At 35.6% G+C, this 54,395-nt stretch overlaps 9 protein-coding genes across 14 annotated transcripts in view; 4 read left to right on the top strand and 5 right to left on the bottom strand.

Annotated features, from left to right (window-relative positions):
* LOC105176964 (protein SAWADEE HOMEODOMAIN HOMOLOG 2) overlaps positions 1-4,193 on the top strand; it is a 4,707-nt gene extending 514 nt beyond the window's left edge. Inside the window, exons 2-10 of one of the 4 annotated variants that reach the window (XM_020698860.1) lie at positions 565-650; positions 741-786; positions 863-1,121; positions 1,248-1,292; positions 2,022-2,100; positions 2,206-2,257; positions 3,195-3,338; positions 3,439-3,558; positions 3,732-4,193. In XM_020698860.1, coding sequence (XP_020554519.1) covers positions 565-650; positions 741-786; positions 863-1,121; positions 1,248-1,292; positions 2,022-2,100; positions 2,206-2,257; positions 3,195-3,338; positions 3,439-3,558; positions 3,732-4,046 — 1,146 coding nt within the window. In that variant the 3' untranslated portion in view covers positions 4,047-4,193. Of the gene's footprint in view, positions 1-564; positions 651-740; positions 787-862; positions 1,122-1,241; positions 1,293-2,021; positions 2,101-2,205; positions 2,258-3,194; positions 3,339-3,438; positions 3,559-3,731 lie in introns of all 4 variants that reach the window. The other 3 variants (XM_020698861.1, XM_011099966.2, XM_011099964.2) reach the window with 3 other exon arrangements.
* LOC105176966 (reticulon-4-interacting protein 1, mitochondrial) lies at positions 8,004-12,695 on the top strand. The gene is made up of 7 exons (XM_011099967.2): positions 8,004-8,451; positions 10,094-10,321; positions 10,645-10,718; positions 11,438-11,597; positions 11,716-11,835; positions 11,937-12,045; positions 12,491-12,695. Exons 1-7 carry the CDS (start codon positions 8,218-8,220, stop codon positions 12,670-12,672), a joined length of 1,107 nt encoding a protein of 368 aa, XP_011098269.1. The 5' UTR covers positions 8,004-8,217; the 3' UTR covers positions 12,673-12,695.
* On the top strand, positions 18,757-20,849 carry LOC105176967 (histone-lysine N-methyltransferase SETD1B-like). Its single transcript, XM_011099968.2, has one exon. The coding sequence runs from the start codon at positions 18,921-18,923 to the stop codon at positions 20,832-20,834; it is 1,914 nt and encodes a 637-aa protein (XP_011098270.1). The 5' UTR covers positions 18,757-18,920; the 3' UTR covers positions 20,835-20,849.
* On the top strand, positions 23,040-24,081 carry LOC110013107. The gene is made up of 2 exons (XM_020698750.1): positions 23,040-23,337; positions 23,423-24,081. The coding sequence occupies exons 1-2, from the start codon at positions 23,167-23,169 to the stop codon at positions 23,990-23,992; spliced, it is 741 nt and encodes a 246-aa protein (XP_020554409.1). The 5' UTR covers positions 23,040-23,166; the 3' UTR covers positions 23,993-24,081.
* Positions 24,171-26,791, bottom strand: LOC105177083 (the record flags this gene model as incomplete). Its single annotated transcript, XM_011100105.2, has 4 exons — positions 24,171-24,596; positions 24,678-24,703; positions 25,075-25,290; positions 26,375-26,791. Coding segments are annotated over 4 exons (894 nt in total), but the record flags the coding sequence as incomplete, so codon positions are not given.
* LOC105176968 lies at positions 28,153-29,676 on the bottom strand. Its single transcript, XM_011099969.2, has 2 exons — positions 28,968-29,676; positions 28,153-28,868 (listed from the first exon to the last, which is right to left on the bottom strand). The coding sequence occupies exons 1-2, from the start codon at positions 29,544-29,546 to the stop codon at positions 28,446-28,448; spliced, it is 1,002 nt and encodes a 333-aa protein (XP_011098271.2). The 5' UTR covers positions 29,547-29,676; the 3' UTR covers positions 28,153-28,445.
* Positions 31,701-43,410, bottom strand: LOC105176969. 2 transcript variants are annotated; one of them, XR_849012.2, is made up of 7 exons: positions 41,568-43,410; positions 39,926-40,066; positions 37,994-39,755; positions 36,464-36,762; positions 33,366-34,177; positions 32,095-33,286; positions 31,701-32,009 (listed from the first exon to the last, which is right to left on the bottom strand). XR_849012.2 is itself a non-coding variant. In XM_011099971.2 (6 exons), exons 1-6 carry the CDS (start codon positions 42,936-42,938, stop codon positions 32,173-32,175), a joined length of 5,499 nt encoding a protein of 1,832 aa, XP_011098273.1. In that variant the 5' UTR covers positions 42,939-43,410; the 3' UTR covers positions 32,026-32,172. The 2 variants fall into 2 exon arrangements, 1 of the variants encoding a protein (XP_011098273.1); XM_011099971.2 differs by lacking the exon at positions 31,701-32,009 and having other exon boundaries at positions 32,026-33,286.
* On the bottom strand, positions 44,859-47,278 carry LOC105176970 (uncharacterized protein At4g28440-like). The gene is made up of 2 exons (XM_011099972.2): positions 46,881-47,278; positions 44,859-45,355 (listed from the first exon to the last, which is right to left on the bottom strand). The coding sequence occupies exons 1-2, from the start codon at positions 47,107-47,109 to the stop codon at positions 45,165-45,167; spliced, it is 420 nt and encodes a 139-aa protein (XP_011098274.1). The 5' UTR covers positions 47,110-47,278; the 3' UTR covers positions 44,859-45,164.
* Positions 50,519-53,630, bottom strand: LOC105176971 (D-amino-acid transaminase, chloroplastic). Of its 2 annotated transcripts, XM_011099973.2 has the most exons (5): positions 53,368-53,630; positions 53,231-53,289; positions 52,310-52,482; positions 51,334-52,007; positions 50,519-50,977 (listed from the first exon to the last, which is right to left on the bottom strand). In XM_011099973.2, exons 1-5 carry the CDS (start codon positions 53,393-53,395, stop codon positions 50,880-50,882), a joined length of 1,032 nt encoding a protein of 343 aa, XP_011098275.1. In that variant the 5' UTR covers positions 53,396-53,630; the 3' UTR covers positions 50,519-50,879. The 2 variants fall into 2 exon arrangements, with proteins under 2 accessions (XP_011098275.1, XP_020554463.1); XM_020698804.1 differs by lacking the exons at positions 53,231-53,289; positions 53,368-53,630 and adding an exon at positions 52,595-52,732.

Below are 54,395 nucleotides of genomic sequence, written 5' to 3' on the forward strand. Positions count from 1 at the left end.
TGATGGTGCTGAAATTTTTGTTTTCTTGTAAATGCTTTATTTGCAACTTTGAAGTGATTCAGTTCAGTTGAAGCAAAAGCAATGCAGTTGTTATAGAGCAGGAAGGTATCGGTATTGGTACTGAGATCGTTAGGTGTTTGCAATTTGATTTTTCCGACTTTTGTTTAAATGGGGTCAGAATGGTATCTTCTTTTTCACATGATGAATGAATGCGTAGATACCGTGCTGCTTCTACCGGCAATTCAAATGTTTCCTTGCTCAGCCTCTCTTTTGTGAAAAAAGATTTTATCATCTTTAAAGTACATTTGGCTTATTGGTTTATGGATGGTCCGCCAGGTGCTAAGAGATGCAACAGATGAATTGCCTTCAAACAAAATGGGATGCTAAAAAAAAAGTTAAACCTACTATAATTTCTGTTTTTTCCCTCCACGTGTCCAGTGGTTTCGAGCATAATAGCTCATATAAATTCGACAATGATTCAGGCATTTAAAGAGTTACGTTCTGTTTGGAGAAACAGTTTGTACTTGCAACCTAATTTTTCTTTCCCTTTTGGTTATTTCAAAGGTTGGAGAAATGGAGGCTATTCTGCAAGCACACAATTGTGCAGTGCCTGCACGCGAGATACTCGAGGCTCTTGCTCAGAGGTTTAGGTAAGCAGATACAATGTTCCTGAAAATTCAATTAGTTCAGTCTTTACCAATCTCGTAATTAACTGAGATGTGAGTGATATCTGTTGATAGTTCCTCTGCTGAACGAGCCGGAAAGGTGGAAGTTTCAGTGAAACAAGTAATAGACTTTTCCCTTGTACACATGCTTCTAATATCTATTAGAAGCCGTCAATAACTTCAATTATATGCTACAGGTTTGGAACTGGTTTCAGAATAGGCGATATGCACTTAGAGCGAAAGCAGCTAGGGCTTCTGTTCCTGGGCAGGTGAACATGATGCCGGTGCCTCGAGATGAGCAAGCTGTAAAAAGTGTACCACAGGTTCCTCAATCTCAAGGCCCTCAACCACCGGTTACTCAACCACAGGTTCCTCAACCACAGGTTCCTCAACCACAGATTCCTCAACCTCAGGCTCCTCATCCTCAGGCTCCTCAAGCACAGCCTGCTCCTTCATGTAATATCAAATCATCTGATGTTAAAGATATTAAATTATTTCCTTTCCTGCTATTTACCGCTTCATCATTTCATTATTCTCCTTTTACCTGGTTTTAACTTTCATCATGTTTTCATCCAGCTTCAGTGAGAAGTATTCCTCAAGCCCCTCATCCTCTTCCTGCTCCATCAGGTAAGCTGCCAAAATGCTGAAAATGCTCTCCTCTGCTTCTCAACCTTTTGATATGGAGACTATTTGCATGTCTATCGTCATTATGAGAGCACATAGTTGCTTCTTATCTCCTCCCTTCTCCATCTTCCATATCTTTGTACATTCTCATTCTTGGCTTGCATCGGAGCTTTTAGCGAGTGCGTCCAGTGTTAACTTCATTCCCGAATTGGGTAAACTAAAATGTGAAAAAAGTATCTACTCTTCTTTTTTGTCCCATTTATCAGTGTGTACTGCACAAGATCTTTGAAAATTTTCATTGTTTATTTATTCTTTTCACCCTTTGTGCCTCTTACCTTATCAACATTTTTCAGCCTTTATTTATTTCCAAAACCGAATACAAATAGTCCCTGTAGAACAGAATGACAGCTAATGTGTTGTTGCTATTAACTGTTGTCATCAAAGATTTCCACTTTTGCACTTATGCTTTCTGCGCACTTAAGTGCCTAATCCAGAGATATATCAGGATGTTTGGATGGTCTAGTAAATATTACAAGCAGTGCAATTATCTTGATAGTAAACATTCTACATGCTGCTCTCTTTCTTGTACTTTACTGGCTTTCTGACTCACCTGCCTGTACCACTTTGTCTCTCTATTTTCTTCTTTTGGACACTGATCCTCAAGGACGTCTAAACTATCTATGTTTTCATAATATCATCACGGATTAATTATACTTACTTATTTCTTATCAGCTGCACAAAATGCAGGCAGGAATGGTTCAGAGAATACTCAGATGGAGTTTGAAGCCAAATCTGCCAGGGATGGTGCATGGTTAGACATTGCTTTAATTTTTGGTTGAAATGTTTCATTTGCTTATAAGATATACCTGCTGCTTCCCCTTAGCAGTAAAGCATAAAGGATTTCTCACTATTTCAGGTACGATGTTGCATCTTTTCTGTCACATAGATCATTAGAGACTGGAGATCCGGTAATTTCTTGAAGCTTATCACCCTTTTTGATTTCTTAGAAGGAAGGTTTTCTGCTTGTTTGATTGCTTGGTCATCCTTGATTATCAATGGTTACGTCTGCTTGTTTGATTTCTTTTGATTTTCTGAATTTTCGATGGTCTCCGGCGGGTCTATGTGCAATGTAGATGAGATTTGTCACTGTGATTGCCCTTGGTGCAGAAGTACTTTATGGTCTTTTTGATGTCTGGATGTTCTTCCATTAGGGTGATTGGTCAGCATCTCGATCTTTTTCTTTCCGATGTTACTGTCTTATTAATCCCACTGTCCAATCTTTTCGTGATGAACTGTAGTGAGATTCATTTGCTACTAAACCTTGTGTTTTAGTAGTCGGCACCTACATGGATAAACCCATAGTACTTTCTGCATTTAGTGTCAATCAAGCCAGCTGGCTGTATCCTTGTGTTCGCACTTGGCTTGAACTAGACGAGCTTTCTTCTCAATACTTGAATTTGGAAGAGTACTGATGCTTACTTTGAAACAAAACGAGATCTTTAAGCTTGGGGAGATTTATTTATAGCGGTTTGCGAATTCAAGGATCTTGTGTCAGGTAAAAAGACCATAGAATAAAGTATAAGATTCTCTCAAATATCTGAATAATTGAAGCATGAGTTCCATATGTTTTGTTCATTAGAAATTTTTTACGGTTTACTTGTATAGTTCATATTCCTTCTAGGATTCAGTTTGAGGTGAGGCCTAACCAAACCTGGCCACCCTTTTGTTGACACGGGGGCAAACTTAGATTCAGGCCTTGACCATTGGCTTAAGCTCGATTTGGTTTGAATTGTTAGTAAACTCGGTTTCATCATAATTGAGTATGATGGAGCTTAAACATGGTTCAAGTACATAGATAGTCTTGTCATTATTTGCTTATCATGATGCATTATGTTGCCACGTCAGGAAGCTCTGGTTCGTTTTGCTGGTTTTGGACCAGAAGAGGACGAATGGGTCAACATTCGCAGGCATGTGAGACAACGATCACTCCCATGTGAATCATCAGAGTGTGTGGCTGTTCTCCCTGGAGATTTGATACTTTGCTTTCAGGTGCATCAAATAGATATTTGGAAAAATTGCTGTTGGGAGTTTATGGAAATTTACTTTGCTAGATCTGTGAGATTATCTTCTTAATATCTTTTCTTTTTAGGAAGGTAAAGAACAAGCCCTATACTTTGATGCACATGTTCTTGATGCACAAAGGCGGAGGCATGATGTAAGAGGCTGTCGTTGTAGGTTTCTGGTGCGATATGATCACGATCAATCCGAGGTAATCTGTGCACTCTTAAGATGAATAGGCAGGTTTTCTTGATTGCTGTTGGAAATATACTTTGGGGTTATTTATTTAACTCCAAGTCTGCAGAACATCATTCGAACTTTCAGATTCTGATTTGACACATTTTTTCATTGACTATACCTCCACATTCCGCTTCTCTTCTCTAGGAAATAGTTCCGCTCAGGAAGATTTGCCGTCGGCCTGAAACAGATTATAGGTTGCAGCAACTTCATGCTATGTCGGCAAATATGAATCCACAGAAAATGGGGATAGACCCTCAAGTAGGGAATAATGTTTTGAAGGTCGATGCCACTGGTGGAGCAACACAAAAGCAGCCCAAGCCTGAGGAGCGCATAGATACTAGATCAATGACAAATCCAGCTATTCTTACCAATGTTCCTGCAGCCTCTGAATCTAAATTACTAACATCTAAGATTTCTGATGCTGGAAATTCACCCGCTGTTGGAAACTCAAATTCTTGACATGCTACTATGGTAAATGACTGGTACTGATGGGTGAAGTCCAAGTATACAGCAAGGGTAGATGGGGAAACATTTCATGTTAACAATTTAGTTTGAACTATAACTGTTGTTTGTATTATGCTCTTAAAATAGTTCGAGTTCCTGCAACTATAGTCAATGGAGTTTACGTCATAACCCATTGGCATGTGAATGATTAGTCAGATAATCTCTTCTGCTAGGTCTTTGGAAGTTATCTGCTCTTTATGTGAATACCTTTATCAACTTTGCTAAGAAATTCTATGTATTTTTCGTGGTGAAGTCTTCTCTAGATGTCGGGCCAATACAAGCATGCACCAAGCAAAATATTGGTTTCTAAGCTACTTGAGTGTCCAATTCAGATATACGTGGGTTTTGGTGCTTGAAGTTTGTGCAGAGGGCAGTAACTTATGAGATGCTACATTGGGTTTCATCTCCCGAATGTTGCTGAAAGCTGAAATGTGCTTGTGGGAGGCGATGACTGATTTTTCAACTTGGTTTCTGCCGGTGTTAGAAGGACCGTGTCAGTTACTTCAGAGTATGTTATAGAAACCGTTGCCAGGCGCTGATAAAGGTTGATGTTAGCTTGAAATGCCTGTTAATTTGCTGATACATGTATAGTCGAGAAAGATGTTTTGAACCCAGTACTATAGGTGATACACTCAACCGATGACCTGGTATACTGTAGGTGATATACCCGCTGGATGCTCTAGCCTATTTCTGATACATTTTACATGTACTATGATACATGTTGAGTGGCATATTTTTATGTGCATCAGGCCTGAAAAGACCAAACAGTGGAACTGTATCATACTATCATATCAGCAAAATACAGATTATATTGTCGCCTGTTCAGGTAAGATTTTCCCCATTTGATCAAAGCTTGATCAGTTTGACATTGTGTGTCTGCTGTTAGCTTGTTCAGCATTTTGCTCAGCCTGTCTTGGCTTTCCCAGGACTCTATGGCGCCAAATGAGTCTAGCTTTTTGTTTTTATTTTAGGGATAATTATGATGTCCACTCCGTGTAATTACACGTAGATCTTATGTAGTTTTAGATAGAAATAAACATTGAGAGTATTAGATGTAGTTTTTCAAACCATAGAAAATCTACATATATTTATACCACCAAACTTCAACAGAAAATAGTGTAATGATCCCTCAATTTATAACATACATATGTAACCATTTGGGAAAAGAGTGAAATCCTAGAAATGAACTCAAGAGGAAGCCAGAGTTAGTTGGGGAGAAACAGATTTAAATCTGTCTTATAATTAAGTTTCATTTTATTCAAATGTACAAAATTTAAATGTTTTAATGAACACAAGCGAATTACAACCGCAAATTAGTCGCATATGAAACAGAAATCCTTGTTTCTATTATTGCAATTCCTTAAAATTATTAGCGCCTGTTTGACTCTACGTTTGAGGAAGTTAAACATGCAGTTTTGAGTATATACGTAATTTTTTTGTACAATTTGGTTTTTACTAGGGATTGTAATATGGGTGAAAACTATGGTTCCAATCTAATCCATTTAGTTTTGGGTTGGGTCGGGTTTTAACGTTTTAAATATAGGTTCAGCGGTTTTGTTTAAATAAATTTAAATAAATGGGTCCATTTTAGGTTTTTCATGTTTAATTTTTTATTAGTTATCAAAAGTGATTTTAGTAATATAAATTTTTAATCATAAGTTCATTATGGGTTTTACATGATGTCGGTGATGAGTTTTAAGTGGGTTAATGATGGGTTCTATATGGGTTGGCGATAAATTTTAAGTGGATTAGTGATATATATGGGTTGGTGATGAGGCTTAAGTTCATCAGAATTGATTTGATTATCCTATATATTACTAACTACTTTTCACATTTTTATAATTCAAAATTTATTTAGTAAATTATTATTTTTTAAATTAATGAGAAAGAATCACAGAGAAATTGATTGCAGAACTATTCATCTCATAATTTGTTTAAAAAAAATGCAGTATTTTTTGATATTTTACAAGTTTTTAATTTTATATTTAACAAATAAATTTTTAATATAATCTGATTACTTTCTATATATAATGAATAACACAAATTTAATCTTTTTATATTATATTACAAATTGTATTAAATATATTGTCATCTTATTATTATTATTATTAAATATAAAAAATGGGTATCATCAACCCAACTCGACCCATTTAAAACTCGTTAATTCAATTCATTTTAAACCCAACCCGTCTATTTACCACACCTAGTTTTTACAGTCACTTTTAGAATTAAATTTCATCAAAATTATGTTTGGATAAAAACTATAATTCTGTAGCTTTTAGTTCCACTACAATATAGTATTTCATCTGGTTACTCATTATACCAATTGAATATTTTTTTGATTTCTTCATCAATTTAAAAATAATTAATTTTGAAATTTATCTATACTTTACATTTGCATAATCAAGTATGAAATTACAGGGGTTGTCATAATATTAATTAACTAATATATTTTATATTGTTCTAATAATATATTACATAGTCTAAAAAAGAAGTATTAATTTTATAAAAAGCAATATATTTATTTTATCAATATTGATATAAAACAGAAAAATCATCTGGACGTACAACAGTGGTTAGTGAAACTGCTACACCAATTTTTAAATACAGTAATTATATTTTTAATTATGTAATTTTAAAAATTAATGATAATTATATTTTTTTAATAAAGCGACTCCACGTCATTACAACACCATTATACCAATTTTTTTATTATATTGATAAGAAATTAAGTTGATTTTTTTTTGTTTATTTCTTTTTTTTTTAAATGTATTTGTTGGTTTATATACTTTATTTCTATTTATATGATGATTTATCATTATAAAAAAGATTTACCAGATTTAATTTTTTGAATGATTTAGTTAGTAATACAATTAAAATTTTGCTTTCATGTAAAATAATAATTAAAAAAAATATTTTCCACTTAAAAACATATTTTTTGTTTAAATTTAGATAGATGTACCATTGCTTATTTTTATTCAAAAAATTCACTCCTTTTTTCTAGGTAAATTTTTTTAGTAAAATAATTTAAATTTCTTTCTATATTCAATATACTTTTATAATTTTATATTTATTAATTACGTTAATTTAAAAAAATAGATGATTTAATATGTATTTTATTTTTTTACACTTTAAAATTGAATGATTTATAATATATTTTAATTCTTGAAAAATTGTTTATTTAAACATGCAAGAATAACATGCCATGAAGAGTTAGTATTCTGAATATTAAGTACATTCTCAGAGTGATTCTGGATGAAATACTCTCTTTTCTTTTCGTGGCACGTTGTTGTTGTGTGCATATAATAAATAAAATTTTATGTTTTATAATATATTATAAATGAAAATAAAAATAGGGATAATTATACTCTCTTCCCCTGAAATTTGGTTATTATACGCGATCCCATGTGGTTTGAAAAATTACATCTAGTATCTATGTGTTTACTTTCGTCTAAATCCTTTTGTTAAGCAAAACTCATTGAATTTGTTGATATTAATAAAAGAACTGAATGAAAAGATATCTATCCTTCATCGACTTATTATGATTTATTGCAGGTCAGATGAATTTTTTCCGACTAAACCATCTTATAAGAGTGAAGATATGTACATCATTATGTGCATTAATGTGTGAAAATGTATAAGAACAATTTGGTCGTAAAAAGAATTTGACCTACAAATCAATAATAAGTCAATCGAGAGTAAATATGGATTTTTATTTAATTTTTTTGATTAATATAAACAAATTTGATAAAATTTTACTAACGAACAGACTTACTTTTTAGATGAAAATAAATTTAAAAAGTATTAAATATAAATTTTAAATTATAAAAAATTTATGTATAATTATATGAAATCGTACACTAAAAAAAGCTAGTAATACATAGTAGGGAGTAGGGTCCAATACTTCACAGTTTAAACGGTGCCCACGACGCTGTAAAAGGGAGAAACCCTTCTGTGGATGGCAACAGACACACGTCATTCCGCTTCTCTGAGTTTCCACTGGAACTTTTACTCTCTATAGCACGCACAAATTCTCTAATGAAGGTCGATTAGCATTAGCTACTCCGACTTTTCCGATTCTCCTTAGTAGAGTAAATTACATTCAGTTGAATTTGCATCATCAAACATGCGGTCGCTGTTGCGGAGGAGCAGCGAGATGGTACTCAATGGTGGAATGTCAAAGACAGGGGTTGGTGAGCTGCGGAGGAGTATGGTGACGAGCTGTAGAGCGGTGTTGTTGCCGCGGTTCGGCGGACCCGAGGTGCTGGAGCTCCGAGACGATGTGGATGTTCCTAATCTCAAGCCTAATGAGGTCCTTGTTCGCGCTCGCGCCGTCTCCGTCAATCCGCTTGATACCAGAGTCAGTTGCGAATTTTTGTCGCTCATTTTTGTTATTTTGATTCAAATTTCTGAATTTAGTTGTGTTTGAGTTTCATATTTCTGATTACTTATATTTGTGTTTTGATTGATCACAATATATATCGGAACCGAATGAAGATTTATGGAATCTGAGACTTGATGCTGTGTGATTTCTTTTTGGAGAGTTAGATGGTATAGTTACTTACATTAATATAAAGTAGTCAGTTAACTTGTTGAGCTGTCTTTGCTAAATGTAGTTTCTGATTGATCATGCCAAACATTATACTGATATTGTGAATATTGTCCTAGATACATCATTCGAAGATGATTGTGGCTCAGGTATAGAAATGTAACGGTATTTCCTTCTGTGGGAGAAGTCACTGGGGCTTTGCTAAATTGATTTCAGAAGGGAGAGAAATAGGATATCCGACTTATAAGTTGGAGAACTAGATAAACTTACAGTCATCTGATTATTGAATAAGATAAGAATGAAGAAGAATTTGTAAGCTACAATAGGATTTTATGATTGTGCTTGGTTACAATGATTATTCTTATGGATCAACTGTATCCATTTTGGCTTGATCAAGGAAGTTTAGAACAAAGTTTACTTGGTCCTGATTTGATCAAAATTTAGTAAAAATATAAGTTGGTTTTATAATTTGTTCAGTTTTAGTTTGAGTTTACATTGAACATCATAAAAATCTAATTTTTGTTATGCCTATAACAAATTTGAATAGAAATTAAAAGAAAAAATATAGGATATGAACTTAACACATAATCATTTGCCTTTCTTTCTCCTTTCTGTTACTATAAGCTAGGGTCCAAAGTCACCTTCATGATTTTCCAGACATCGGGATGGTGCCAATCTAAGATTGTAAAACTGCCTTTATTTTGAGTGAGCATGGAAGGAAAGCACCCAATTAAAAAGTGGAAAAAGGAAAGGGGTTAGTGAAATTAATACCTGCACAAAGATGGACCTATACAGGAATTTAGAATCTTAGATGATATATGGTCATCAATGGGACGGAGTTTCCGCAATTCTCAGTTTCAGAAGCTGGTTGAACTGTCAGCTTAATTCTGGCTCTGAAATTTTCTTCTGCTTATGTGAAACCATCAAGATCTTGAGAAGGTGCTCAGTGTTACTGCATAATGGTCAGTTAAGGCACTAAAGGGAGTTTAGGCCCAAAGTAACCTTTGTTATAGGTTTGTTTTCTGTGAGAGTAGTCTTAGTCATGTTGACTAGCATATCATGGTCTGTGAAGTTATAATAAAGATGCAGAGTGCAGAAAGAGTTTTGTGGAGCTTTACACATAACTTTTTTCGCGTATGCAAGCCAGGTGACTGGCTTCTTGGTTATGGGGGGAGAGCAAGCAAGATCATTATTTTATCACTACATGATCAACTTGTTTGTATCAGTACTAATTGTCCGTTTCATCAATTTTATAAGACAAACACTACAAAAAATTCACTTGGACGTTGGCTTGTATATATAACTATGGTTTGAAACTCTGTTTTTTTTTTTTTTTTAATATATTTATATATATCTTGAGAGCTAATGGATGCATCTAAGTGACTAGTTCAATATTATTAAATGCATACATTAGTTTGTGCTATGCTCACTGTTTAAATTCAATATTTTCCAGATGCGCGCGGGCTATGGCCGTTCAATATATGAACCACTTCTTCCAGTAATCTTAGGCCGTGATATTAGTGGTGAGATTGCAGCTGTTGGAAACTCTGTCCGATCACTCACTGTTGGGCAGGAAGTGTTTGGCGCTTTGCATCCTACTGCAGTGAGGGGTACTTATACTGACTATGCCATTCTTGCAGAAGACGAACTTACCCTGAAGCCAGAATCAATTTCACATGTGGTAGGTATTGTAGCATGCAGCTTTGTGGGGACATTCAACTTTTGACTATAGTATTCCTTTTTCTCTGTGAGCTTTATTAATGATAAAAAATTCGTGAAGTCTGTGCAAGTCCTGATAACGAACCATTTCATAGATTATAATACCAAAATCTGTAATAATATTTATCGGGCCCTAGGATTGTCCTACAGTTATCTTTCCTCCTATTGCTTCATTTTACTTTTTTCTGGTTCCAGATTGTCCATTTGTTGTCAGCCTTGCATTTTCCCTCGTAGATGCTTCTACACTCCTGGGCATGACTACTTACATGTTTTTGCTATCAACAGGAAGCTAGCGCTATCCCCTTTGCTGCTCTGACCGCTTGGCGCGCACTGAGAAGTACGGCAAGGATAAAACAGGGGTATGTTCTTTAATATCTTCATGAATTTTCTAATGTAAATGACCTTTTCATGGATTCTCTAATGCCACTTGTGAATGCTTTTAAGCATGAAGGATAAGTAGGTAAGCAAAGATGAAATAACGGGAGAAAGGAAGTCTCTAAATACCTTTCTAGATGTGCACTAACCAGAGTGTCAATTTCTTTTTTTAGTTGCTGTCTCCATTATCTTCCCTAAATTTTTTAAGATTAATTAATATGGGAATAGCATTTGGAGGTCTTCTTGGTTAGATTGTTTACTTTTGTCTTTCAGCTTGTTACTAAATTAAATACCGAAGGTAAAACACTTGAAGAATTAGAAGCACTTGTTCTGCTGACCAGTGTAGTATTCTCAACCATGAAATGTGCATGCACTATCAATAACTACCTCTTGAATCATGCACAGTCTTTCGCTTCTTTGTACTTGCTAGTTTAGGCATATGAAAGTTGGATTTGATAAATGATGGATTGACTTGTGGATTAGAATGGACTTGATTTTGATTTTCCTTATAATTTCTTTAACAAGATTTAGGTGACTTTGTCAATATGTGATCTTGATGAGCATGAGTTGGTTGTGTCGAGACTAGTTCTTGATACGTAAATTAGCATTACATTCTAAGAAACACTAATATAGTATTATGTCCAGTAACATCTACTCATCTTAGCTTCTGTCTGAATTTGTTATCTCAATTGCATTGTCAAAGACAAAGGGTATTAGTGGTGGGTGGAGGAGGAGCTGTAGGCTTTTCTGCAATTCAGCTTGCAGTTGCTGTTGGATGTCATGTTTCTACAACATGTGGAGGCGAAAGTATAGACCGCATCTTGGCTGCTGGTGCTGAGCAGGCTGTTGACTACACCAGCGAGGTCGTGATGTAATTAAATCTTGAATACTTGTTTGACACCTTCATTAGGATTGCAACCAACTTTTCTCTGTCTTCAGTTATCGTCCCTTATCAGTTCATCACATGCTCCAAATTTACAGGATTATGAAGCATCAATAAAGGGGTATTTTGATGCTGTGCTGGACACGATTGGTGTACCTGAAACAGAGAGAATGGGCATCAATCTTTTGAAGAGAGGGGGGCATTACATGACATTACAGGTATGTGAGATAAGCAACCTCAATTTGTTCCAAAAGGAATGACTGTCCTTTGTTCCTCTCTGTTAAATTTGTAATCTTACATAGTTTTGGTTCTTTGATAGGGAGAAGCTGCATCCCTCGCTGATATGTATGGACTAGCAATTGGAATTCCTATTGCAACAGCGATGTTAGCATCGAAGCAAATTCAATATCGTTTTTCACATGGAATAGGTGTGTTAAGCATAACCCTTTCAAGTCAGTGGCTAAAATAACACAAATAAGAAAAATCCATTTGAAAGTAGTTTATGCTCGATTGAATTATCTTGATCCCATCCATGGCTGGTGCTGATTTATTTGCACTGAAATAGTACTCTTGAAATCTTTCCTCATGCTTTTGCTGGCTCTTGTTCTTCTTAGCCAGCTCAGATCTTTCTGTTCGTTTACGTCAACTGTTTTATCTATGGTCATCATTTTGGAACTACGAATATTACTTCAATTTTCTTCCCATCATATGGTGATAATTTTGCTTTTTATGTGAAGTTAATTAATATGCATCGGCCAGTTGATAGAACGGTATTAGACCAGGCAGGATAAGAGTTTGTTGAACTCTGCCTCAATCTTTATCTACATTTTCCTTAATTTCACCCTATTAACTCGTGCTTATAATTTGCCACAGAATATTCGTGGACTTACATGAGGGCTGACGCTGAAGGTTTACATGAAATTCGACGGTTATCAGATGTTGGCAAGCTGAAAGTACCTGTGGAAAAGACATTTCCAATTGTGCAGGTGAGAGAGGCCCATGAGGCCAAGGATAAAAGGATCATTTCTGGTAAAGTTGTTCTAGAACTTGACTAGCTCAGACCAACAAATCCCACTGATCAACCCAGAAAATCTGACCTTTCCTTCTGCAAAGTGATATGTGAATTTCTTACAATGGGTAATGCGGCAATCTCTTCGTGCCCATACAACAGACACATACGGTGAAACATCAGTGGTTGAAAGGCTCGAAGAAGACGTAGGCGAAATCTGTACATGCTTAGAGCATTTTGAACTTTGTGGCTTTCAACTAACATCCGACCAAGAGGGTGTTTGGCTAAAGCTTGTTTAAAAGATCTTATAAGCTCGTACATCTTATAAGATGTTTTTAGAGTTTATAAGATGTCAGGTCTTATTTTAAAAATAAGTTTGTGTTCGGATAAAATAAGATTATGAAACTTATACTAATGACAAATTTGTAATTAAGAATAATTTACAACGGCAATTAGAAAAACCTAGAACCTAGCATATAGCATGTCTCACTTGTCATTTTTATCTTTCATCTAGAACGGACTGCTGGAGGGTTCTCTCTCTCTCTTTCTCTCTCTCACACACACACACACACACACATGATAATGACAATTATACAGTAATAGATAGAAGCAGCACAAATATTAAAAATGATCATACAATGCTCATTACTTTATCCAACTCTATAAAACAAACACCACCAACCATCTGAATTCGACCCAATTCCTGGAAATACAATAATCTATAGCAAATTAGATGATGTGTGTATGTGAGTTAAAGGTTTACTATATGTATTTGAATAAATAAAAGGCAATAGAAGATAAAATAAATAACTTATCGAATTTGATAAATAAATTAGTCTTAGTTGTGCATGAAAAAAATTATTGATAAAACCAATTAAATGAAATGATGGTTCTTTATAGAAAAGATTAGTAATATTTATAAGGACATCTTACTCGGTCCATCTTTGTCAAATCACGCTAATTATTTTGAGATTTTAAGCTCTAACAAATAACGCATATGTAAAAACATTTAGGAGTCATTTAGTTCAAATGAGAGAAAAAGAAAAGTGAAAGGGAGCAAAGAATAATAGTTTATTCAAGTTGTTTGGTACGATTAGAAAGATAGTAAATATCAAATACTTTCACTTGTTTGATACGAGAAAAACAAATTGAGATGAAAATACTATTTTTTATACTGAATAATCCTTCTCTTCATTTTGTATTAGAACCCCCGACCTATCTAAACATTTTTTTAATTATTTCCTAAATAGATTTAATGTTAAATATACTTTTTAAATGAACCACAACAATATAACTTAATATAATTCGAGAATTAAAACCAAATAACAAAAAGAAAGTCCCATAAAATGTATAAAAAAAAGGTTAAAATAAATTACTTTTTATATAAAACGTCCTTTTACTTAAAAGTTAGAATCTAGTGGAACTCCAATAGTGACTGACACCAACTTTTCAATACATGCAAATTCAAAAGGGAGTGGATTAGATGGAAACTACACGCGCTTACACCGCGCGTCCTTGTATGTTGTGGAAGGAAGCAGGTACTGGGGGTGGTCACATCAAAGGTTTCGTGAGACATGAAACCGACTCTCGGCTTCGGGCGCGTGCAAAAGTTCAGGGGTGTGCTGCACGAGCCACGAGTAGCCTGGGGGTGATTGGGTCAATCAACATGTCTTTCAGGCAATGGGGACTGGAGGCTATGTCACGTGCATTCTTGGATTCTTTTTGTTACCACGTGACTTTTGTCACCTCAAAAATATCCCTCTTAGGTTTCTTATTTCAAAAATGCCATTATGTCCTTTTACCACCAAACAACATTATTATGTTGTAGATTAAAATTATATTTCTTTTATTATAAAATTATTAATTATTTTTTTTATATTTTATATAATTATATAATTTTTACACGGAAAGTTATGTTAATTTTATCTTTAGAAAATTTTTTTATTTCTTTTTTAATTTAGAAAAATATAATTTGTCTTGTAATTTATGTAGAATAACAATTTTAGTTCCTAATATCTTATTCTTGAATGTTAAAGGCTCATTTTTTAAATAATTTATCAAACGCTTTGCAACATTTTATAAGTTGTTCTAGAAAACATATAAGCTCAAAGAAACACCCTCTTAATTTTTTGAAATATTGTATTAGATTTGTATATCTGATTTGTCCTTTAAACAACAATTATTCCCCAAATTAGATATTCAACGGGGTAGAAAATTGTTAAATCACGTTCGGGAAGGAATTATTATACAGATCGCCCATCATCTATCACTAAGCCATAAAAGTTATTGCATAAGCTGCTGATGCTTTCTCAATATGAGGGCTCTATAGCTGATACGTAGATCTATACGCTCCAAAACAATCAGTTAGTATAAGCACTTATTGTCTCCTTTGAAAGGTTTGCAATAATTATTGAGGTATCTACCTCTACAACTGTAATTACCTAAATCTCGATTCAGACTTATGCTTCGAAGGGTCATAGTTGCAGCCACCCCAACAAGCCTAACAATTGGTGTTGCAGGCCTACCTATTACTAATCTAGATCGAGGGTTGTGAAAAAGTCGAATCATGACAGGAAGTTGAAATTATCTTTTGAGATTGTCAAATCATCATTGACCACGTCCCAAATGACTCTAGGACTAACCTAAACCTAATAGATGTCAAAAGAGAGAAATTGAATGCAAATATATTCTTTTCCAATTTAAAAATTTGGAAAATATGCACAAAATTTGCAGCAGATAACTTAGGATTCTTTAGAGAAGAGCAGCAAATAAATAATCTTAAAGTGTTAGACAGATCTGGGTCCTATTTACTTGTCCCTACTTGTGTATTTTTATTACTGACCAATTGCTAATTTTTAATTTTATTTAATTTAATTATTAGTACTTATAATGTAATAATGTCACAGTAAATTCACTCCATAATTAAAAAATAAAGAGAGAAATTACAATATTGAATTTAATTTGAAATTAGTGTTGGTGAAATAATTCAAACTCAATGCAAGTATACAATAATAAGGGCAGAAATTGTGCAAGAAAGGGTCCCAACCCCCAACCACAAGGCATGATTTAAATTCCCAAGACAACTTCAGGACATGTGTGTACTAAGAGCATGTTTGTATACATTTCATCATTCCTCAATAAATTATATAAGGCAAAAATATATATATATATAGGAACCTTAACTTAAGACATGGTTATATAAGGGATTTTATCTGAAAGCGATGTAATTACCATAATATTTGAAAGATTACAGAGAAATTTAGCAAATTTGTTGACAAAAAGCCTGTCAAGAAAGCTGGTAAAGAACATCCGTACTGCAATGGGTTTAAGACCCTTTATCGTAAACCATTAGTAGTAGGAACCCGACATTTCCTTTTAGTACTATCGTTATTCGAAAGGTTTAAGGGTAACAACAAACTGCGATTAAGTGACTCAAATTAACTTGAGATAAATATATCTTATATTTCTATGAGTGGTTAATAAGGAGAGGTACGACTCTAGGATGGAGGGCAGGATCGTAATTGAGAAAAGAATGAGATTTGTATATATTGTCGTGTTCGTGTCGTCGTGTTTGTGTCCATGCATTATAGGTTGCAACTTTTGGGTTCAAGAGGTATAATTAATGAAAAGATATATATTTTCTGAAAATACACAAAACATCTACATATACAAAATGAGAGATTTTTCAAGTGACAGATTTTATACTTCAATTTATAAGTTCTTTCATTTTATATATTAATTTTCGGATTTTTTTTTTTTTCTAAAGAAGGCTTTTGAAATCGTTGTTCGGCAAGCCTCGATTAGTTTCATTGTATCCGAGAAGTGAGTTTACTTAATCTGATAACAACTAATTGTGGAGGCAAATATCATTTTGAGGATAGTGAGATCATATTTCAAAACCTCTTCAAAATTCAATTAACCCCAACATAATTAACTGTCAATATTAATACATAAAAAATAAAAAAACACATTTATCCACATATATAGAAACGGCAAACAACTATTTCATCTAAAAATTAAAATTGTTAGAGATGATAATTATTTAATATTTAATATTTAACAAAAATGAATCATCAAACCTACTTCAAAGCCCTTTTAGTTTGGGTAAATTATATTAACACCCCTTAAGGTCCAAGCAGAAGCACTCCTCTGTCTTTCATAAAATTACAGTTACAAATAAATCCCTAATGATAATAATTTACACAAACACCCTGTAAAATGTATTATACTAACATCCTCTTATACGATATATCTATAATTTTATAAAAAGTAGGACGTGTTTGTATCTTTTAACGAAATCTTAATAGATATTAATTTTTAAAATAATTCAACTCGATAAATACTTACATGCTGAATTATTAAAAAAATAGACATTATTGAAAACATAAAACCAAACAGTAGTAAAGTTTTATTGTCAGGAAGTAGTGATCTGGCCACGTTCAGATTCATAAGCAAGATTTGAAGCAACACCACAAATATACATATATATATATATATGGTCTGATTAGTGAAGTAAGTAGGTATCCCATGTTGCATGGGATTTGATCCACAACGTAATCATGCACGCATCATTCCATATTGTTTTTTCTCGGATTATTCTTAATTGTGTGTGTATATATATATATATGTCTTGCAAGAAAGGAATATATACCAACAATATTAAGAAAAACTCCGATTATAATTCGTCGATACTCAAGTTAGTAAAGTCGTAGATTTAGAATTTTATGTGAAATGAGAATGAATTTAGATTAATTAATGAGATTGTATTTTATATTGACTTAAGCTATCAAATGAATACATTTCCAATAAAAGTATATACAAATAAAATATGTTCTTACTTTAATTACTATTTCAAAAACTGAAAACTAAAACAAATCGGTCGAGGCCCGATATTGAAAGTTGTACTTGGGGGTATGAAGGTTTGATCAATTTTTAAGTTTTTATGAGATGTGTGATTTCACGTGAACCATTGATCCAAAAATGATTGGATGGCCATCATGAGTATGTACAAATCAAAATCCAAGTCGAACGGCGCCAGTTCAGTACGATCTAACTAAGAGAGGATCGGATCTTAGCCACTTATTATGAAATTACTGAAAAAATTCGGGTATATGTAATTTTCAATACCATTAGGTAGTTGGTAGTCCCCACTAGGGGGAGACTTTAGGTCTTATATTACGGGTTTGGGTAGTTTAGATCGGAGCACCTGAAAATTCAAGTAGCTAAAATAAATTACCCTATCCCACACTGCTTGCAGGTGTCTCGATTTTTGTTTTAAATAAAAAACTTTCTAAAACTAAAATAAATAATTACGTAAGCATATATTTGTGCCCCAACAAACAAAAAATCTTCTAAACAGTCTCTATTTTTAATTTCAATATTTTTTTTCTTTTACTTCAGCTGATTGGTTGGAGATTGATCAATTATATAGCAACTATAGTAATACATCAATTTGATTGGTTGAATCCGTCCAAATCGCATTGAAAAATAATTTTCTTAATAAATATTACTTTATATTATAACTTAATATACGAACATTATGCATAAAATATTTTTTAATATATAAATGAACTAAAAATTTTAAAGAACGTGAACTATGTGTAACAAAAGCAAAGATTATTTTAAAAATGTTTGCAAACACTTATTTTAAAAACTTATCTTTTATTACTGAAAATAAATTAAAAATAATATTATTATTAAACGATTATATTTTTGAACTGTTTAAATTAAATTAATTTAAATCAGAAGTTATAAATAGCTCCATGTCTATTTCAATAATTTATTAGTAAAATTGTAATTATTAATTATTTTTTCAAACACTATAATTTTAATTTTTATTTTCAAACATTCTCGACTTTTATTATTTCGTATTTATGAGTTTTTTAACATTTTATTTCGACCAAAAAAATAAAAATTATTGCACAGGCACTAATTATTTTGAATAAAGTGATTTGATTTAGTGGGAAGTAGTAAATAAACTAAGCATTAACCCTTACAAGTTTACTATTTGGTTAAGACAAAGTGACAAACAACATACCGCCATCTCCCATTATATCACACACACACACTGCTAATCACTCCATCAGTTCTGCGACACTGATACACCTTTTTACTGCATAATAATCAATCACTCAATCAATCCCAATGATTCATGGCAAGCAAACCACTGCAGTAAAAAGGCACTCAAATGGGACTTAGAATATACCCCATTTCCACACTACACTCACTGCCATCTGCAGCTCAACCAACGCTGCCATTCTTGCTTCACTCTTCCCGGCCCTCTCCTCCATTTCAATGAAACTCAGTAAATCAATTCTTGGCCCTGTACGCGCCACCAGGAACGGTGGCGCTGTCTCTCTGTCCTTCTTCAGCCGCCGCCTCCGCCTGCGCTCCAATGGCAGCCAAAGGTCGCCCTTTTTCAGGAAAAAGAGAGGCGGCGCTTTCGAGAACCACGAGCCCTCTTCGCCTAAAGTCACCTGCATTGGGCAGGTGAGGGTGAAGTCCAAGAAAAAGGCGAGCCTTTCCGCAAGGCGGATTGGAGAAGTTAGTTTCAGAAAGATGGAGCAATCGCATCAGCCGCCGCAGCAAGAATGCTTGCGCCATAGAAATCAGAGGTGGGTTCACCTGCCGATCTCGTTTTGTGAGGCTTTGCGTGCGTTTGGGGCTGAATTCAGCTGCCTGTTCGGCCCTTGCAAGAGTTCTTGTTTTTCGAACAAGGCTGAGAAGAAAAGACGGTATGCGGATGAGAATGGGTGTGGAGCTGTGTTTGCGAGGTGGCTGGTGTCGGTGAACGACGCCGAGGGAGGGCAGAGGAGGGAGATTGAGCTGGTGGTTGGCGGCGGAGGAGATGAGGCGGAGACGGCGCAGAGAATGACTATGAGGAGTTCAAGGAGGCATGTGTTTGAGGATATTGAAGTTAAGGATGACAGGATTGAAGTGAAGGGGCAAAGTCTGGAGGGCGAAGAAGAGGAAGAAGAAGCAGGCAGGGTGAGCATTTGCATACCCCCTAAGAACGCGCTTCTGCTGATGAGGTGCAGATCTGATCCAATGAAAATGGCTGATCTTGCTCATCGATTTAGCTGGGATGCAAACGCTGCTCCGAGACATGAGGATGAGGATTTTGATGAGGAAATCAGTCATGTTGTGGGTTTAGAAGAACAAGAAGAGGAGGTACGAGGACTATGTCAAGGTGAAGACAAGACTTTATCTGCAGTAAAAGAAGGTAAAGATGTTGGTGTTTCAGAGCAAGAGATCCAAAATGAAGCAGAACCCAACATGGAAATGGAAGAAAAAGAGCAAGAATCATTGGTAGAAGAAGAAAAAGAAGAGGTTGAGTCTAATATGTCTTCATTTGAAGCACTTTTAGACCAAGAAAACGCAGAGCAGTATGAAGATTGCCCGATTCAAGTAGAAGAGAGCCCAGTTCTCCGCCTGCAGTTATCTTCACCGCAAGAATCGGGCAAAGAAACCATTGAAGTTGTGGCAGTACTCCCTGAAGATGAAGCTGCAATGCAGAAAGAAAAACAACAAGAAACAGAGGAATCAATCGCCACAGAAAGAGAGACGCCCTTTCTCAACAACATTGAGCAAAAACCAGAGCCTGCAAAAACCCACCAAGAAGATGCAAAACAAGAACAAAAAGCAATAGAAGCGATCAAAACCCCGGAAAATCAAGAACTCGCCATCAGCAATCAAGAAACCAAGAAAGAAGAAAAGGAAAGCCCAGCATTGCCCGAATGCTTGCTGTTAATGATGCGGGAGCCTAAGCTATCAATGGAGGTTTCAAAGGAAACATGGGTCTGCGGCACAGACTTCATCAGGTGGCTGCCGGAACGGCCGCGCAAGGCGGCCAAATCCACCAAAACCAGCGGCTGCCATCACGATCAGGTCAAGAAGAGGCCCACCACCATTGATCCCAAGCCTAATAAGCCCAGCCTCCCACCGCCGCCAACAAAGAAGAATGATCTTCAGCCACCGCGGTCTTCCTGCTCTCTCCCGGCCGCGTCCATGGCCAACATGATCGAGCAGAAGCTGGTGAATGGGGGCGGCGCCCACGAACCCTCTGCGCTGACAAGATGCAAGTCGGAGCCCATGAGGACGGCGGCGGCGAAACTAATGCCGGAGTCGTGTAATGCAAGCACGAAGATGGAGGCCCACAGGCGGGCCAGTCTCGGGGTCGGCGTCGGCGCGGCTGGAGTCGGGTTCTGAGCTGAGCTGAGCTGGCAAAAAAATAATGAAGGGGGAATCTTTAGGGTTTAGAGCCTGAGTGACAAGTGTTATTGCACAGTACGTTTGCTTGTAAGACATCCCCCCCCCCCCCATTGTCTGTAAATCATTTTCCCTTTTCTTTCCCTCCAAATTTTGGAATTTCAGTGACCTATTTTTGTCGTGATAACTGTATTAATATACTAGCTAGTATTTTTTGTTTCGATACAAATCTAAAAATGAAAGTTTCTGGGGTTGAAAAATTATACTTATATATTGAGTTCATGTTAGACTTCAACTATCGTTTTACCAACGAGTAGCTTCAGATAGTATGTAAAACTATTGGGACAGATCAGTTTTAGTTACGAATAACAAATAAGGTGTATGTAAACAAGAATGTGACGAATCGTCTTCTTGAATCTTGAATAAGTTCTTCAACATTTTGCGTTGAATCCATTGGGACTAAAACATGGTTGGTCTTGAGTCCAACTTAAAGATAAGGCAGAATGGGTTCAAGTCTGGACAAACTGCAGTGGTGTGAAGTTTGAATTCGGCCAATCTATACCGTTGTGGATCCTAATTGCAATAAAATCTGTTTATCCATGATCATTGGAATGAAATAATTCATTCATGATAGTTGGATTATAGGAAAAACTTCAAACAATCACCTTTCATAATATTTAAAAAATTGATCATGTCTAGTATTTTCTTGAAAATAGGTACTACTCTAGTGTGAATGTTTTTAGTCTTTTTACATAAAAGATGATGATAAAGGTCAAATTTGTTTATTTGATAGCCATGGAAAAGTATGAGCAAAAAGAGCTTGTGCTTGCTTGTACAATATTTTTAGTCTCTCTCATCCGGAGTAGGTCAAGGGTTTGTTAATTTGTGAGAAACGTTTCGCGTCATGAGAACGAATGTTTAAAAAACAGAAAAAAATGTACTAAATCAACTATGATCATTATATTTTATTTTTTATCTATCACTTTTTATTCAATGAATTAACTATCATCGTTACATTTTATCTCATATCTCAATCTCAACGAACCCATTTTGATCTTATTTTTTATAAGACGAAATGAAATGTCAAGCAATCATAACTAAAATATCACTGGATTGTCGAATATAATCACACAAAAAGAAATAAAATGATGGATAGAATAATAATTTAGGAGCCCCCGAGGCGTGGCAGATGGCAGATGCTCATGCAACTTGTTTATATAAATATCAAAGTCAGTAGACAGGCTGGTCCTTGTTACATTCATGTCTTGCATATGTTGTCTGTTGAAGGAAAGGTTGTCAAAACATGTGAAGTCCGACGTTGGAACACACCATCCCGTCCTGCAATGGACTAGTTTATATATAAATGTATTGCCCAGTATAGCTTTTAATTGGGTTAAAAGAAAACAGAATGAGTTTAGAATAACGGTGAAATTCTTGGATGGATGAATGATGAAATAGAACTGGATGGTGAAAACCATCCAATCCAACAGTCATAAATAAATCCCATGTAATCCAATGATCGCCAACGGATAATTAGGAGTTGGGTGCCGCGATCACAGAAAAGGCCCTTATGCTAAAATAAGGTGGTTTTGTTGGTAGTACGTGTTCATAAGTTGGGTAGTAGACAACTTAATTATGGGGAGTGATTTTGATCCACTTTAGATTTCAGTAGACATGTGGTAATGGATTCAACTTTGGAGTAGAACCAGATATTTCACATTGATGGGTGCTGTTATTACTGATATGAATTACTACACTGATCGTCCTTATAATTGTCGAAGAAGAAACATATGAGTAAGTTGACAAGTGGATGTTTTACAATTAGAACCAGACAGTCTTAAAATTTTGCCAGCAGTAAGGTTGACTCAGTCTTACAGACAGCTGGAAATTTGTGGTCTAAAAATGTAATTTGGAGGTGTAAGAACATGGAAACCTTCACCAAAACTTCTCAGATTGACAGCAGTTTCAATCTGTTTCTTGTGGATTTTACTTCATTAAAATTGAAGAAGATCTTGGTTTTGTTGTTATGTCTCTTTTGAGTCACATGATAACTCATATTTTAGTACATGTCCACTCCATGATGGTGGTAAATCTAACATTTAAAATAAAAACAGCATCATGATGCATCATCATTAATCAGCAATTAGGACCACAACATTAAAAATATTCATTAAAGTTTGTGAAACCACCTACTCTCAACCAAACTTAATAACACAACATGGCAAATAATTGATCATGTTTAGTCAAGTTTAGCAAAATCCCATAACATCAATGGCTTGTTTGTTCATGTAATAATCATTGGCAAGAGCAGGTCTGCAAGAACTGAGGGAATATGGGGGCATGGAAGAAAGATTACCTGGATCTTGTTTTAGTTCCATGTGGCTTGCTCCTCATGTTTGGATACCATCTCTTCCTTCTCTACAGATACCTAAAATGCCCTCAGACGACCATCATCGGCTATGAGAATCACAACAAGAGAGCTTGGGTTGAAAGAATGTTTCAGGTCAGAAAAAACCCTGTAAAAGTTATCACAATATCAGATATTCTTGTTGAATTCCCCTGTGAACGGGAGAGTTTTTTGGTTTCAGGTGGAGCTGAAGGACCGAGGGCCGGCTATTTCTGTGATCAGTAGTAACATAACTGCCGCAACAGCCCTGTCGTCAATCTCCCTGGTCCTGAGCTCCCTAATCGGTGCATGGATTGGAAGCTCGACAGCTAATATATTCACCAGCAGCTATATTTACGGCAGCAGAACTCCATCCATAGTTTACATCAAGTACATAGCTCTTCTTTCTTGCTTCCTGGTGGCGTTTACCTGTTTTGTTCAGACGGCAAGGCACTTCGTTCACGCTAACTTCCTCATCAGCATGCCAAATAACGATATCCCAGTGAGTAGCATCGAGAGAGAGGTGATAAAAGGGAGTAATTTCTGGCTGATTGGCCTGAGATCACTCTGTTTTGCCATAACTTTGCTCCTCTGGATCTTTGGTCCGATCCCAATGTTTGTTTGCTCTGTGATCATGGTGGGGATGTTGATTAATCTCGACAGAAACACGACACCCTTGCATCGGTATGAGCCAGTTGGGAGACGAGAATTCCAGATGAAGATTGATCAGAAGAAAGAAGCAGTCAATAGGGTAGTTGAACAGCAAAATTAGCACATCAGAGCTCCAATTTACCATGATCTGTAAAGTTTACTTGATTACAATCTAGTGGTGAGTCAATATGCACCAGCAATTCACTTTTATCAGAAGAAAAAAAGATCAATTGGTTCAAGAATATGATTGTTCTGCTTCTGCATGAGTTTTTCTATTTTCCTTCAAGAACTCGTTGGTCTCTGTGGTAACAATTGCTCTCGGGAAGAGATCACGATATGCTGCTATATACAAGAACTTACATAGTGTTGCAATATACAGATTGCATACAGAAGAGTATCAAATTTTTCGTGTCGGATACAGTATTTGTATGAAAAATCAAAATTTTAAGTTGTACACTACATTCAAGAGGATGGCACCTGCTCCTTGTGTTCACTTTTGCTCTTCATTGTGTTTTACCGGAACTTGATCCTCACTGGCACTGCTTTTCCCGGAACTATCCACATCACGTGATTTTGAATTTGACGAGTTGAATTGTGCTCCACCGTGGCTACCAGGAGCTTCGGCAAAGGAGTTCATGGCAAGCTGGCCTGAGTAAAGAAACAAACCTAGAGAGTTGAAGCCAAACACAAACGTCGCAAGGTAGCACAGCCCGTTTATGATAGTCCTGCATGGAGTTGATGAAAACGGTTCATAAATCTAATATTGAAACGGGAAAGATAACTTGCGCTCGCCTTACCAAAATTACCTTATGGTTATGGTTATCTGGCGCACCTGGAAAATAGTAAAAATGTATACTATCAGTCTGTATACTATAACTAATCTGATAATATCCTTAACATCTACATGCATTTTAATAGGAAAGAGTTGATATAAGTGTCTAATGCATCTCTATTGTTTGATAGATAATTCCTGCATTATAGGAACGCAGTAAGTCATCTTTCTGTCTGATAAATGACTCCCGGAGTGTAGAAGTGCCCTGCTTATCGTTCTTTCTTTCTCATCCCCACCATCGGCAGCACCATAGCGTTGTTAAGCATGACAAAATTAGATTTCACCGACAATTTCAATATAATGCACGAGTTGAACTGAAGAATATATAACGTATACCGAAATCAGTGCAAGTAAATTGATCAAGAACAGACCGAGTAGTTATCCGAGAGCTTTTGGTGATTAAGAGTATATTCAATACTCGTCGTGAACTTGTAAAGAAGTACTCCGAACGCAGCAGCTATTAACGCTCCAAGAAGTGCCTGATCAGGTGAAGGAGTCTTGGATTTAACCGGTGACTTAGATACTGCTTTCAAACTCTCTATCGCCTCCTCCTGCAACGACTTTGTTGCTCCGGCCGACCTAAATCTCTGATCCAACATAAATCACAACATTACACACACACACATCTGCACAGCAATACTGAACTTCATATAAAAACAAAACTGCAAGACTCATTCCACGAAGTAGACTTATTTTGTGTTGCAAAAGGTTACATCGGCATAAACCGGTTGCTGCTATCCAACTAAGAAAATCTAAGCCCCACGAAAAATTTCTTTCACGAAAGCTAGTTGAGACATGGCACGATATGGTCATCGTATCTCCACTACAGTATTAGTAAGTTAAGCGCAACTTTCACTTAATCAAACAACGAGGTTGGAACTCGTAACGTTCAAGTGAAGAATTGAACACTGGACCACCATGTTAGTAGTTAATAATCAATGAAGCAGACTACTTCCAAGGAATAGTATGCAAGAATTAAACATGTCCCTAACAAAATTCTGCCCACATTTTCGTTCACATGTCGATTATCGTAGATTGAACACTTCCTTTGGCAGCATAGTAAAATTAGTAACATAGCTTCACAAGAGGGTAATTCCCACGGCTCTCTTGTGAGGATTGAGAAAATTGCATGTAAATTTAATATAGTTCAGTAAATTATATTCATTATTCTTGATGTTTGTTTCCATGTAAAAAATTAAATTTCTTCGTTAGTCAATTTCTTTTATTGAATTTATTGATATTAAAAAAAATTGAATGAAAATTCATATTTACTTATTACTAACTTATTGCAGCTTAAATTTTTTATCAAAGACTCTTGTAAAGGTGAAGAATACTTTCTTACATGCATTACTCTATGAAAACGTATAAGAATAATTTAATCAAAAAAATTTATTTGACATGCAAAAAGTAGACGTAAATATATATTTTTATTCAACTTTTTTGTTAATATTAATAAATTTGAGTGAGGAATAGGTTTATTTATTAAACGAAAATACGTGTAAGAATGTTAGATATAATATTTCGAATCACGTGCGTCTATATATAATTTTATCAAATTTTAGGGATGGCAATGTAAATATCCCCATATAAAAAGCAAGCTGAATTTCATTACCAACAAAATCGAAGCAACATAAAAAGACAACAGTATGAGAGTAAGAGTAGCAAATATACTGTTTGTTTGGCACGCTTGGCGCGGCGGCGGAGGGAGCGGAAAAGAAAGAGAGCGAAGGCACCGGTGAGTAGAACGCTGGCGGCGGTTTGGAGAGCCGAGTCATCGGAGGCGGCGAGAATCGAGTTAAGTGAGGGAAGGAGCTCAATGGGTCCCTCTTGGGGCGGCGCGGCGGCGGTGGTGAGTTCTTCAGATAGTTGGGCAAGCCATACTTTGTGGGCAGAGCATAGAGGATAGTGATTGTTGGGTCTGAACCGAAGATTGAGGTAGTGGGAAAATGGAGATGGAGAAAGAGAGGGGAAGAGGAAGGCGGCGGAGGAGGAGTGGCGGCGGGGTGCCGCTGCGTCTGCATCATCATTTGCATTGTCTTCTCGGGCAGTATAGTAATAATGTTTGGAACTCAGACGACACAATAAATATCAACAGATGTTTTGTAATAAGGAAATATCTTCTCAAGATAGATATTTATTTGATTTTTGTAATAATTTATTTCTCAATATTAAATAAAAGAAATGAAATTGACATAATCTTTTATTTGTATTTATGATGAGCAATTTCTCAATATTAAATAAAAGAAATGAAATTGACATAATCTTTTATTTGAGTTTATGATGAGCAATTTATGAATATTTGTTCTTTAAATTGAGGTGAGGAATCAATCCAAGAAAGAATACTGTTAGATATGTGCACTATGTTATTCCAATTTATAATTTATGTAGATAATGAATGAAAATAATTATTATTAACACAATATGATGATACATGTGTTATTTATTTTTCAATTTTGACCCAAAGATGAAATCCGACCCAAGTTAGATTGAGAAATCAAACCCAAATACTCAATGCTATTAGGTCAAACTCTTGTTGCCCATTCATTATGAGTAGATTGAAAGGATCATTAGCCCACTCCCAACCTCCGTCCTTATATTGATGGGCTTTTTTGAGCCAGCTTATTTTTATGCACATTAACAACTATAAATTTAGTAGTTATTTAAAAGAAACTTTTAATTTTATAAAAGATAATAAATAAAATAAATACATTCGGACTTGACACGGCCTGGTTCGGGCCTCAATCGAGCCGATTCATTTCTAGGCTTGGGTTTAGAAATAGACACAATTCGGACTTGACGCAGCCTAGTTCGGGCCTCAATTAAGCGAATCCATTTCTAGGCTTGGGTTAGAAATATAGACAATTTAGAAATAGGCCGTTTGGGCCAACTTATTTTTATGCACATTAACAACTATAAATTTAAGTAATTGTTAAAAGAAAATCTTAATTTCATAAAAAATAATAAATAAAATAGACATGTTCGGACTTGATGCGGCCTAGTTCGGGCCTCAATTGAGCCGATCCATTTATAGGCTTGAGTTTAGAAATGGACACAATTGGGGCCCAAAGCTCAGGACTACTTCAAGATCGATCATAAACAATAGTGCGTCGGTCCTGAACCAAGCTTTTTCAGATTGGTCCATGTCGGCCCTAAGTCGGCTCAACCCAGCCGAGCTCACTATACACCTTGACATAGCGACATGCATATAAGATTAATTGATTATATCTTATTACTTTGAGCGACCACCACATATAATATATAAATATTAGCTGGATTGGTAAGAACAAGATACTAACATTTAATAGCTGTAGATTATGTTCCCTCACTGTCAGAAGAATTTGAGTTGATGCGTAACACATAAAAATATGTGTTGTAAGCGACCTATGATTAAAGCCACCCCTTATTGTTTTAGGAAAAGAAAAGAAAAAAACAGGAAAGAAACAGAGAGCTGCAAAATGAGCCTTCTTGCTATTAATGTAGTTAGTACAAAATCTGGCAAAGCAAAGAATGTGTGAGTTGCCCAGAATGTTAGACAGAAACTTCTCTGTGACAATAATCAATCAATCAATCAATCAATTTCAAAAACAAAAGAGAGAATCTCAATTCTCAGTTCATACTAATACTATTACTACCTAACCATCATCATCTTCATCATCGTCAGAACCTTATATTCTGCAAAGTCAATTCCACCATCATCATCAAATTCTTGCAACTATATATATATAACAGCTAGTCTAACATATCAACACTCCTGCCGCACATTAGACGCCACCGCCCTGGCCCAGAACTTGATCTGCGCCTTCATGTCTTCGTTTGATCTCTTCCCACCCCACTTGGGAACCGCCTGAGCAGAACCCGGCCCCAGCGGCGGCGGAGGCGGGGGCACCCGCCCAGCGGCGGCGGGCGGCCCCCGCCACGCGGCCCTCCTCGCCATTTTCTCTTCGTTTTCGATGCTGACAACATCCGGGCTCAAGTTTCTTCTCTCCGAATCGAATCCCGACTCCGTCAAATCTTTGAAATCAACAGCGCTCCAGCTTTTCTGCGTCTTAACCTGATTTCCTGTGGGCTGAGGCTTTGTCGCCTCCAATCCCTCCAATTTCATGCTTTCCGCCTCAGATTTCCTTCTTGATCTCTGCCTTGATACGCTGGAACTCGGCGTCACGCCCTGTCAAATCATTTCAGGTTTTCTTCAACCAGATATACTATAAAATGAAAGGTATATATCATATATCATTCAATTCAAGCATAAAAGAGAGATATGAACCTTATTAGCAGAATGTTGTCTAGGAGGCAAGTTATCTCTGTGCTTCATAGAAGCCTGCCTGATCAATTTCCCCATGGAAAACTCAGTCTCCTCATCGTGAAACTCTTCCTTTTCCAGGCTTGTCGGCAGCGACGGGGCCCGAACCAACCTGTTTCCCGATGCTTTTCCGTCAGGCTTGCTTTTACGAGGATCTCCCCCTTTTACTCCCTGGAGAGATTGTCCAGCACCAGCACCAGCCCGCCTGATTTCCTCGTTCTTGATGGACGCATAGGTTTCTTCATACGATTTTCCAGGCGAATTCTCCTGGCTGTAGTTGAAAGAAGTACAGGGATCGGAGAAACTCCTCAGCATTCTTGATTTTCTCCGAAGCAAGTTGCCGAAAAACCAGCATTCTTCCAGGAGGTCTCCAGGCTCAACCTGGTGAGCATCGGTTTCCCTGGATTCATGAACATTGAGATCCATGCCTGCGAATATTGAGATGGGATTGGGGGGTTCTTGAAAATTTTTATATGGGGAGAGACATCGTTGGAAAGCTGTCAAATTGTCTGATTGGGAGGGCATGTGGGATTGGGATGTCATGTGCTTCAAGATTGCTACACATTTATTACTAATTGTTGGACATTGGAGTATGAGGTGTTTTTAATTATTGAAGTTGTGGACATTAGAATATGTGAGGTGTGTGTGTTAATCATTGAATTTCTATGACTTTTTGGAGGAATATTAATAGGATTCCAGATATCATCAACAATACAATATTTTATTTCATATGTATATATACACACACATATATGTGCTGGAAGTGGAATATCAGATGCAATATTGATTTAAATGAAAAATTCAAGACCATAAATATATACGTGGATAAATACAATATTTTTTAAGAATATTAAGCAATTTCAGTTAATTATATGTACTGCGTTCGTACCTACATTTTACAAGTGTCAAAATATTTAAGTCTTCATTTGTTAAAAAAACAGCGATTAATCAGTTTTATATTATTATTCAAGTAATTAATAAATAGACATGTGTTTTCCTTTCATATCAACTTAATCATATAAAAATTTCTCTCTTTTGATTTAATTAGTTCTTGATATTTTGAATTCTTAGTGTCTTAAACAACATAATTGAAGTATCATAAATAACTAAAGTATGAGATCATGAGTTCAAATATCACCAATGTGTACATATTTATTCCATTTCGTGTGAGGTTATTATATTGTTCTTTATTATATTAATCGAAATAATGTATCGATCAATCTATTAAAATACTAATATAACCATGATTGTTCCTGTCAAATAAAAAAAAAAGAAGAAGAATAGAATAGAGAGACTATATATATATATGTGATATAAATAGTAATAAGGGGGTTGGAGGAGGGGTGTGCATTAAATTGGACAACTAAGAATATGGGAAGAGGATTAATAGGCTAGAGATTGATGACAGCAAAGCTCCCATGTGCTAATTGTCCTTTGTTTTTCTTTTTTGTTCCCATCCCACTATGCATCTGACAGCTACAAGATAAGATGTTCATTCATAAATATAATCTCATCTATCTATCAAACATGACTGCACCAGACCAGATTTCTACGTTGTTTGAATTGACAGTAATAACGCTTTTTAACTTAGGGAAAAATTAAAGAACAAAAGAGATTGTTGTTTGCCAGACTTGGAACTTTTTGACTTTATATATGAGGAAGAAGCCTCCAAAGTTAGGACAGGCGATTGCATGTGATGGGGAGTTTGTTTTGGCTGATGATGATAAGAGCCACATCCTATTACCATACTGTGTGGCAGTTATCATGTCTTATCCGGATGGATCCGATTATGTTTGTGTCATCTAGTGGTGGATTTTGTTAAACAAGGGACGTGATGAGAAGGTTGAGAAAGAAATAATACGGGTTAGGCTTGTTGAGGATGGTTTTCGATTGAAAATTTGTTTTAAATTTTGAGTCGAAATAGAATGAGAGTTTGAACTGCAGGATATGATTTCGTAAATATGTTCTTTTAAAATGGATGGTGTGCAGTATTTAATACAAAGCATTATGTATCTCGATGCATAAACATGATTCATCTACTCTATCTTGATGATGATCTTTCAATCTATAGTGATCGCGTGTTAGATTCGGACCCGAAGCCGAGCAACATAGTAAAAATGGGCAAAGCGCCATTTCTTGGATTTAGTGGGGGATATCGAGCTTTTTGGACTTAATTAAAAAATGATCGCGCTATAAACATCACTAGCTATTAATTTAGAGGGTCCTTGTTATGTGAAAAAAATATATATTCTTTAAAATCTAAATATAGTAATACATCATTATTCCATATTATTTTTTTCATAAAAAAGGTGAAATATGAATTCAAAAAAGACAAAAATTCAGAAAAGAAATAATCAAAAGAAGAAAATTCTAACTCGAATCAAGTCCATCCATACTTCTCATTTGATTGGTACCAGACCAATTACATATAAATACAGTATATTTATTGTGTGATCCATTCGATTTGACTCGCCGATGTGACCTTATTGTAGATGAGAATTCTGTGTTAAACTTTCAACTGAGTTATAATGCCAAATGTGTCCCAACTCCAAGAAATAACAGCAAGTATGACGAAATCAAATCAAATAAAATTGTGGGGTGAAGCAAACTCAAATCAAATCAAATAAAAGTGTGGGGTGAAGCAAACTCAAATCAGTCAATCCACTTCAACTATAAATGAAGGGATTAGAGAGTGTAATATAGACTGCAATAATAAATTGGTGAGAGCATCCCTATCAGATGTGAGATTTGACTCATGACATGACTATATTCATAATAGGACCTGCACAGGATCTATAACCATCCAAATATATATATATAAATATCACAATTTATCAACAAAAAAGAAAAAGACAAACAAAAAACCAAGTTGCCGTTTGTGTGCTTTGCGGTTTTAGATGGATTGACCGAGTTATGAGAATCTCAGGATATTAACATTAGGGAATCCAAACATTCCAATAGATCTCCAAGAGGCTAGCTAGGCTGCTGGAAACCAAAACACCCACTCTAGCAAAACAAAGAATTTTTCGATTTTAACTATGAATAACAAATGGAAGCATATGCGGGAAACAAAATTTCAATGTTTACATACGTGTAGTTCGACGTCTATACTCCGCAAGTGCATCAAAATTTGCGGAAACCAACATGTGTTGAAGCTATAAACATGGTATCAATCAAAAGACTTCTTGCTCGTTACCAACCATTCTATAAGAAAACAAAGGCATAAATTCTCAAATTTACAATGATAAGAAACATCAGTACCTGTGTCTAAAGTAGCCAGTACACCATCCTTGAAAACAAACCTAGAATTAAGCCCTTGAGAAATCCCAGGACGATTTTCTTTGCTGGTTGTACCCTTGCTCGTTGCATGACAACCACATTCCATTATCAACAATTTGTCTGCATTTTTACATTCAGGCGTGTCTGTTACCTGAAAATCCCGACACTCACAGTATTTTCTATAGTTGTCACCTTCTTCCCATATTATAGCCGAGGGGTTTTCACATTGGAGAAATTTACTAAGCAACAAAATAAGATTTGCTGACAAGGAGGAAAGAAAATCATTCAAATCCTCTACGGTTGAGTCAGTTCCTTTCTTTCCCCACTCGATATTTATAATTCTCAACAGTAAATTGTGGAGGTTGATAATGCATTCTGAACAACACTGGTAAAAGCACGTAACAGCAGGACCACCTTTAAGACTGCCAGGATCTGATGCATTGTTGATATCAAGAATATTTGCACCTGAGTTTTCACCAGTATCTTTGGACAGGATTTCATCATCAATCAAGGGCGGACCATTAGGCGGGCTAGAAATTTCAGCAGCAGAAGAAAGCTCAATAACAGGCTTATCACCTGAACCATGGGGACCGCCTGCCTCCAAATCAGAAATACTCTCCAGGAAACCATTGCAATGTTTGACAGATACATGACCCGTTTCTGCATTATCTCCAATGGCTTCAGCCTTAGATGACTCTAACTTCACCTCAGTTGGTGCTAACACGTGTTCAGGAGAGCAACAATCAGCGGAGACAACTTGATGGGAAGGCTCTTCTATTGTTACTGCAACTTTGTTAGCAGCATCCGCACATCCATTATCAACTTCTGTTGGATTACATCCAACATCTCTAGCACCAAATTCCTGAGTCATTTTTTCCAACACTTCTGATCCCTGTATGATTCCATTGTCACATTCAGAAGTACTGTCCTTGTGGACATGATTGTCAGACGATCCAATACAAGTATTGGTGTTTGCCTCTGAAATATGAGTATCCACCTCCAAACTGAAAGAAATTATTGTTTTAGTGAGAAGGTAAGAAGAAATGAGACAGATAAAGGGGTAAAAGAAGCAATTAGCAATACCTTTGCAATGCATGCGCCCAACTAATAACCATATCTTCAAGATAAGCCACTTGTGATAGAAGACGAACGAACTGGCTTCTGTCTTTCCCAGCTTGAATTTTATCATCAATTCGTCCAACCAGAGTTTCCAATACTTTTCGAACCTCAGAGCATACTTCCCTTAGAGAAGTGTATTCACCTCTGTATGCTGATAAACCAACGGCAACTAGTCCTCTAACTAATCCAGATTCTTTAGTTTTGGTATTGCTAGAACTAGAGGCAGTGGCAACCTTCTCTGTTGAGTTCATAGGACGGACAATGCAAGAATTGAAGGGCCAACCTTTCCAGGGTCCATCAGTGTTGGCAGAAGGACCTTCTTTCAACTTGGATGTGACCCAACAAAGTTCAGCAAAATGAGGATAACAAAGAATCTGATACCCAAATGTTGATATTGCTAACAGCAAGTTTGGTTTCCCTTTCAGAGTTTTATTTGTAAAGCCAACTGGACTAGACGGACCGACATGGCAAGATTTATTATGGCAAACTCGATCAGCATCACCTTCAACAGCATAACAGGCTTTGTCCTCAACTGAGTTTTCATGAAAATGATTTCCACCATGAAGTGACAGAACAAAATGCTGCGCGAAATCCTTTGACAACTTCGCAGCAAAAGAAGTAATCACCTTGGCATGATTAAATTTTGCATCAAGCTGCACATAGAACCGCGGCACCTTAGTATTCAGTGGCCTTGGGAGGCTGCAACTCAATATCCCATTCCCAAAAAATTGCCTTATTCTATTAGGGAGCAATGAAAAAGGTAATTCCGACGTAGCCTGTATAAGAAAAATTTTGCAATGAGCATTTGTTAAGTATTAATATGTTATTAAGAGTGCAATATAGCCCTAAATAAATAGGTTATTACCCAACAGAGATATGCTTATATACAAGCACTGGCTTAGGATGAAGAATACAATAAATAGCTAAAAGAGAATGCTTTATTTTCTCCAGATGCATCAGTAGCATACAAGTGAAATTGCAAATGCTAGAGAGCCCACATAATAATATCAGAAAATTCAAGAGAAAAAGGGCAAGAGTAAACTGCCATAAGGCACATGCAGGATGCTTATATTATAAAACAACTTATGATTTTCTAGATCACCACGCAAGGATCTTTGGAACAGCCTGCACAAGAACATAACTGGATACCAAGCGCTGGTAGCAGCCAAATGGAAAATTAATAATTTCTCCTAAACTATTACATTTCAAACTCCAAAAGATAACTATGCAGCTCTCCGGCATCATTAGTATATCCTGTAAAGATCATTCCAAGGAAATCTTTATAGACAATCTAAAACAACTAACTAATGCATTCTTTTCTTCAAGTCTGCATATAACGGAGTAAAACCGCATCTAGATCAGAAGAAAAAACCATTTTGACCTATCGCTATATGGAAACCAACAGGATACATTAAATGGAATATGAAAAGCTTGGAACAAGCTAATCACACATAATACCTCTAGGAAAGGGAAAAAGACAACAATAAGATCTAACCTTTATCATTAATCTTGATAACAGACTTGCAAAGGAAGGCATCCACTTCTACTCCGGACTTCTACATTTTGCACAACTCTTATATCCTATCTATCACTGGACATAACCCCTATTTTGCATAGACACCACAATTTCTTTATGCAATTTTTACAAATTTCAGGATTTTACAAAATTTAAAAGGAATCTGCAATTATAAGAAACAGTATACCCAAAAATAATAATAATAATAATTTTATTTTATCCATTTTCTTCTTAATTTTCTTTTCCAACATTTTGCTTTTATTTTTTCTTTCAACAATATTGTAATCAAAATATCACATTGCTTACTTCTAACATTACGAAATAACTGGATTTCTTATTACAGTTATGCATATAATTTATAACTTATTTTCTAATAACATACATACATGTATATATACGTCTACTCGTATACCTTGTAGATAAAATTTTTAGAGTCGAGCCGTAATGTATACTAAGATTTTTATAAAGTATGTGTTGTTTCTGTATTGTGTTCGAGTCACCGTGTCCGTGTATGAAGACCTAAACTTGACGTGACAAAGATATTAGACATAAGTATTAAAAATGGAAAATATACAGTATGATTAGTGAGCTAATGCTTTCTTCATAAGCATGAGCTGGTAGACAGTGACAATTAATTCCATTGAATACGAGATCGTAGTTTCAAAAATAACAAGAAATTATAACACAAGCAAAATTCAGAAACAAACTAAAAGTCATGTAGGAGAATATCTACCAACTCAACCAGACATCCCTTTTCATGTCAGTAATTCCATTGAATACGAGATCTTAGTTTCAAAAATAACAAGACATTATAACACAAGCAAAATTCTGAAACAAACTAACAATCACTTAGGAGAATATCTATCAACTCACCAGACATCCTTTTCTGTATGAAAAAGGAAATATCGCATTAGAAGCACAGAACATCTTGATATGCAAGACACATCAAGGAGTGATTACAAGATGCAGGTTTCCTCTAAAAAACTTGATGTGGCATGTTCCTCTAACCAAAATCCAGCAGCCCCGTTTGAATCAGGAAAAAGCTTAATATTAAATAGCAGAAGGTGAGCCTTAACTAAAATTACAATTTTCATTTTTAAATCTTGGCAATATATCCAGAAGTCATATCATGTTCTTTACAAAGGTACTTTCTTTCTGAAGTTTTTGGTCTAGGGCCTCTAGGCCACCCTGTGCCACATGCCCCCATAAAAGATGTGTTTGGACGTTTCCCAACAGATATGAATGGTAAAATACTTTTTTGGTCTACCAACACTAATCAAATTTAAGAAAACCACAGGTAATAAAAGCATTTACAATATTTTTTGAACCTTTGATACAAGACACATAAATTTGGCAGTCAAAAAGTAGAAGCCCGAGATATCCCTAAAAGGATGGATTGAACACTTATCTATTTCTTCAAAGGAAAAGTCAAATAAAAAGCTAATAGCGCATACTACATCACAATCTTTGAAGCAGTTCCTTCATTTTCCATCTCACGAATACAAGAATTTAACTCAACCTTCAATCAAAGAAAAAGCCACCTTACCAGAATTATCAAGGAGGAATTCACACGCATGGACTCCACCTGCTCAATGAAAGAGGCCCACAGATACGAGGCCACCTTCACTACAGTTTGAGTCTGTGTTGCCATTACATCAGCACTTGGATATAGTCCATCTTCCATGTCAACTTCCCAGCGCCCACCAGAAGATGTCTTACCAGGGGACTGAGGTTCCATTGGAGATGATTCACAGCCATCTTCAGAGGCTTTATCACATGTCTCGATAGCCCACAAATCAATTGTTGGCAAATATAGCATGCAGGAATTTGCACCAGTGCATCTCACTGTCACAACAACAATTACATTCCTCATCAGACGAACTCAGGGAAATGGAGGAGGTTGGAAGGAAGCAAATAGGGGAGAGAAGGAGGCAGGAACTCTAAGTGTAGTTCAAATAATTGGATAGAGAACCCAGGGGGTGAAGAAAATAATGACTTTGACAACATTTAATCTTAACACCATGCACCCCGGTTTAAGGGCAACAGTTCGGACAGAGAAATAGCAGGAAAACATGCTCTAGGTGCTCTAGAGCCATCACCAATCTGGATTGAACTGCCTCAAGCTAATTCACTTTAGCACCAAAAGCTTTCATAGATCTCTTCATTTCACTTCTCTGTCTCCTTGCATTCCAAGGACCTCAAAATGAGACCTCATACTCCTTAACTCATTTATAACAGCTAATAAGAGAAAGTGGACATGCAAATCTTTCTGCTCTTTAAATTGCAAACATATATAAAATGCCCAGACACCATACATAGAATGAAACAGAATAGTCAAAGATCAACAAATAGCAGACGTAAAAGATGATATCAGTCAATGGCACACCAACGAACAGGGAAGGAGCGTGACTTTCAAGGATCGAGCAAAAGAACAATTTGCATTTGTGAAAATGCATATAGTGATACAGATGAGGACACAACGACACGAAATGAAATGAAAAAAATATGGATAAAATACAAGACATCTGTACCTTACAAGAAATATGAGGCCAAAGACTTTACAAGATGGACTAAGTCTGTAAGGGCAGCAGTATCCAAATCCATAAGTTTGCAAGTGGCAAAAGGGAATAAGTTATTAATTACTAATATTCAACTACCATCAACCAGGATCTTCCCCAACCTTATTATTCATTGGCAGTATTAGCATGATACATCATGGAATTCAATTAACATTCTAAGAGCATCTCACACAAATAATCCTCGATCAGACAGAAACAAACATTGTCTGTCCTGAGCAGGTTCGTCATGCCTTAGCAGAACACTTGCACTACCATGTCAAGCTATAACTGAAGTTTGAACCACTATGGACATGGAAAGTAAAATATAATATCATAGGAATAAACTAAAATCACATGTGATAAACATATTGAGATGAAATTGGGAACTGCTTTTGAAGGGAAGCTCCTAATTGTACGGGAACATACAGAAAAATAGGTTCCCAAAAAATCATGAATTTAAAAATAGCATAAATCACACTTTTGCCACTTAGTAAGTTGAACTATAAAATCAGACATACTCAATATCCGTGTTAGCCCATGAATCATGTCTCCATGTCCTTCATGAGAGATGCTAGCCAAATCAACTTTCCATACATCAATATTGCCAATGAAACAGTGGAGAAGAGATGAAGCAATATGCCTCTGGCCAGATCTCGGACTTCCACAAATCAACAATTGAAATCCTGGTTTATCACATGATCCAGTAGACTTTGTTTGTAACAACCCAGGGCGAGCACCCGTATACTGAGACTTGTGATGGATATTTTTTGAACAATCCTCATCAGAATATTCCTCTATGACAATAGAGCCGCATGGGACACTCTCTTCAACCAGAATATTTCCAAGCAAAAGTTTCCTCTCAATCTCACTTGTAACATCCACTTCCTGTAGCAAACCATTAATGTGCAACCACCACTTATCACTTTGCACTTTTCTGCTATCTAAAGCAGAAACAATTACATTTTTCACCAATATAGAAGCCCTGTAAAGATGTGATGGCAACCAGATGCGCTCATCCAGATACAGGCAAACCAGCAGTCTTGTTAGTGGCTGCAGAAGACAGGGAAGAAGATGAATTTTAAGAGGTGAAGAGACCACTTCATTCAGAGCAATTCCACTTTCTCTTCTAGAACATGGAGGTGGTGCACATGAGAGAGCCTTCAACCAATCTCTCTCTTCCACTGCAAATGCGGGAATAGCTGGGCATTTACTGTTTGCAGCACTAGTTTCAGCCGCTGAGAGAACTTCTTGCAAGGGGAAGCTCCTCCTCAGAGCAATTATAGCCGCCTGAGTACAAAGAGCTTGTAGATCAGCACCAGCAAATCCCTCAGTATGCTTTGCTACCCACTTCAATAGGGACCCACTTATTGGCTTGGGCCACTTCTGAGTGTGCAGTGAGAGGATCCCTTCTCTGTCCTTAACAGAAGGAAGAGGAAAATAAATCTCCCGATCAAACCTCCCAGGTCTTCTTAGAGCTGGATCAACTGCGTCAGGACGATTAGTTGCTCCAATTACAATAACTGAACCTCGAGATTTTAGGCCATCCATCAACGCAAGCAACGTGGAGACAACTGAATTATGCGTTTGATCTTGCTGCTTAGAGCGACATGGGGCCAAACCATCTATCTCATCAAAGAAAATAATAGAAGGTTGGGATTTCTCGGCAACTTGAAATAAAAGTCTGAGCTGGCGCTCAGCATCACCAACATACTTGCCAAGACAATCTGCACCTTTGCGTGCAAAATATGCTATTCTCCTGTCCCCACGAGCACAAGCACCAACTAGTGCACGCACAACCAATGTCTTGCCAGTTCCAGGATATCCATGCAACAGAACTCCCCTAGGAGGCGTAAGTCCTAGATTATTGAAAAACTCAGGGTATAAGAGTGGCAAAATAACCACTTCTTTCATGCACCGAATGACATCTTGCAGCCCAGCAACAGATTCCCAGCCCTGAAATCGTCTCTCGCCCTCTGAGTTTTCACCTCCAATGTATGTAGGTGCAATTCTCCACAAATCCCTATGAAGCCTCTTACTTTCACGTTTCAAAAATTCCTCATCCTCCCCACAGTTCTCTAACCATTTTTCTTCTGCTTCAATATCCTTACGGCATGCATCATTAGCCATCTTGCGTAATTCCAACTTCAACTTTTTAGCTTTCATTTTCTTCAAACGCTGTGCATTCTGTATTCCATGTGGTTGAAATAGCCGCCGATGATCAGTGCATGCTATAAGAAATTTACGATGATCAAAGATGCAACCTTTTGCTCGTGCACATGGCTGCAAAATTTATACAAAACCAGAACCAACCCAGTGAATATTTTTAATAAGAAAATGTAACAGCAACATACACAGTAAAGAGAAACAAAGCAAACAAAATGAAATTCAACAAGTCAATGAAGATTGAGAGGGTGAAAGAGATGCTAATCTTTTGTATAAAAACCACTCACTAGGTGGTAAGTTTTTGGACATCGATCAACACGACATCCTATGGTTGCTCCAGGTCTCCTACAGCGGCTGCATTTCAGCACCCTTCCACGGTATAGTGCAGCCCTAACATTTTTTAGGCATCCCAGTCCTGCAAAATAAACCTGAAAACAATTATGAGAATAGCTGATAGAATATTATTAACAAAAGGAAATAAGAAGGCCAAGAACATTCAATTTCTATGGATATCAACAGTATAGAAAATCAGATAGTCAAGATTGTTGCTTACATCCTATTAAGATTTCCATCATTAAGCTACACTTAAGAAGGTAGAATGCTGAAACCTGATAGACTTCTAAATGAACATGAAGAAAGTTTGAGTGATTCTAAATCATATCTTGTTGCATGCAAAAACACACAGGCAGGCACACACAGAACAATTATAAACGAGATAGAGTGAACTAAACATGGCAAACCCCTTTTTCTCCCTCCAAAGAAATGGTGGCCACAGGAAGCAAAGACCAATATTCTTCACAGAGATAACAGTGCAAACTGAAAGTAAGATTTGACATCTCAATCAATATGAAGCATGGAGCTCAAAACCAGCAATAATTAATACTATGTAGTAAATGAATTTACTAGAAAGACCCAGCAACCAACATAGAAGAGCTTCGCTTCATACCAATCACCAGATCAGAATTGAACTTAGCCCACATTGGGACCTTGTAATGGGAATACCAGCAAAGATATGAAGCTTGAGTGAATATAATTATTTTACAACTTAAATTATTATGGCCTTGCCTTGTCACCAAGGTTGCAGTAATATGTTACTAGTCTCAAACTTATGCGAAATATTTTTTGCATCCATCATACATACTATGGTAGGAATGAAGAACAAAAGCAGTGCAGTTCAAACTTCTAATTTTCATTTGAAACATTGGGATCTGAGAAAGACCCAATAACACAAAGCCTGAACCTTTCAGCTCAAACAAAAGGTTCCTAAGTCCTCCACAAAACGAAAAAACATGCCTGAAAAAGTTAATCAGGCATCAAAGGCAGCTTAATTTTCATATTTTCATAAGTAGGCATAAATTTGAACAAATCCATTCCACTCACACAAATAAGGAGACCTACCCCCAAAAAGATACATGTTAAAAGATAAGGCCCAGCTAGACATCCTTGCAGTCACCTGCTTGTCTGACAACTATAAAATCAACATGCAAAGATAGTCTAATACCAAAAGGCATCCCAACATCGATGACAAAAAACAAAGAAAGAACCACCAGAGGGGAAAAGAAAAAAAAAACCACAGGGAAGAAAGAAAGAAATAACCCATCCATTCAGAAAACTTCCTATGCTTCCCCTTTCTCATAGCCCAAAGAGGAGAAACATTCTTTCCATCCTAAATCAACTACCCATATTTATGGAATTGCCAAGTTGGCAATCAAAAAGAAGGATATTTCCGGTTAACGAGTAAGTACAACAATAAGAACACAACATACTCTTAGCTTAACTCCTACAAAGTAGAGCCATAAAAAAGGTTCTATATAGAGTGCCCACTAAAGGCATGAAATACAGTAAACAGTTTGAATGAGGCATAGATTTTCAACCAATATAACTATCCGACATAACAAAATTCTACAGATACAAGGATATAAAACACACCTCTGGACTCCATACAGCACATTGCTGATGAACCCAAATTCCTGCTATCCCAAATCGATCATTAATAGGACCAAGAAGCCGTCCAAGCCATCCAGATTGATCACCAAATCCATCCCATACATCATAGTTAGGCTCCTCTGAAGCAGATGATCCACTATATACCTCATTATCACTACCGGCACCTTCCAGTACAAGTATTTTTGGAGGCTTGCCATCAGTACCACCACCACATAAACCACAGCGCCTTCCAAGCTTTATTCTTGGTTTGCTGTCTGCATCGAAAGAAGTATTGTATTTCCCTTTTGATTTTTCACATGTCTCATCTCCAAGAGGTTTATCAGGATGCGCCTCATCTTTTGATTGGTCAGCTGTAGCACAGTCAACTTTAACAACATTTTCTTGCTCAGATGAAGCACAGTCAACTTTAACAACATTTTCTTGCTCAGATGAAGCACAGTCAACTTTAACAACATATTCTTGCTCAGGTACAAGATCACATGCCAATTTTTCCAGCTCCGCAGACTCGTTCCTTCCTTCCACATTGCCATTGCTCTGGCATCCTTCAACATCTGAATCCCTTTGAACTTCAGTCTCCTCTCTCTCAGCCAACTCTGAAGCCACATGGCAATCGTCTACTCCAACTTCACTTCTGCAATCCAATTTAAACTCCAAGCACAATCCATCCACCTCACCCATCTCTTCTAACAACTTATTTGTATTCTTTTCTTTGCCAACTTCCACTCTACCTCCCAAATCCTTCTCCTGGTTTTCATTTGCCAAACCATTTGAAGCTTTAATTCTTCCCGGCCTCTTTGATCTAACAACTGTTGATTTCTCACCCACCAAACTCTCTTTCTTATCACAACTCTCAGGCTTCATTTCATCCCCAGAGCCATCAGAATCCTCAAAGAGCTTTCTCTTACCCTTCAATGAAGACTCTCCCTTACACCTCTCAGAAAAACCAGCACACTTTGCTCTAGATCTCAACCTCGACACCCAACCAACATTGCATCCATCCAAATCCCTTGAACTTGAGCAAGGGGTTTTGCAGTGCACCCCATCCTTTCTCCTAACTTTCTCAACGCTACAAGCCACATTCTTATCAATCTTCTGCCGCTTTTTGGGTGGCATAGGCGAAGAATCCAGCAACACAGGAGCTCTACGAGTCCTACTGCTTCTACGGAGCTCCAATTCATTCCCTCCATTATTAACGTCAGCAGATTCAACCTTCTCAACCCCTCTATGGCTCCTAGTGTAAGCCTTTTCACAAATGGCGTCTAATCTCTTGTGCTTTTTCTTACCCTTAAACTTATTCCTGAGTTTCTGATCCTTCCTTCTCTTACCAACTGATTCAGACCGCGTTAATCGCATGTCAAAAACCCTCCAACGCAAATACTAAAAAATTATAAATTCTGACCTATCTCCTTTCTCCTCCCCTGTCTCCCTATATAATTTCTATACCTCCTGCCACGAATCTGCCGCCCACCATACAAACTAATTCCAAAATCAATTTGGCTTTTGTTCAAAAAGCTTCCCGTCCAAAAGGGAATCGCAAAACAAACAAATTAGATAAAATGAGGCCGATGCAAGACTGACCTCGGAATGATGGATCATGCAGAAGAAACACAAAAAATGAAACCCTAGAAACTATCCGATTTCAACTTGAATTCGTCCCGAGAAAGCTCAGTATTGGGAGATTTTAGACTCAGATTTCCTGATTATTCGCAGAAATTCATCATTTTCATTTTTCCGTAATGTTTTTCCCCCCCAGAGTCAAGAGTTTTAGGGCTTTTCTCTCCGAAAGAAGGCTGTTACAAAAAGACTACTAGGGCGGAGGAATTGAGAAGGCTTCAGAATTCACACTGGAAAAAGAAAATATATATATATATGTATCAATATATTATGTCCTCAGACACTCGTGCTTTCAGCGCGTGCATACACGAATCAACCAAGGGGTTAGAGTCCGGGCCCACGGGTTCTGATTGTGTGACGTGGCAACTCTAGAGTTGTTTGAGTGGTCGATTGTACCACACACTGACGGGTGCGGGTGGGGTGTGTATAGAGTGAAGTGATTTTCTCAATTTTTGTTGATTTTTCCCACCAAACGTTACCGCCAAAATTGGGTATTTTCATATTTTTTGGGCATTGACAAAAGTGTGTGTATATGTATATACATTTTGTCTTACTTTTATGTTGTTTGATCAGCTCAATACATTCAAATTAAACCAAACTTGTTATATGAACTTTATACCAGGAGGTAATAAAAGAAATTTGAAGAGATCAAAAAATGAAAAGTGCTGAAGAATTATTTAAATTGGAAGGAAGGATTATGTGATTCTTTTCTACTAATTTTATATTAATTTAATTTCAATTAAAATATTAATTTTTTCAATTTTATCATAATAAAAAACTTCTCAAAGAAAAATTTAATTTGTTCTCATGAATGTGTTGGAAACTTGATATTTGTCAATCTAAGTGAAGTTTTAGGGATTGAATGAATGGGGTAATTTGAATTTGATCAAGAATTTTAGTCGTTTTGGTATAGAAAAGCCTGTAAAATGAGCACTAAATCTGTTTAAGACGACACTTGTATTTGTGTAATGTAACAATGATATAATGTGCATTCTATCAAGATTGTAAATATCGTACAATTACATGTATTGAATATTGAACGAGTGAATACAGATTATTGAACATTTTGTATGATATTCAAAGCTTCATTGGCCTTCACATCATTAATTAATGTTGATATTGGAGTGCCTGATCATTTTGCAAAATATTACAAAGATAAAAGGAATTCAACTTTAAATTCATTTTTGGCAATTCTTTAGCTATTTTTAGTATATACTTACCAAATCACGATATATTTCAAAAACACCATGAGGCCCCGCGTAAATATTGAAGCAACATGTAGAGAATCTTATTAACTATCTATCTCAAAATACAATTGTTTGGGCGAGAAAATCCGACATATTATATTGTTAAAAGTTATATGTATTTCTAAAAGAAGAAAGGCCTTTCCGGGGAGCTAAAATGCAACCCATTTATTCTTGGTTTGGTTACAAAAATGAGAAAATGGATTTCGTATGGGTATGAGAAAATTGTACCCATATCGATACTAACCATGTAGATATCAACACAGGTCGGACATTGTGTTTAGCACAGGTACTGCACATTTGCTTAGTTAGACAAGAGGAAAGGCAGCACAATTACTTGACTACGCAAGAAGAAAAGACAAGTTTTCATCTCCTTCTTAGTGGAAAGATAAGAGGCCATTCATCATTGTAAGAAAATGCTAACTAAGGTTGCCCTCCTCCTAAGAGGATCTCTATCATTAATACTGGACATGATATAACTTTATACATACCGTCGTACCTCACAGACTATAAAGCTTTCCCTGCCAAATATATAAACACCAGTAGCCATCGGTGATCAAAAGAAAAGACCCCTCCTACAGTTTGTTCCAACAGCACTACTTCCAGGGTACTCTATCCGAAAAAGAAAACCATAGCAAAAATTGACAGGTGAAAGCATAACTACGCATAATTTTACTTAGAATAATAGATTCCATATTTTCATATTGGCAAAAGATTCCCTTCACTCATCCACAACATTCACGAGTTCGTACTCAACGAGTGAGAGATTGTTATCTTCCTTGACTTCAAATGTAGCAGGTTCAGTGACCTCAATGCGGCCCCATTTGTCGACAGCCAGCCTCATGGATCCCTTGAACATGTCGATCTTTGCATTTCGCAGGACAGCAGTAGTTCCAGGCTTCAACAGATCAACTGAGAATAAGGAAATATATACAAAAACAAATGAGTCATTCACTTGAAGTTCTTGTAAAATAAGGAGATCCAAAATGTATAAACCATGCAGAACCACGAGTCTATTACTAACTAAGAGGAAAAGGATGAGATATGGAATTCCAAGTATTAAGAAAGATGATTGGATATTGAGGCAAGGGCAGCAAGACATCTTCAGACATTTTATTTTGAGTAGAAACACTAGCGGCCAGTAAATACAGAGCAGCACTGAATATTTAGCCAAACAATGTGAACCCATCAGGAAGAAGACAATTTGAAAAGACTGGACATGAAACAATCATTAGGAAGGAACTGGAATAAAAATTTGATCCATTATGATCCTGAGTTTTAATAGTAGCACATTCAAATCCTAACCCATCTAACATTTTAATAAATAATTATACCTATAATTACAACACTGTCCTTGTTACTGTCTTTGGTTAAAATGCAACCCTTTTGTTAGTCAACCAATACATCGTCATTTTAACTACAAACAAACTTCCTAAAGTACCATCACGTATTTTCATGATATCACATAATTCCGAATGCATTTCTAAATTTGAAATTAAGAAGGAAGATATATTTAATTATCCATAATAAAAGGGAAGGGCGGTATAGTTGACCTAATGGGCTACTATTTTAAACCTAAGTGGTCCTTGCAAAACTGGTACCTATTCTCTTTGCTTTGTCTTTTTCATTACTCCCTCTGCTTTGTCTTGTGAGAAGAAGAGCATTATTTGGTAGTGAGATGGTTGCAACTCCAACACGTTAGACTCGACAACTTACATAAGACCTTCTTAACTATGTGAGAGAGCTTCTTTCTTTAAACAGCTGTGCTTATTATCTGAGATCAACTTGATCACAGACAACGAAATAGTCACAACCCCCTAGAAAATAGTAAAGTAGCTTTTCAGTTTTAACACAGTTTCTTCATAAGCTTTTAACAAAAACATTGATAGTAAATTAACCTTGTGAATAGCACCCCAAAAAATGACAACACATAAAATTCTACTCATGGTATTGCTCTAGTGAATTGCCCAAACAGGAGTAAACATGCAGCATGCCCATAGACAGTGATCATTACCTTCACATGAACATTCGAATTTATCATCCAATACATTTTTCTTCTAGTAAACAATCTGTGATCATAAATTCATAGTATAAAATCATAGATAACCTTCAACTTATTATAGCGTAAAACTCAATAAGTACGTTGCCAACATCCTAATCTCACATGGAAATAAAATTTCAACCAAAAAACAAAGAAGAAAACGAGAAGGGAAAAACAAAATTCCAGCATTTGAAATTCCGAAGACCATGAGTCCACGATCCATCACGGTACCACGAAAATCCAAAGGAGAAAAAATAAACACGTAAAAGTTCCAACACGCGTATACTCACCAATCACTTCATTTTCTTCTCACCTCCTTGTTTCTGCAATTTTCCCGTACTTATAAACAATAGTACATACGTATACGAATGTACGTACGGAAGCACCATACCGTACCTTGTTCGTTACGTGCAGTGAATAGGATGGAAGCTGTATCATCGCCAACGAGGCACTCAGCAATGCGGGTGTTGCGGAGGTGTGGAGACGCTGCTGCGCCCTTCTGCAGCACCGTGTTGGAGTTGACAACCTTAACCACCAGCGTGTGGCCGTTGGTGCCGGGCTTCAAGCTCTCCACCTTAACGAACACCGGCTTCCTCAAACCCTGACCACCACCATTATCCGCCATTTTTTTCCGATCGCGAGGAGAAAGAAAACCCTAGGAGGAGAATCGTGTGCGCTGGTGCAATGATGACGGTGAAGATTCAGAGTATGGTGGCGTGATTGGGGGGGTTTAGCTTTGCGATTCTTCGGAAATTGGATTTGGGGTTGTTGTGTAGTTGGGGTTTCGAAAATTTGGGTTCCGATTCAGTGGGGTGGGGGGTGGGATCACGAGGACACTCAGCCCATTCAGCTTCTGCCAAATGGCATTTCCGAGCTGTCACCTTAATTTCCTGGGAACTATAACAAACTCTTGGTTCGATTTTTTATATATAATTTAATGTAATATAAATACATGTATTTATATTTCACGTGGGAATTAGGGTTTCTTTGTTCTTCTTATTTTATATAATATTTATTATAATTTGTTTTATTACTTTTATATTATTTAAATTCTTTAAGACATTAATGTAATTAAATAAAGAGATAATTATAGTCTACTCTTCTGAGATTTAGTGTAATTATACGTAAAGTTTTTGTAGTTTGAGAAATTAAATCTAACACCCCTGAGATTTATTCATTTAACAAATTAGTCGTTCCATTAATATAAATTCACTAAATATACTAATATTAATAAAAAAAATTAAATAAAAATTCATATATATCCTTGATTGACATATTACTGATTTATTGTAGGTCAAATCTTTTTTTCGGACTAAACTATTCTTATAATGATGAAAATATGAGAATGATTTGATCATAAAAAGATTTATTTGACTCATAATAAATCAGTAATATATCAATGAACGGTATATATATATATATATATATATTTTCTGTTAATATCACAAAATTCAGTGAATTTTTACTAACGGATGGGCAACTTTGTTAGACGAAACAAACTTAAAGGTGCTAAATGTAATTTCTCAAATCATATGGGGTCTACATGTAATTACACTAAACCTCGGGGGAGGGGAATGTAATTATCCCTTAAATAAATTATATATCTACAAGTTATAATCTATGTTATATATATATATATATATATATAAAAGAATATCTAAACCCATAAACGACAATTAGTGATACCATCGTGTTAGTTTTTAAGTATGGTAATTATAATCCTACAAAAATTATGAAATGGCGGTTACCTTTTTTTTTTTTCTTTCTTTCTTTTTATTTTTGTTTTGAAATGTGATTTATTGGTTTATATATTTTATTCTTATATATGATATATAAAATATAAAATATTATTTATTATATTCAGCATGGGCGGTGTGTCGCGATGGTTAATATTATAAAATAGAACTTTTTATCTTACAAATTTTAAATACTCAAATTTACTTTATACTTTATTCCTTCCCGTAAAAAAAGATCGACATAATAGTAATCTTAATATTTTTAATAACCTCACGATATTTATAATTTACTTTTTAATTTGTTTATATTTGCTTATAATTTTGAGAATAAACTTTATTATTTTCTTACTTCGATTGTTATTCTTTTCTATATATATGTACATATATAGAAATACATTTTCTCAATTTTTAATTTAATCAAATATTAATATATAATTTTGGTGATGCAATTGTGACATTACACAATTATAAATTAATAAAAAGAATATTATAATCATCAATTTCACTTAAATAAAAAAATACGTGATTTGACACTACTAACAATAAAAAATTACTGAATATATTTTCACTTTCATACAAAAAAAAATTATGCTAAAACACAAGAGTATATTTTCAATAAAAATTTGAAATATCAAAATAAGAAGGAAACTAAACACATAATTGCCCTTTTGTAATTTATGTTGAATCCTTTACTTAAAAATTTTATAAAGAAATAAAACACTCTTATCTACATTTTAGTTCCAATCTTTTATTTAAATTAGTGGTAGATGCACACTCGATATAAGTATACAACGAGTACTATAGTTATAATATAGGGTTAATTAAATTTTGTCATTCAAATTATGATCGTTTTTATATTTGGCATCAGAACTTTTTTTTTTTTATGTTAATTTATGTTTTTAACTTAATGAAATTTTGCACTTTGCCATTTATAACTATTTTTCTACCAAGATTTTCGTCAAAAAAAAAAAAAAATCACACGCAGTGCACATGTAATAATTAAGGGTTATCTGATGTGATATTTTTTACATATGTACAATATGTGATGTTTTCCGACAGAAAAAATCAATAAAAAAACAATCATATATGGACAGATGCAAATTTCACAAAGTGAAAATGATAAATTAAAAAAAAAAAATTAGATGCCAAAGTGTAAAAATGAGTATAATTCGTTTAGCAAAATGTAATTTACTCTATGATACATATACATATATTTATGATGCCACTTATTAATAAATTGATCATACAAATCATTTTAAATAAAAATAGGAATGATTATATTTACATTTCCTGACACATGATTTGTTTCTATAAATTATTTATGCATTTTGGATAATTATACAGACACTCGTCAGAAACATCAACATCAATCATACAAATCAACGCTGATTTTTGAAAAATTACACATACACCCCAAAAAATGTCGACACCTTGACACAAACTTACCCTACATTTATGAATAGTTTCTGTAATTATACAATATGCAATGTAAGATAGACCATAAATCAAGAGCATAAATATAATTATCTAAATAAATATAAATGAAATCGTCTATAACAAATGATAATTGTATACAAAAAATAAAACTATTTTTCTTTGTAAAAATATAAGACTGGATACTGAATAAAAATAGAGTGCAGTATTCAACCTTATATCTTTACATCAGTGAAATTTGAACAAAAAATCTCAACTTCACCAGTTAAATTAAATTTCATTGGTTCTATTTAATTTTCATAAGAAGTAATCAAGTCAAAATTATAACAATTATTTTCAATATATACCTTATTAAGAAAAGGGTTATTTACACTTAGAATCATTATAAAAATGTAAAATTACACTTCTTCCAAAAAAGTTATAAAATTATACTTAGACCTCATTTAAAAAAAATTATCCGTTTACACCAAACACTCTTCCATTGAGGTTTAAATGGAAAATGCTAATTTCGACAAAAAAAAATACATAAATTTTTAATTTTATCTCTTATTTAACATTCCCCAATAATAATTTTATCCAATAACTATAATTTGAAAGCAATATTTTCTTACAAAAAACCCTTTTGATTATATATATTACATTCACTCCTTTCCAAGTATAAAATATTATAGTGAAATATTGAATGGAGGGTAAAATTAAAAATTAATGTATATTTTTGACAAAGTCAATATTTTTCGTTCAAATCCTATATATAGAAGGTCAGATGTAAGTAATGAATTTCGTGTAAGTATAATTCTGAAATTTCAATGGAGAAAGTATAATTCGTATTTTTAAAAGGGCGTAACTGTAATTAACCCAAAAAGAAGTAGAAAATATACGTTTATTATACGTTTCATCAACAAAAGACACATCCCGATTGAACAAAAAAGATGACAACACATAGTCTACGGACTGAATTTTCTATTTCAAATTCTGTCACACATCACACATAAACAATGGCTTCCATTTTCCAAAACCAACATAACATAAATGCAAACTGCTTCTTTACTCTGTTCTTATTGACAATTCTTCTATGCGGAACTCTACCAATAGTCCACAACCATGAGGGAATACTTTTTGAGCATACAGAAGGCAGTGACAATGTTGATAGCATGCAGAACGGAACGACTCTACGACAATCAGAATAACGTCCGTCCTCCACCGGAAGTCGAACACCGTTGAATCCCTACATATAAGGAACTGGGAACCTTTGCGTTTCAGGGCCGGTGACCATGTCTTCCCAAAGCAAATCCGAAAGTGCCATTGTCAATTCTCCCACTTTACCTGTAGCAGAAACCATATGAGAAAGACCTTGAGCAACAGATGAACGAGTGAATATAGGACTATGCGTGTATTTAATGCACAGCAAGGGGATAACATAGTTGGATTAAGAGAAATGAGGGAGAAAAGGTGACAATATGCTTAAAATGTAATGCAAATGACTGAGGGTTGTTTTTGGATGGAAGGATTTGAAGTCGACACAACGGGAGTTTAAGGAATTGAAATTCGCGTAGGATGAAATTATTCAAACAAACTTAATGGATCTGCTATTATGAATTTTCAACTCTTTAGCTCCAAACCCGTCAATCCAAACAGAACCAACGGAAGATAGCTAAGAAACAAAAGTTGAAGCAAATTACCGTCTCCGATAGGCTTCTCATCCCACATGATGATTGGCAATAATGGAAGTGTGCTTCCGACGTACATCATTTCTGCAGATTCTTTAGCCTCTTCCACAGTCAAATTTCCAGTTCTCACACTCTTCAGTCGGCCTTCTTCGACCAACTTAGGTGCTAGTTGAAGAAGCCTCAAAGCCGTGCACCCACTTAGGATCTTATCAAAGACTGGCAAGACAAGCTCTTTCTCACGAGTAATAAAGGCGACATTTACATTTGGACCCTCTGCAATATAACCTTCCTCGTCTACCCATATCGATGCAAATGCACCCTTATCCTCAGCTTCCATCTTTGCAAGGACATTTGGGAGGTAGTTTACATTCTTCATTGTAGCAAAGAGGGGCGATTTCATCGGGATTTTAGATGTTATTACTTTGACTCCCTCCTTGCACTGCGAGAAGTCTTCGTCTATGACTACTGCATAGAAGGCAGATGATGGGCATCCAGCAGGAGAGAGTAAGAAGTCCCCTGGCCCTGCACTTAACCAGTATCTAAGCGTTCCTTTCCGGCAGTTTGATGCAGCTGTAAGTTGAACAAGAATGCTTCGAAGTGTAGATTTGGGAAAGGGAGAAATGATTCTTGCTTTTGATGCTGATCTAAGAAAACGGTCAAGGTGGACGTCCAACTCGTAGAGGTATCTGCAAAGCAACAACTACTAAGTCATAACCTACTAGAAAATAGAACGCGACGAAGCCAAACACATCAAAAGTCCAATCATTTCAATTGCAAATCCTTCAATTATAACTCCTTTTAGATGGGCTATTAAGATAAAAACCGATGATTTCTTCAAATTACAACCCAAAGCATTTGCAACCAACAGAAAATTTTGGAAGCCGACTCAAAGACTATATTCGCCTCGAGAAGATCCTTCCCACAAAACCTTAACTGAAATATGATCAATATGAATTGACAGGTGACAGGAAATAAAAGAAAAAATTACCCATCAAGAACAATGGCCGTGTCAAAGACACCGTGTCCACGATGAACCATGTGATCATCCACCGGGATAACCATCATTGCCGGATCAAGAATAATCCCACCAAATACACTGGAATACATTGCTGGGTAGGGCTTTGGCTTTCCCAACCACTTCTCTTGTAGATTTGAGAGCAACTAAACATCAAAACAGCAAAAGGGTCATACTCAATTGCAAGAAAGAAACTATTTTGAGATGGATCCAAATGCAGAAATATCATTCAAGAAACAAGTCAAGATATAGATAAACCTTTTAGAGACTCATCCCAACACATCAAGATTTATTTCCTTTACCAGTATATTGCTATTTCAATCTTTGGGACCTTAACAGAGATATCTACCTTACATGCTCTTAATGGCAAAATCTCTAAACTGCTTCATATGTTATTCTCGGCAAAATTACACTCATAGTCCCATAGAGTAGGGGGTCAACAAATTTGGTCATCTGCTTTACAAAATTTTCAAAATAATCCTAAAATTTAAAAAAAAAAAAAAAAAACTCAACAAATTTAGTCTCCTTTAAAGAATTTTCAAAATAGTCTAAAAAAATTAAAGAAAACTCGATGCATTTAGTCTTTACTTATTGGGTTTACCATTATAAAAATCACATAAAGCATGTGAACGTAAAGCAGCCGACTAAGATCGTTGATCCCCTGTCTATGGGACTAAAAGTCTAATTTCGCGTATTATTCTCCAACACCATCACCCATTTCAAAGAATAACTTGAAACAAGTGAAGAAACTCATCAAGCAGCAGGCAAATACAACTCACTGATCAGACAAGACTGAAAGGAGAAGATCAAGAAAATGTTTCAAATTCAAAACCAACCGCACAATTAGCAATCAAACCACTCTCATGATACTAAAATCAAGACTGCAGAGATCACCTCCGACGCAGATGAAAACACATGGACTTTAAACTCTTCACCATTTCTGTCCGCAATCACTGCAAGCAGAACAAAACCCAGAAACGAGTTAACTCTAAGTCAGCAATTCCAAGAAATTCGGGCAAAAGAAAAATTACCAGATTTCTCATTGCAGGAAGTCGCCATAGAACCAAAAGCAAAACAGAGAACAGCAATTCCGAGGAAAAAGGTCTACAGATTCTGAAAAGAGTGGGAAAAAGTGGTGTCACTTATCGATGAAATGATGTTAATCAGGACAAAACCCATCTCCATTTTTCAATTAATTCTTTGCATATTATATGCTTGTCGAGGTATATATACAAGCAGATAGTGGGCTTCATTCACGTCCAAGCAGCAAGACGGAAGCTGATGACTCGGAATTTTGTCTTGTACCTTTTACGGCAGTAGCGTCCGCCATCATTCTACTATCAACTTTGCCTATTGGGCTGTTAGATAAAAAAAATAGTGCTTTTTAAAAAGGGGTAATTATAATTATATCCCCTAATTTATAATTTATTTATACAAATCACTCACATTCTTTAAAAATTTATACATAAAAAATATAAATATTATTTATACAATCATTATTGATTTTAAAAAAATTACATATACACCCTTAAAAACGCCAACATCATTACATAAGTTACTCATTTTTTTTACAGTTATGGATAGTTATTATAATTATGCAAAAAAATATGAATAGTTTGTGTAAATAAACTATAAATATAAAACAAAAATATAATTATCCCTTTTAAAAAGATATTAAATCCCATATATGGTCGATAAAAACTTGTTGTGGCTACTCTAAATCAGAGAATGTAGCCAATTGTCGTTATTCCATCAATCAACCATATAAAGTGACGAGCTCTGAATTCTTGTCAACGCTCTACCACAAAATTTTTCGTATCGACAGTTAAATATTTTTCTATGTTTCAAATATATTATAAATAAATAAATTATATAAAATAACAAATTACATTTCAAAAAGAAAAAAGAAAATTAATTTAAGTTATTCTTGACATATTAAAAGAATTGATGTGGTGGTGTTAAAATAACATAGAGTCGCTTTTATAAAAAAAAATAAAAAATAATTACAATTAATTTTTTTAAGTAATATAATTAAGAATATAATTATTATATTTAAGAT

The sequence above is a fragment of the Sesamum indicum genome, linkage group LG14 (assembly GCF_000512975.1).
Source record: "Sesamum indicum cultivar Zhongzhi No. 13 linkage group LG14, S_indicum_v1.0, whole genome shotgun sequence".
Taxonomy (NCBI): Eukaryota; Viridiplantae; Streptophyta; class Magnoliopsida; order Lamiales; family Pedaliaceae; genus Sesamum; species Sesamum indicum.

Coding starts and splice junctions, on each gene's coding strand:
- LOC105176966 (XM_011099967.2), top strand. CDS start 8,218: ATGCGGTCGCTGTTGCGGAGGAGCAGCGAGATGGTACTCAATGGTGGA. Junction 10,322..10,644: donor CAGAATCAATTTCACATGTG/GTAGGTATTGTA, acceptor TGCTATCAACAG/GAAGCTAGCGCTATCCCCTT. Junction 10,719..11,437: donor ACGGCAAGGATAAAACAGGG/GTATGTTCTTTA, acceptor GCATTGTCAAAG/ACAAAGGGTATTAGTGGTGG.
- LOC105176967 (XM_011099968.2), top strand. CDS start 18,921: ATGAAACTCAGTAAATCAATTCTTGGCCCTGTACGCGCCACCAGGAAC.
- LOC110013107 (XM_020698750.1), top strand. CDS start 23,167: ATGGGGGCATGGAAGAAAGATTACCTGGATCTTGTTTTAGTTCCATGT. Junction 23,338..23,422: donor GGGTTGAAAGAATGTTTCAG/GTCAGAAAAAAC, acceptor TTTTGGTTTCAG/GTGGAGCTGAAGGACCGAGG.
- LOC105176968 (XM_011099969.2), bottom strand. CDS start 29,546: ATGACATCCCAATCCCACATGCCCTCCCAATCAGACAATTTGACAGCT. Junction 28,869..28,967: donor GACAACATTCTGCTAATAAG/GTTCATATCTCT, acceptor ATGATTTGACAG/GGCGTGACGCCGAGTTCCAG.
- LOC105176969 (XM_011099971.2), bottom strand. CDS start 42,938: ATGCGATTAACGCGGTCTGAATCAGTTGGTAAGAGAAGGAAGGATCAG. Junction 36,763..37,993: donor TGGGCTAACACGGATATTGA/GTATGTCTGATT, acceptor TTGTTGTGACAG/TGAGATGCACTGGTGCAAAT. Junction 34,178..36,463: donor ATTCCTCCTTGATAATTCTG/GTAAGGTGGCTT, acceptor TTTCTTATACAG/GCTACGTCGGAATTACCTTT.
- LOC105176970 (XM_011099972.2), bottom strand. CDS start 47,109: ATGGCGGATAATGGTGGTGGTCAGGGTTTGAGGAAGCCGGTGTTCGTT. Junction 45,356..46,880: donor CACTGCACGTAACGAACAAG/GTACGGTATGGT, acceptor CCTTATTCTCAG/TTGATCTGTTGAAGCCTGGA.
- LOC105176971 (XM_011099973.2), bottom strand. CDS start 53,395: ATGGCGACTTCCTGCAATGAGAAATCTG. Junction 53,290..53,367: donor TTCCTGCAATGAGAAATCTG/GTAATTTTTCTT, acceptor TTCTGCTTGCAG/TGATTGCGGACAGAAATGGT. Junction 50,978..51,333: donor TGAGAAGCCTATCGGAGACG/GTAATTTGCTTC, acceptor TTTCTGCTACAG/GTAAAGTGGGAGAATTGACA.